Source organism: Myotis nattereri, assembly GCF_964212035.1.
Source record: "Myotis nattereri genome assembly, chromosome: 21".
NCBI lineage: Eukaryota > Metazoa > Chordata > Mammalia > Chiroptera > Vespertilionidae > Myotis > Myotis nattereri.
The window spans coordinates 6,874,624-6,946,712 of record NC_138097.1 but is presented as its reverse complement, the minus strand read 5'-3'; the positions used below and the strand labels follow the sequence as shown (position 1 = coordinate 6,946,712).

Genomic DNA, 72,089 nt, shown 5'->3' with positions numbered 1-72,089 from the left:
CCTGCCAGCCTGTTCTCACCCCCAACTGCCCTCCTCTGCAGGCCTGGTCCCCCAGCAGCCCTCTTCTGCCAGCCTGGTTGCCCCCAACGGCCCTCCCCTGCTGGCCTGGTTGCCCCCAACTGCCCTCCCCTGCAGGCCTGTTCTTGCCCCCTACTGCCCTCTTCTGCAGGCATGATCTTGCCCCTAACTGCCCCCCTCTTCTGGCCAATTTGGTTCTAACTGGTCAGTTTCTATGCCAGTCAGGGTCAAAAGCTCTGCCTCCTAGGCAGCCATTGGCTCCTCACACTTCAACCAGATTTGGATCTCACTGGTCAGTTTCTATGCCAGTCAGCATCTCTGTGCTTATCAATGGAGCCTGGTCAGAAAGGCGGGGCTGATCAGCAGCCCCAGTGGAGGCTTGGAGAGAAATGGAGGCGGGGCTGCTGGAGAGAAAGAGAGAGGCAAGTGCTGATCAACAGCTGCCACAGAAGCTACGGATCAGACCCTGCTTCTCTCTGTAGGCCTCTCTCCAGGCCTGATTCACACCCCCCTCAGCAGTGAGTGCTGGGTCACCATGCCTGCAGCCAAAGCAGTCAGTGCTGGCTCACCACAGCAACCCAGGGCTGACTGCAGGACTGACTTCCGGTTGGTCGAGCCTATGGTTGTGACAGACCCAGGGTTTTTAAATATTAAGATTAGATAACATAATAGAATATGCTCAGGGTATAGTGACCTCTGTAATCTATTTTACATACATTTTGTTGCCAGTTACGTAATAGCTGAGATGCCCCGAATTACAAACCACAACATAAGTATAGGTAGTAACCAAGATTCATGACATTTTCTGAAAACTGCAACATTTGAATGTTAGAAACCATGAAAAGCCCACATTGGGCTATATTTGGGATTCACAGATAGTTTCAACAAAAAAAGTTCATAACTCAATTTTTTCTTTTCTTTACTGTTTTCTAAGCATATGTTTTTGCTCTATTATCTCATTCAATCTTCCTACCACCCTTCTAAAGTAAGGTGGTAAGATTCATATTTTGTAGAGGAGGACCTTGAGCCAAAAATGTGACTTGTTTGAAAACAAAGAGCTGTTGGTTATACAACTAGGACGTGTGACATTTGCCATTGAGTTCAGCTGACTCTAATTAATTCACTGAACTATACTTTCCTCAAATCATGACTATGATACCTTATTTTTTTTAATTATATACTTCATAAGACAGTTATATAACTTACAAATTTAAAGTGTATGGGATAATTAATGTTTTAATATTAGTTCTGACATTATCTGAAATATTCTAAGAAGTTATCACATTTGGAAAATATTCTTATATTAATATTAAAGAGTAATATTATTTATCGCCTTTTTTTCCCACACAGCAAACAACCACTAACATCTAAATATAAAGAAGGAAGGGGATTACAAAAATCTGCAGATTTGAATCCTGGTAAGACTTCAAATAGTGAATTACTCTTGGTGGTCCTACCATAGATGAAGTAAGGGTAAGGAAATTTTGATAATGAAAGAGCAGGGGAAATCTACCAAACAATGTTTAAATTGCATGTATAGTTTTTCTTAATAGAATAGTAATCAGTGTTATTAACAAAGTTAATTAGAGGCAATTTAAAATCTGGGGCAATATCATTTAAAAGGATGTTCATTTATTTAGTCCTGACCCCTAAAATCCCATATGATATACTTATGTAAAAAAGAAAAAAGATTTAAAGTTAGGGTGGTGTATGTTTTTTCTATATTCACATTATACCATATTGGACTTGTTCTAAAAACAGATCTTTGGTTTAGTTTTAAATGGGAATGGATTACACTTAGTAAATGAATACTTGTTATTACATAGTGATTTGTCTTACTAAAACTAGGAACTCAACAATACTTTCCTGGTAGCACAAACAAATGGAAAACAGTAAGAGCTATAACACTTAGCCAGTGTGCAAGAAGCCCAATAAGATTGTTTTCTAAAGATATCCAGCCAGAATACTGAGGTCAGAGAGGCGATGCCTGTTGAGAAGCTTAGCACATTTTTCATATTATACCCACATGGTCCCAATATTATCAGCTTCATTCCTCAGAAGTCAAAGCAGAATGAGATATGTTCACTTCATTAGTTGGATAATTGTCAGGACACTGGGATTTCTTTAAAACAAGATGCTCTGTTGTCATTGGTAATGATAATGATAATAAATATTCAAAAAGTCCAACCTGGGACTCAACAAATTTTAATAAAGTATAAAAATGTTTCTCAAGACAAAAATGCCAGGTATGTTACCTAGTTCTTTATGTCGTCTGAATTGTATGAAGACACCTTGGAGTTAGGACACAATTATCAGAGGGCTTGTGTTAGTTGGTTTTGCAAGTTATAGGAAACACAAAGATGAAATAGCATTTTGACCTTGAATGCACTAATCATATGAGAGGTGTCCCTGGTTTATTTCTCTGTTTGTTTTTTTAAACCAATTATCAAAGAAAATGTCAAAATTCAGTTATTCATTTTTCAACTGAATGGTCTTCCATTTAACTTCAGGTGTCTTCCAGGTACTAAGTGTTATTCTGATGTTGCAGAATTGAAACATTTTAGAGATAGTCCTTGCCCTTTAAGAGCTTGTTAGTATCATTGTCATTTCTATTCTTTACATTACTTTATTTATTGCTTACCACATGCCAGATCGCATTAGGAACTTCTATTACCCTTGTTTATTCTTTTATTGGAGTTTAGTGTATGCCAGCTACTTTAGGTCCATTATGCATATTAGAATTTTAAAAATGTAGGGTAAGCTTTGGCCGGGTTTCTCAGTTGCTGAAAGCACTGTCCCTGATATGCCAAGGTTTTGGATTTGATGCCAGCTTAGGGAACATGCCAGATTCACACAATGAATTCATAAATAAGTGGAACAACAAATCAGTGTTTCTTTATCTACCTATAATCATTTTTTTAAATTTAAAAATAAATAATGTGGATTAGTTTTAAAATAAGCATGCAGACCACAAAGATGTTTTCCAGGTAAAGGGGCAGAATGGTGATGTTAGGCAGGAGTGATATATATTACGACTAGAGGCCCGGTGCACGGAATTCCTGCCCTGGAGGAGGGTGTCCCTCAGCCCGGCCTGCACCCTCTCCAATCCGGGACCCCTCGGGGGATGTCCAATCAGCAGTTCGACATAACTCTTGCAATCCGGGACTGCTGGCTCCTAACCACTTGCCTGACTGCCTGCCTGATCACCACCTAATTGCACCGCTGCCGGCCTGATTGACACCTAACTGCTCCCCTGCAGGCCTGGTCCCCCCCAACTGCCCTCCCCTGCTGGCCACCTTTTGACAATGGTGGTGGACAACTTGTGACAATGTGGGGGCGGCCATCTTGTGATGACATGGGGGCGGCCATCTTGTGATGACGTGGGGTGGCCATCTTGTGACACGAGGGCATGAGGGTCAATTTGCATATTACCTCCTTATTATATAGGATTACACATTTGGCAGCAGGAAGGGTAGGGCAAGGGCTCAGATGCACAAGTGAATGTTGCTGGAATTATGAGCAGTACAGTTTCAGCGGTGCAACATGTGTACCATGGGAATGGTTGGGAATGAGGTGAGTGCCTAGCTAAGGCAGGCTTGTGAAAGTCTTTACTACCACTGACAGATGTGGATCATATCCTCCAGGCTTGGGAAATTACCAGCTAGAATGCATTCAGCTTCAGATAATAGGTGGTCTAATTAACAGAGGCCAAAACAATAGGAACCAGGATTGTTTTGGTGACTCAGTGATGTCATCAGGATTCCAGTTTGTGTCCTTTGTGCAGCTGTGAGGGTGAGAGTGCTTATGTCTGCTTTCCTGGTCAGTTATTAGTTTTGGCTCCACAGCATCCTATTCTCACACGTCAATATGTGAAGGTCAAAAGGACTGCTTTTCCTTAGACATTTCTTTTTCACTTTTAAAACATTCTGATAAAGTAGAGTTGGCACACATTATATTACTTTCAGGTGCACAATCACAGTGGTTTGACATTAAAATACCTTATGATGTGTTCACCATGATATGTCTAGTACCATCTATCACCGTGCAAAGTTGTTATGCTATTGTCCCATTCCCTGTTCTGCACAGGACAATCCTGTGGCTTATGTCATTTATAACTGGAATCTGGCACTTATTCATACTTTTTTATTTCACACATCTCCTCAGCTTACCCTCTGGCAACCATCAGTTTGTTCTCTGTAGCTATGGGATCTGTTTCTGTTTTCTTCTTTTGGATTGCACCTGTAAGTGTGATGCTATGGTATTTGTCTTTCTGTCTTATTTCAGTTAGTATAAGACTCACTCAGTCCATCCATGTTGCCATAAATGGCAAAAATGCTTTGTTTATTTATATTTGAATAATTTTATTATATATATGTGCATATAAACATAAAAACACACACATATCTATACACACACATATATGTGAGTGTGAATATGTGCCAATACATTTCACATCTTTGTTATTTACTTTAGGACACCTATGTTGTTTCCATATCTTGGCTACTGTAAATAATGCTGTAGTGAACATAGGGGTGCCGATGTCTTTTCAAATCTGTGTTCATGTTCCTGTTGGGTAAATCCCCAGAAATAGATGGCAGTTCTATTTCTAATTTTTTGAGGAATGTCCATGCTGCTTTTCGCAGTGACTGTGCCAATTTACAATCATGTGAGCAGTGCTCCAAGCTTTCTCTTTTCTCCAATCCTCCCAACATTTGTTAGTTATTTATATTTTGATGACAGCCATTCGGAGAGGAGTGAGGAAGTACTTCCTTAGGAATTTCATTTGCATTTCCCAGATTAGTGATGGTGAGCTATGTGTTTCCTTAAATTTTTTTACAAAATATGTTTTTATTGAGTTTAGAGGGAGAGGAAAGAAAAGGGAGGGAGAGATAGAAACATCAGTGAGGGAGAACCATCACATCCATGGGCTTCCTCCTACACACCCACTCCTGGGGATCAAGCCTGCCACCCTGGCATCTGCCCTGCCCCGGGATGTCACCAGCAATCTCTTGGTGAATGAGGCTATGGGCTCCACCTACTGAACCACACTGACTGGGCTAATGTCTTTCTTTTAAATAGGAAGGAACCTAGAGGCTTGCAGTCAACTTCCCTAACTTTATATAGGCTTGGGTTAATCCCACACTCATTCCTAAACCAGCTAATGGTAAACTAGTGACTCTGATGAGCTTACTATAATCCCTTGTCTTTGGAGTGGGGGAGGTACCACCTTCTTTGTTTATCAGGAGAGTAAATGTCCCAATAGAGTTGTGATTCTCCAGCAAAAATGAAGACTAAGGAAGGGAGCCAGCAGTATATACTGCAGGATTTACTGGAGTTTTGAGAAGATGAACAAGATAAGATTTGATAGGTGCCCTGTGGCAGTGGTATGAATCAGGCATAAGCAAGCTTTCTCTGTAAAGGGCCTGATTTTAGTCCATGTGGTCTGTCATATCTACTCAAGTCTGCCATTGTAGTGTGAGCGCAGCCCTAGAGCATCTGTAAGTGAACAGGCACAGCTGTGTTCCAGTGAGACTTTATTTGGAAAACCAGATGGCAGCTTCTACTTGGCCTGTGGGCCCTAGTCTGCTGACCCTTTATGTAGAGGATAGATAAAAGCGTAAAGGGACTGAGAGACTAAAGGGACATTTTTGCCTCCTTGGACTAGCTTCAGTCCATTATGAAATTTTCATGCATCTGTGCAGAAATGAGTCAGGAAGCTCAATTTATTCCATTTAAAATGTTGGTGTTTTTCTAGGTCAATGTCTCCCTCATTTGTTTTGCTTAAAGAAATCTTATTAATTTAAAAAGGACCAATAATAGTTGTTGGTATTTTGCCCCCTGTGAGAGCCATCTGTTAAGAGCCTGTGTTTGATTAGGGCAGTTGACAGTAGCAAAGTAAAGCAGAGAAAGTAGAGAGGTCTAGTCCATATGATTGTGGTGATGATGGCAGGGGAAGAGTTAGCAGGGAGAGAGAAATCTAAGGTGATTCATAGGCTTGCAGGTAGTGCACTGGCATTTAGATTGCACATGAAGAATAAAACGTTGTCAGATGAGCAGGAAAGAGCAACAGTTCAACAGGAAAGACCACTAGTTTTCCAGACAGGTTGAGTTTAATGAATATCTATGGATATCCTTACATTTTTGATACAATTTTTTTTTTTTACTTTTTGACTTTTCCTGTCAACGGGGCAGTCAGACATCCCCCAAAGGGTCCCAGATAGGAGAAGGTGCAGGCCAGACTGAAGAACACCCCTCCATGCACAAATTTGATGCACTGGGCCTCTATTGATAATATAGCATGGTACTGGTTTCAGTCACTTCATCCTAATTGCTTGTAATACTCATTACTTCTGTGACACATGGTGAGCATTTCATAGGTATTTGTAAGTTAGTAGGGTGATATTCAGCAATTATAAGCTTTCCTTTTTATCCACATAATGCTTCAAGATAATTTTTAGGTAAAATCAGCTTAATGATTCCTGATTTAAAATTAGAATAAAAAGTGTCCTTTAATCATATGTATGATTCAGTTTGATTTATATTGCATTAAACCCCTGTTTAAAATCACAAAGGAAGACATTCAATCATATTTATCAGTTACTTTCTTGCATTAGTATACATTTAAAAGTACTTGCTTTATTTATGCCTCCCATATGCTTAACTCAATTGCCAGGAAAATACTTATATTCTGATAATTGGATCTTTAACCTAATTCCCAAGGTGACTGTGTCTTGAAAATAGCATTAATATGTTGATATATGTTAACTGCAGCTTCAGTAAATACATTATTTTGAAGAACAATTAATAAGCCTTATTTTTTAGATCAGTTTTAGATGCACATTAAAATTGAGCGGAAAGTACAGAGAGTGCCCCCCACTACCCCCCGCAAACACACACAGTCTTCCTCTTTTTGTCATCCTGCATCAGAGAGGGACATTTATTACAATGGAAGGACATGCAATGACTAGTCATTATCAACCAAAGTTCATAGTTTACATTAAGGATCAGTCTTGGTATTGTACATCCTCTGGTCTTTGTATGATGGTACATACACACCATTACAGTATCATATAGAGTCATTTCACTCCCCTAAAAATTCTCCGTGCCATACATGCTGAAAGAGAATGCTTCTTCCAGGCATTTGCCACCTATTGGGGATGGCTGAGAAAAATGACCTGATGCACGTCTGCAGAGCACTAGGTGTCTCTCCCACCTTCTCTCTGAGGTGGGGACAGGTACACCCTAGCACTGGAAGGAAGCAGTCTCCAGGGGTTCTACTTTATACAACTGGAATCACAAGGTCTTTCCTACTCATTTGCTATTGGAAATGGGGAAAGAAAGCGTCTGTTTCCTATGGTTTGCTTTGAAGCAAAATGTATTGCCTAGTCATCAAGCTTCCTTGTGGTAGAGTGTTTCATCCTAAACTGGCTAGTCTTCACTCAAGAGCTGGAGGTGCAGTGTGTTATGGTAAAATAACTCTCTTCTTACTGCTATTAATGGAAGGAATCCAGAAAACTCATGCTGCTTAAGTTTGACATTGTTAGTCTATGATTCTGCTTCCACTAATGATACAGTTTTCTGTCATTCTAATGGGGTTTGGTTAGGATTATGTTCATTGTACACAGCAATTCATAGGTAAGTATCAAATTTTGATACATCCCATTCTTTTTTTGCATTTGATATATTTAAAAAGAGAAAGTAAATGTTCTTAGTGCATTAATGGCCTACCAATAATATTCACTCTAGTATAGTCTTCAGGTGTGTTCCCAAAGTTATACTTTCTAACAATGCATTAATCTGGTACTTTTAGAGTCCTGTATTTTTATTGCTTTAAAATGTATTTTACTTTTTTAAAATAGTTTTTGAGACCTCTGAAGAAGACTCTTTAATCAGGTAAGATTTTATGGATTTTTCAAAATTATATGTTAACTAAGAAAATGCAGAGAGAAACTAACATTTCCAGAATCTCCTACTGTGGGGTAGATACTACCTATACTATGTAATTAACTATGTTACATGGTCATCACAATAACTCTGTAAAGTAACTGTGCTATTGTAGCCTACGTTTTTTTAATGAGGCAACTGTGATTCAGGGAGATGGATGAATTGACCCATGATTCCATAGTTAGCAAGGGGCTGACCCATGATATGACTGTCAACCATTTTGGCTCCCAAATTATTCTGTTGTCTCTCAACATAAACTGATCAGTTCCTGTGTAGCTCTGCCATGGACGTACAGATGCAAACCAGATCATCTCAGAAAGTCAAATCTGATTGTGTGTTACCTCTGATTTAGAGTTTTTCTTAGTAGCCCAGTTAGTCTAAGCAGTTATCTTACTCTCCTTGACAAATGTAGTGGTAAATAGGACCTTGTTCTTCCCACCAAAGCTTTTAGGGCCCATCTCAGTTAGCTATGGCCACGGAACAAAAGATTTTATCTAAACAAGGCCTAAACAGGCAAGTGATTTTAGGTAAAATGATATCTATTCTTCTTGGGAGGAATTATCTGTGAGTAAAAAATATCTATGTTATATTCATTACATTCAGCATCTAATTAGAGGATATTTCTAATAGATTTCTCTATGTACTTATTTCCCAGTCTGGCTTTCCCCTCAGGCTGGTATGTTTGCCTAGTTGTATGAAGGTTTTTTCTTTTTTCCTAGAGTCCTTTTTTCATCTTCCATTGCTTTCCTTGATTCTTTTACTCTCTTTACTTTTTCTGGTGTTTCTTTTGTTGTGTTATTTATTTGCTCTTCCGGCATCTCTAGTGTTCTCCATTTTTCAGATATATACAGAATGAAAGGCAGGTAGATATTCAGGTGTTTAAAGAAGCTTATCAATTAATTAATTAAGAAAAATCCTCTTGTACTTCAACCTGTGTTTACCATCCTGGCCAAGTTGTGGTTCCTTATTTAAATCTTCCCCTACTTCAGATTAGTGACCTCAGTAGAGTTTCTTATCTGTGAGAGGACTTTAAATGAGCAATACCCAAGTGGGATAGGAGGGGGCCTTTTTCCCCCTTCATTTTTGCCTTGGAGGTAATGTACACAGATGAACACTTCAGCATGTAAATGGTCAATTCTAGACAGACGAACAGGGCATTAACTTGGGGAGAAATCAAGTTAAATAACATAATAGAAGACGCTGACAGTGAAGTGACCTCTGTGTTACATGCAGAGCCTGCATGCTTGCAGGAAATAATGAGTCCAGAAATACAGTCAGGCTGCTTCTTCAGCAAGGTACTGATGTCTTTTCTCTAGTTTACTGTGGGTGGGTTGCAGAAGAATATGCTTTTGTTAGTGGTTTTAATTTGTGTTTAAGATACTAGTTTTCACTAATTGAGGTTTAGAATCATTTCACTGTTCCTTTTTTGTGACAGATAAGATTTCATAGTTTGGGTCAGGTAGTTTGGGGATGCCAGTCAGTCTAGGTCAGTGGTAGGCAAACTGTGGCTCGTGAGCCACATGTGGCTCTTTGGCCCCTTGAGTGTGGCTCTTCCACAAAATACCACGTGCGGGCGCACACGTACAGTGCAATTGAAACTTTGTGGCCCATGGGCAGAAGTCGGTATTTTGGGGAAGAGCCACACTCAAGGGGCCAAAGAGCCGCATGTGGCTCGCGAACCGCAGTTTGCCAACCACTGGGCTAGGGCATCAGCCAGAAACCCAAGGCTCAACTAGTTAGAGGGAGCAATGGGCCAGATTCCTTATCTTAAAACTTTTAAGATTTTTACCCATTGCATTCCAGCAGAACTCCTATTCATGGGATTATAAATAAAGTCTCATCTCTGATTTTTCTAACGAGTTATTTTGGTCTTGAAGTGTTCACTGTAGCAGAAAAATCTGTTGTGTCTGGGGGTATCTCCTATCCATTCCCCTTTTAATTCTTCAGGAATATAGCAGATTCTCTAAGTTCAAGGGAGACAATGTTCTTTCACAAGTCAGATGGAGAGGTGAAAAAGGGCATTCTAACTTTTCCGTTTTTTCCATTGATTTTATTGCTGCTGAGTTGCCATTGAAACCCATCATATAGTGATGATTGATCTTTGCTCCCTGGTTGGCCTTGCTGATTCAGATTCCTGAGTCTTCATGTTGATTCACCCTTGGACTTGAGCTCCTGCCTTTTTTTTTTTTTTTTTTTTTTTTTTTAGCTTATATACCTATGCTCTATATGCTTAGCCACTATTCCAATTACCAGCACCCTTTTCTGGCTGCTGGGCCTCCTAGCTCTACCCATCCACAGCGCCCCCACCCCCCCCCCCCAAACTGGAAACCTTATGTGGAGCTTACTTTTTTTGAAAAAAAAATATTGTTTTATTGCTTAAAGTATTACAAAGAGTATTACATATGTCTCCTTTTTTATTTATTTACTTATTTTTTGGAGCTTCCTTTTTACCCCAGATCTTTTCAGACTAGTTACCCTTTGAGCTTGTTGTTGTTTTTTTCCAGCTAGAAAGTGTTAGTTGGAAACATTTGAGCTGCCAGGGAAATTCAAATAATGTTGCAGGAAAGGGCCAGATGATCCTTTCTCCTTTGTTACAGGATCTGCACCCCAAGGTGACTTTTTATTCTGTAGAGCACCTTTACTTAGGTAGTGGAAGGTCCCACATCACTCTCGCAGAGCAGTAGGCACCAACTTGCCTGAAGTTCCATAATTGAGGTTGGCCCCTCAAGTGAGTGATCTCTTTGCCATAACAATGAAAGTTTCCCAAGTGACTTAAATTTACCTTAGATTTCAGAGTATTTTAAATTATTCCTCACATGGAAGCCAGTCAACAGAAAGCTCTGAATCAAAAGTAGGTTATTGGTCCTAAAAATTGCTAAGGGCCCATCCATGACCTATAAACATCCATGGGTGACCAGTAGGATTGCATCTTCCAAGCCAATTGGAAATGGACAGGGAGATTAAGCATCATTCTCATAAAGATTTGCTGGGTCACAGTTTGAGTAGGTAGAGAAGGGATAGTCTTAGTCCAGGCCAGGTCCTGACCTTTATCAGTTTTCTGTGGTTGGTATGATTTGCTGCATAAAGAAGCGACCATGGTGTTATCTGACTTCATGGGGAAATCTATTTGTACATAAATTTAGGTGCCACTTGCATAATAGTTGAGTGACTCTGAAATACAAACCACAATGTAAGTACAGATAATAACCAAAATTCATAACATTTTCAGAAAACTGTAATATTTGAATATGAGAAACTATGAAAAATCCACATTGGTATTTTTTTGGGAATCCAAAATAATTTCAAGAAATAAATGTCAGGACTAGATTTTTACTTTGGTTTACAATTTTCTGAGCATATCTTTTTGCTGTATCATTTCTTTTAATCCTCCTAGCAAACTTCTAAAATAAGGCACTAAGTTTCTTATGTTGTAGAGGAGAACTGAGCCAAAGATAAGTGACTTGTTTGATAACAAATAGCCATTGGTTATAGAACTAGGGTGTCTGAGTTCTAGAAACGTGTAATTATGTCCAGCTAACTCTAATTAATTCACTGAATTATACTACTTTCAAATCATGATGGTTACATTTTTTTATTTTGTACTTCATAAAACAGTTGTGGAACTTACAAATTTAAAGTGTATGGTATCATTAACATTGCAACATTAGCTCTGATATTATCTGAAATATCCTAAGAATTTACAATATTTTGAAAATATGTTTATATTAATATTAAGAGAGTAATGTTATTTATCACCACTTTTGTGCACAGCAAGCAACAGCTAACTTCTAAATATAAAGAAGAAAGGAGGCCTCAAAAATCTGAAAGTAGCGCTCCTGGTAAGACTTCTGATAGTGAATTCCTCTTGGTGCTCCTGGCACAGATGAAGTAAGAGTAAGAAAGTTTGATAATGAGAGAGCAGGGAAATAATACCAAACAATGTGTAAGTTGCATTTATAGTTTTTCTTAATCTCTTTCTTCATAGTATAGTATTCAGTATTAGTAACAAAATTAAAATCTGGGGCAATATCATTTGAAAAGAAATTCATTTAGTTAGTCCTGATCCCTAAAATCCCATAAAATATCTTTATGTAAAAAAAAAATTATGTTAGGATGGTGTGTATGTTTCCTCTGGGTTCACATTATACCAAAGTGGACTTGTTCTAAAATGGATCTTTTGTTTCGTTTTCATTGTGATGGGTTATATTTTCCAAGTACTTGTTATTACATAGAGATTTGTCTCACTAAAAAAAGGAACTAACACTAGGAACTCAACAATACTTTCCTGATAGCACAAACAAATGGCAAACAATAAGAACTACATCCCTTAGCCAGAATGCAAGAATCTGAATGAGATTGTGCTTTAAATATGTCTACCCATAGAACAGAAGTCAGAAAAACAATACCTGTTGAGAAGCATAGCGTATTTTTCACATTATACCAACAAGGTCTCACTATATCAACTTCAATCCTCAGAAGTCAAAACAGAAGGAGATATGTTGACTTCATTAATTTGATAATTATCAGGACACTGGGATTTCTTTAGAACAGTGGTTCTCAACCTTCCTAATGCCGTGACCCTTCAATACAGTTCCTCATGTTGTGGTGACCCCCAATTTCACTGTTACAAATTGAACATAATTAAAGCATAGTGATTAATCACAAAAACAATATGTAATTATATATGTGCTTTCCGAAGGTCTAAGGTGGCCCCTGGGAAAGGGTCATTCGACCCCCAAAGGGGTCGCGACCCACAGGTTGAGAACCACTGCTGTAGAACAAGATGCTCTATTGCCATTGGTGAAAAAATAATCATAATAAATATTCAAATAGTCCAACGTGGGACTCAACAAATTAAAATTAACGTACAAAAATGTTTCTCAATAACAAAAATGCCAGATATGTTACCTAGCTCATTGTGCAATCTGAATTGTGTGAAGACACCTTGGTCTTAGTAGACTTTATCAGAGGACTTGTGTAGTTGGTTTTGCAAGTGATAGGAAACACAAAGATGAAATGGTGTTTTGACCTTGAAGGTATGTGTAATATGGGAGAGCTTCCCCAGGTTAATTTCTCTTTTATTTTTTTAAAACAAAATTTTCACAGAAAATATCAACATTCAGTTATTCATTTTTCAGCTTCATGATCTGCCATTTAACTCTCAGGCGTCTTTTAGTTACTTGTTACTGTGATGTTGCAGAATTCAAATACCATCCCTGACTCCAAGAGCTTGTTATGATCTTTGCCATCTATATTACTTACTACTCTTTATTCAGTGCTTATTAGGTGCCATATCACACTAAGTGCTTACGAATATAGTTATTTATTCTTTCTTCTGCCTGAGTAATATATCAGTCTCTCTCTCTCTCTCTCTCTCTCTCTCTCTCTCTCTCTCTCTATATATATATATATATATATATATATATATATATATATATATATCACATATAGAAAACACATATACATAACACATCATCTTTATTCGTTTATCTATAGAAAGAATCCTAGGTTGCTTCCATATCTTGGCTATTGTGAATAGCTGCAATGAACATAGGAGTGCACAGATACTTTTTTTCAAAATTCATATATATATCTCTGTTGGGTAAATACCCAGATGAGTAATGGCAGTTCTGTTTCTAATTTCTTTAGGAATCTCCATGCTGTTTTCCACAATTACTGTACCAATTCATATTCACATGAACAGTGTGTGAGGCTTTGTCTCTACTCCATGTTCTCGAAAACACTTGCTTTTATATTTATAGCACAGCCATTCAGAGAGGAGTGAGGTGGTACTTCTCTATGGCTTTAATTTGCATTTCCCTGATTAGTGATGTTGAGCTATTTGTTTCTTTGAATTTTTTAAAACATGTTTTTAATTATTTTTAGAGAGAGAGCAAGGGAAAGCGAGAAATAGAAACATCAACGAGAGAGAACCATCACATGCATCGGCTGCCTCCTGCACGCCACTGCTGGGGTTGTGCCTGCAACTGGAGCATGTGCCCTGACCGGGAATTGAACCAGGAACAACTCTTAATCCACTTAGCAATACTGGTCTGGCCTGTGGGTTTCTTTTAAAGAGTGGAAAAACTGAGACACTTGGTGTTGACTTCCCCTAACTTTTGATGGGCTTGGGTTACATCTGATGCTCAGTCTTAAATCCTTTAGTGGTAAACTAGTTACTTTAATGAGCGTAGTATAATCATATCTCTCTTTAGAGCTGGGGAAAGAACACCTTCATTGTGTATCAGAAGAGTAAATGTCCAAATACAGTTGTGGTTCTCAGGCAATAAGGAAGACTAAGGTAGGGAGCCAGTAATACTTACGACAGGGATTCACTGGAGTTTTTGGCAGAAGACTAACAGGATTACATATGATTAGGGTCCTCTGGCTGTGGTGTGACGCAGGGATAAGGAAGATTTTTCTTTTAAAGGGCCTGATTTTAGTCCATGTGGTCTGTCATATCTACTCAAGTGTGCCATTGTAGTGTGAGAGCAGTCCTAGAGAATCTGTCAGTGAATATGCATGACTGTGTTCCAGTGAGACTATTTGCAAAACCAGATGGCAGCTTGTATTTGGCCCGTGGGCCCTATTTTGCTGCCGCCTCCTGTAGAGGATAGATGGAAGGAAAACACATAAAGAGATGGGAGACCAAAAAATGTTTTGCCTCTGGACTAGCATAAGTCTACTATGAAGTTTTCAAGCATCCATGCTGAAATGAGTCAGGAAGCGCAATTCATTCCTTTTATGTTTTTCTATGTTTATGTCTTTCTCATTTGTGTTTTTCTACGTTTATGTCTTTCTCATTTGTTTTGCTTTAAAAAATCTTATTAATTTAAGAAAGAACAATAATAGTTAGTAGTATTTTCCCTGCTGTGAAAGCCATTGTCTAAAAGCCCATATTTGCCTAGGGCAGTTGACAATAGCAAAATAAAGCAGAAACGGTAGATTTTGTGATGATTTCATGTAAACACTTACTGAGGAGAGAGAAATCTAAGGTGATTCATAGGTTTCCAGGTCGTGCACTGGCATTTTTTTCAGTTGTTGTTCTTAATCCTCACATGAAGGTATTTTTCCATTGATTTTTAGAGAGAATGGAAGGGAGAGGGAGAGACAGAGAGAAACATTGATGTGAGTGGGACATGTCAATTGGTTGCCTCCTGCATGCACTCCAACCAGGGACAGGGAACCTACAACCAAGGTACTTGCCCTTGAACGGAATCACACCTGGGATAGTTCTGTCTGTGGGCCAAGGTTCTATTCACTGAGAAAAACCATTTAGGGCCTGAATTGGCATTTGGAATGGACATGAAGACCAGGACTTTAACCAATCAGAAGGATAGAGCAACAGTTCATGAAGAAAGACCAGTATTTTCCCATACAGGTTGAGTTTAATGAATATCCATGGATATCCCTATATTTTGGATAACATATCTTTCACTTTTTACTTGTCCTGTCAACAACTGTCTTTAATAGGTGAGCCACAATATTAGTTAAATAAGAAATTTTAAAAAAAGATTAGTAATAAAGAAAAAGAACTATGCAATCATTTGATCACTCTTTTATTATATACTAGAGGCCCGGTGCACAAAAATTTGTGCACTCAGCGGTGGGGGAGAGGGTGTCCCTTAGCCCGGCCTGTGCCCTCTCGCAGTCTGGGGCCCCTCAGGAGATAACGACCTGCTGGCTTAGGCCTGCTTCCGGGTGGCAGAGGGCAGGCCCAATCCCTAGGTGCAACCCCTGGTCGGGCTCAGAGCAGGGCCTATCAGGGAGTTGGGGCACCGCCCCCTGTCATGCACAGAGCAGGGCAGATTGGGAAGTTGAGAGGCAACCCTCAGTCACACTCAGGGTAGGGCCGATTGGGGGGTTGGGGCACCGCCCCCTGTCACACTCAAGGCAGGGTCGATGGGGAGGTTGCGGCGCCACCCCCTCTCACCCACAGAGCAGGGCCAATCAGGGGGTTGGGGCGCTGCCCCCTGTCACGCACAGAGCAGGGACAATCAGGGGGTTGGGGAACCGCACTCTATCACCCACAGAGCAGGGCCGACCAGGGGGTTGGGGTGCTGCCACTCTCACACTCAGGGCAGGGCTGATGGGGAGGTTATGTCTCTACCCCGTCACACACACAGCAGGGCCCGTGTGGGGGGCGAGTGGGTGCCGCAACCTGTCACACACACAGCAGGGCCAATCAGGGGGTTGGGTCACTGCACCCTGTCACAAACAGAGCAGGGCGGATAGGGAGTTTGTGGCCCCGACCCCTGTCACACATAGAGCCTCAGGGTGATCAGGGGGTTTGGGCGCTGCCCCCTGTCACACTGATCCCAGTGCTGGGAGGCCTCTCGGCTCTGCTGATCCCAGTGCTGGGAGGCCTCGTGGCTACACTGATCCCAGTGATGGGAGTCATATTACCCTTTTACTCTAGGGTAGAGGCCTGGTGCATGGGTGGGGGCAGGCTTGTTTGCCCTGAAGGGTGTCCTGGATCAGGGTGGGGCTCCCCACTGGGGTGCCTGGCCAGCCTGGGTGAGGGGATGATGGCTGTTTGCTGCTGGTCACACACCCTTCAGGGCTGTTTTCAGGCTGGTGGGTGACTGAAGCTCCCAACTGCTCCTTTTTTTCTTTTTTTTTTTATTCTGGGCCAGCTTTACCTCTGGCTCCAGCTCTGAGGCCTCTGCTGCTGAAAGCAGGTATCTGGTTTGTTTGGGTTCTATAATCGAAACACTGTATCAACTCCATCTCTGAGATCCAGGCTGGCTGAAAGCAGGTTTCTGGGTTTTGTTTAGCTTCTATATTTGTAACAATGTTTCAAACTGCAAGCTCAGAGGCCGGCAAGGCAGGCGGGGAATGTTGGTTTCCTCGATCACTGAAGCAAGCAAGCCTCATGTTAGCTTCAAGCTGCCTGGCTGCTGGCTGCCATCTTGGCTGGAAGTTAATTTGCATATCGCCCTGATTAGCCAATGGGAAGGGTAGCAGAAGTATGGCTAATTACCATGTTTCTCTTTTATTAGCTAGGACTAGAGGCCTGCCTGCCCCGATGGGGGCCAATTGGGGGTGGGGTCAGCCAGGAGATCAAATGTTGGAAGCTATAGCTTTCCTCCAGCTGGATCTAATTATAAAGGATGGCCAAAGTAAAACCTACAACAGAACTGTTTTGCATTTCACGTGCCATGAGATGAAGTTGTTTATGGGTTGTTTGCAAACATATATCAAGATGGATGATGGTCCTTTAATGTTTTTTGCGTTCTTTCTGGGACTCTACTCTTAGTTTCACGATATGATCTTCATTCTTGTTTGTTAAAAATTTCTCTCTTTTTGAATGTGCCTGTGTTTCACTGTTGCTCCTGGCAGCCTGCAGATCCTCTTTGCTAACCCATTTAAAGAGAGATTGAAAGCTCACCTAATCTGAAAGTCACTGCAATTTCACAAAATCCCCACGCAGCCTCTTTACATTTCTCAGCAAAGGGCCGCCATCCATTAATGCTTATGTCACCTTTTTGGCTAACTTGGAAGGTCTCCTGGGGCTGCAGGCCATGGATGGAGAATTCCACACCTTGGCTGCAATATTAGCAGAGCCCTCTGGAGACTCTGGTTGGGGTCAGAGGGTCTGATAATTATTTTCTTGTGCTTGCACTAACTGTACATGCACCAGGGAGCCCAGCAGTGATTTAGGAGTGTCTGGGGTCATTCGGGGTGGGAGTCGGCCAGGGGGAGGGGCTGAAAGCGGTTGGCGGTCCGCTGAGCCCCCGATCAGGGTGTTGGGGGCCGACTGGGGGCTGAGCCGGCCAGGAGGAGGTGCCGATCGCGGCCAGTTGAGGCTGGTTGGCTGTTGCAGTGCACGTCATAGCCACCAGTCTTTCTGGTCATTCTGGCATAACAGTCGCTGGGCTTTTATATAAATAGATGATAATTATTTTTTTGCAGTTATCCAAGTTAGTTGATTATGAAAAGCAATTAAACCTTGTTCGGTTGGAGAAATTTGTCAATGAGATGTCTTCCTTTTCTTTATAGGAACTTTGCTATAGAACATACTGTCAAGCATTGGGATTCCGTGTTTCTTATTCTGACTAAATAGGAACGTTGCTAGTTTCACATAATTTTCTGACAACATTGATTCATTTATCCCTTTCATGTCTTTATCCCAATTGTTATAGCTCTACAGAAAACTCGAAAACAGGCAAGGATGGAAGCAAACTCAAGGACAGGTATTCAGTGAAATCAACTTCTGTATTGTAATCATGTATAACACATCAATTCAAATAACATTTTCACATAATGCAATTTTGTTAGATGTTTCTAAACACACCCCGAGGTTTGTTTATTCACTGGAAAATTTTACAGGACTCAGCATATAGGTGTGCTTACACGTGAGTTTTATTACAGTGAAAGGTTTATAGCAAAATCAGCAAAAGAGAAAAGGTGCATGTGACAAAGTTTGGCAGACATCTGGTACAAGCTTCCAAGAGTCCTCACCCTGTGGAGTTACCAGGATGTGCTTAGTTATTCCAATGTCAAATTCTGAGAACACACATGAAACATGTCATTTACCGGTCTTATTAGATTCAGTGCCAAGGTTTTTATGGCACGCTAGTCACATAGACATCTTCCCCATAGCATGTACCCAAATTCTAGATTCCCAGAAGGAAATCAAGTGTTCAGTAAGAACCCCATCAGTTGTACAAAGTATTAAGGCACAGGGAGCCACACTTACCATTTAGAGAAAGGTGGAAAGCCTCCCCAGATTCAGGTTTTCAGACACCAACTGAAGGGTAGCCATTTTAGCAGGACTTTCTAAGGATAGCAGTCTTAGGCCTGCTGCATGGACATTTTCTGCAGAGCAGGTATAGCCCTGACTGAATTTTTGGCTTTGGCCTAAAATTATGTTTTTAAAGCAAGTAATATGGTAATATAACATGGTATTGGTTTCAGTCGCATCATGTATAATTCCTTGCAATGCTGGCCACTTTTGTGACTGTTGGTGAGTATTTCTCAGGTATTTGTACGTAAATTACGAGGGCAATCTTAGGCAACGATCAGCTTTTCTTTTAATCCAATTAATGTTTCAAGATAATTTTTACATAAAATCAGTGTAATGATTTCTGATTTAAATTAGAATAAAAAGTGTACTTTAATTATATGGATGTTTCATTTTTTATATATATTTCACTAAATTCCTGTTTATAATTTCAAAGCAAGTTATTCAGTCATATTTATTAGTTATTGTCTTACCCTAGTATCCATTAAACACTATTTGCTTTATTTATTTCTTTCCATATGTTTCACTCCATTGTGAGGATAATTCCCATTTTCTGATACTTGGATCTTTATCGTAATTGTTCAGGTGACTGTGTCTTGAAAACAGCATCTATATGTTGATGTATGTTAATAGAAGATTCAAGGGATTAATTATTTTGAAGAAAAATTACTAAGACTTATTTTTTAGAGCAGTTTTAGATGCACAGTCAGATTGAGCGGAGAGTACAGTGTGTGCCCATAAACCACACAGCCCCAAACACACAGCCTCACTCATTTTTTACATCCTGCCCCAGAGAGGAACATTTATAACAATGGATGGATGTGCACTAAAAAATGTATGATGGCACATACCCACCATTACAGTATCATATAGAATCATTTCACTATCCTAGAACTCCTCTGTGCTTTGCTTATTCATCCCTCCCTTCTCCCTAATCCCTAGAAAACACTGATCTTTCTTAGTCTCCATAGGTTTGCCTTTTCCTGAATATTGTATAGTTGGGTTCATATAGTGGGTATCTTTTTGAATGTTTAACAAATGAAAATTCTAAGGTAAATGGATATAGTTATCCAAGATGTTGTTTCCTTCGTTATTTGTTGTTGTTGTTCATCAACATAGGATCTGATGACATGTCCCATACATGCTGAAAGAGAAGGATGTCTATAGGCATTTGCCACCTAAGGGAGAGGGTTGAGAAAAATGACCTGTGCACTACTGCAGAGCACTAACTGTCTGGACCATTCTGCGGTATGAGGTGGGAAGATTTACTCTAGCAATGCAAGGAGACAGTCTCAATGGGTTCTACTACAAACAACTGGAATCACAAAGTATTTCCTAGTTATCCTGCAATATGAAATGGGGCCAGAGAGAGTCTGTTTCCTATCTGTAGCTGTGCTTCAAAGTGTAGTATCTAGCGATTAAACTTCCTTGTCATAGAGTGTTTCATCCTCAATTAGCAAGTCTTCACTGAAGAGCTAGACAATTTATATTGTGTTACGGCAAAAAAAGGATACTCTCTTCTAACTGCTGCTAAGGGGAGGAGTCCAGAAAACCAATGCTATTTAAGTTTGGCATTGTTAGTCTATGATTCTGCTTCCACTAATGACATAATTTCATGTCAGTCCCATGGGGTTTGGTTAGGATTATGTTCATTGTACATAGCAGTGCACAGGAAGGTATCAAACTGTGATGCCTCCCATTTTTCTCTGTGTGTTTGGTATATTTAAAAAGAGAAAGTAATTGTCCTCATGTGTTAATGGCCGACCGATAACATGACTAATGTTCACTCTAGTGTAGTCTTCAGGTGTGGCCCAAAGTTGTACTTTCTAATGTATTAGTCCAGTACTTACAAGCTCCTGTATTGTTATTGCTTTAAAATGTATTTTATTTTATTTTTTAAAAACAGTGGTTGATACCTCAGAAGAAGATTCTTTAAGCAGGTAGGATTTTTAAAAATTATATATTAATTAAGGGAATTCAGAGAAAAGAAAATAACATTTCTAGAGTGTTCTACTATGGTCTAGAGCAGGGGTGGGCAAACTTTTTGACTCGAGGGCCACAATGGGTTCTTAAACTGGACTGGCAGGCCGGAACAAAAGCATGGATGGAGTGTTTGTGTGAACTAATATAAATTCAAAGTAAACATCATTACATAATAGGGTCCGGTCTTTTTTTTTTTTTAGTTTTATTCATTTCAAATGGGCCGGATCCGGCCCGCGGGCCGTAGTTTGCCCACGGCTGGTCTAGAGCCTATACTATGTAATTAACCTGTGTTATATAGTCATCACAATAGATTGGCCAAGTAGCTGTGCTAATGTAACCTACTTTTTATTTATGGGGCAACTGCGATTCAGGGAAGTGGATGAATTGATCCATGATTCCATAGTTAGCAAGGGCTGAGGCATGATTTGACTGTCAACCATTTTTGCTCCCAAATTATTCTGTTGTCTCTCAACATACACTGGTAAGTTCCAGTGTAGCTCTGCCTTGGAGATACAGATGCAAACCAGATCATCTCAGAAAGTCAAATCTGATAGTATGTTAACTCTGATTTAGAGTTTCTAAGAAGCCCAGTGAGTCTAAGCATTTATTGTATTCTCCTTGACAAGTGTAGTGGTAAATAGGACCTTGTTTTTTCCACCAAAGCTTTAGGGCCCATCTCAGTTAGCTATGACCACAAGACTAAAGGTTTTACCAAAGCAAGGCCAAATCTGGCAAGTTTTTTTTAGGTAAAATAATATCTATTATTCTTGGAATGAGATATTCTAAGTAAAGAATATCTATGTGTAGATCATGTTATCCTCATTAAATTAAGCATATGTTTGGAGGATGTTTCTAATTGATGCCTCTATTGCTGCCTTCCCAGTCTGGTCTTTTCTGGAGGCTGGCACCTTACACTCCTTGTATGAGGTTTTTCCTTTGTCTCTATAGTTGTTTTTTTCCTTCTTGCATGAGTTTTTGATTTATTTTATTCTCTGCTTTTATTTCTGTTTCTTTCTTTGTGTTATTTTTTTCCCAATTCTGCCAGCTATGGTGTTATCCATTTTTTTTATAGACAGAATCAAAGACACATAGAATTTCATAATCTCAAGGAAGCCTAGCCATTAATTAAAAAAAAACCTTCCCTAGCACTTCAATTTGTGTTTGACATCCTGGCCAAGTGGTTGTTCACATGGAGTGTTGGAAGCACATGAAAGTGACTCATTGAGATAATAATAAGTGGTGGAACAGAGAGGTAAATTCAGGTGCTCAATGCAATGCTCGTCCCTTTTTTTCATTCTGTACTTGAGTTTTCCTAATAGAAATAAAGGGAGTGTGTTGTGAACACAGTCAATAGAGGATAAGAATGGAATTAGCAGGGAATCCCAAGTTTCAAGTGGAACAACACTAGGTTCGGTTTGAAATAAGAGTTTTGGAAAAGATATGAAAATATATGACAAGTTAAAGATGAGTTTTTAGAAGACGGACATTGAATGTGGGTTGTTCTCCAGAAAGGCAGATTAAAGTATGGGGCTCAAGGATGTACTGAAGTAGTTGCTGCTCTTTTGCTTGGTTGTTTAATTGGAGAAACTAGCAGCATTCAAGGTTTCTTTAGAAAAATATGAAAAGAATTTGGGCCACTGGAAAGATTCTTTTGATCGCATAAAGGACTGTGGTCCCTCTGCCTGACTCACGGAGTGTGGCTTACATCCCCTTGAGTCCTAGGGAATGGAAATTGCTGAACTACATAGATCTATGGCCCAAGGCAGGTGTCTTCTCCCCTTTACCTGGTTTCCCAATTAGCTGATGTGCTTCCCATGTACATGGAGGACTGGGCAGGGGCAGGACTAGATGTCAAAACTATATCAGAAACAAAGTTGGGTAACACTGAAAACTTTTTGTAAATAGAGCCCCACCGTTAATTATATCAGGAATCATTATTTGATATGCAGATGGCATATCTTACACTTAAACTTTTTGTTGCTTGTTTTAAAGAAGTGAACTCACTCATTTTTGTTTTGTTTTTTACTGTAAAGACTTTGCAGCAAACCTGGCATTGATGATTCAAGGTCTACATCACGCAATGAAGACTTGAAGGTGAAGTGCTCCCTTGTGAAATTAATTTTCCTGCTGTCAATTTAATTTTGTTTGGCACTTACTCTTATGACTTTGTAGCAGCCTACCTATCATTGATTTATGTTTCTAATGCAAAATTAGTCTTTTTATTGTTAAATGGTCAACCAAGATATGCCTTTTTAAAAATTGATTTTAGAGAGAGAGGAAGAAAGAGAATCACTGACATGGGAGAGAAACACTGATTGGTTTTCTTTCCCATGAGCCCCAACTGACAACCTGTGTATGTGCCCTGACAGAGAATTGTCCCATGACCTTTTGGTGAATGGGGTGTCAATCCAACCAACTCAGCCACATAGGCCAGACCAGAAAATAAGTTTATTTTATTGTGTGATTCCTTGTATATGTCATTCCCATAATAAGTGACTACATAAAGATAGAAATCAGAGACTGCGGTAGGAGGAATGGAGATTCTCTATTTCATGAGAATGAGGTTTCCTTCTGGAGTGCTGAAAAGTTTTGGAACTAGATAGAGGTCATCATTGCACAGTATTACAAATGTACCAAATGCTACTGAATTTTTCACTTTAAAATGGTTTAGTTTTTGTTTGGTGAACTATACTCACTACAAAAAAAAAACTGTCATAATAATAATTAATCAATCAATTGAACTAAGATCATGTTATACCTTCATTTTTTTTTAACTTGTTTTATTGCTTAAAGTATTACAAAGGGTATTGCATATGTCTCCTTTTTTCCCCCGCCCTTGAAAGTCCCCTGGCCTCTCGTACCCACCAGTGTCTCATGTCCATTGGTTATGCTTATATGCATGCATATAAGTCCTTCGGTTGATCTCTTACCCCCACCCCCTTTCTGTACCCCTACCCTCCCTGGCCTTCCCGCTACAGTTTGACAATCTGTTTGAGGCAGCTCTGCCTCTGTATCTATTATTGTTCAAAAGTTTATAATGGTCTCTATTATCCATGAATGAGTGAGATCATGTGGTATTTTTCCTTCATTGACTGGCTTATTTCACTTAGCATAATGCTCTCCAGTTCCATCCATGCCATTGCAAATGGTAAGAGTTCCTTCTTTTTTACAGCAGCATAGTATTCCATCATGTAGATGTACCACGGTTTTCTAATCCATTCATCTACTGATGGGCACATAGTCTGTTTCCAGAACTTAGATATGGTAAGCTGTGCTGCTATGAACATATGGGTGCATATATCCTTTCTGATTGGTGTTTCTGGTTTCTTGGGATATGTTTCTAGAAGTGGGATCACAGGGTCAAATGGGAGTTCCATTTTTAGTTTTTGTTTTGTTTTGTTTTGTTTTGTTTATTCTCCATTCAAGCTGCCATGAATTCATTCTTTTTTTAAAATTTTATTTTATTGCATACAGTCTTACAAAGGGTATTACATATGTGTCCCTTTTTTTCCCCCCGCCATTGACAATCCCCTGGCCTCCCCTACCCCCCAGTGTCTTATGTCCATTGGTTATGCTTATATGCATGCATACAAGTCCTTTGGTTGATCTCTTACACCCCTCCATCCTGCCCCCCACCCCTCCCTGGCCTTCCCGCTACAGTTTGATAATCTGTTTGAGGCTGCTCTGCCTCTGTATCTATTATTGTTCAAAAGTTTATAATGGTCTCTATTATCCATGAATGAGTGAGATCATGTGGTATTTTTCCTTCATTGACTGGCTTATTTCACTTAGCATAATGCTCTCCAGTTCCATCCATGCCATTGCAAATGGTAAGAGTTCCTTCTTTTTTACAGCAGCATAGTATTCCATCATGTAGATGTACCACGGTTTTCTAATCCATTCATCTACTGACGGGCACTTAGTCTGTTTCCAGATCTTAGATATGGTAAGCTGTGCTGCTATGAACATATGGGTGCATATATCCTTTCTGATTGGTGTTTCTGGTTTATTGGGATATGTTTCTAGAAGTGGAGTCACAGGGCTAATGGGAGTTCCATTTTCAGTTTTTTGAAGAAACTACATACTGTCTTCCATAGTGGCTGCACCAGTCTGCATTCCCACCAGCAGTGCACAAGTGTTCCTTTTTCTCCACTTCCTCTCCAGCACTTGTCGTTTGTTGATTTGTTGATGATAGCCAGTCTGACAGGTGTGAGATGGTAACTCATTGTTGTTTTGATTTGCATCTCTCGGATGATTAGTGACTTGGAGCATGTTTTCATATGTTTCTTGGCTTTCTGAATGTCCTCTTTTGAAAGGTGTCTATTTAGATCCTTTGCCCATTTTTTTGATTGGATTGTTTATCTTCCTTTTTTTTTAAGTTGTATGAGTTCCCTATAAATTTTGGAGATTAGGCCCTTATCAGATATGACATCAGCAAATATGTTTTCCCACACAGTGGGCTTTCTTGTTGTTTTGTTGATGGTTTCTTTTGCTGTGCAGAAGCTTTTTATTTTGATGTCGTCCCATTTGTTCATTTTCTCTTTAGTTTTAAGTGCCGTAGGAGCTGTATCAGTGAAGCAATTGCTTCGGCATATGTCTGAGATTTTGTTGTCTTTGGATTCTTCTAGAATTTTTATGGTTTCCCGTCATACATTTAAGTCCTTTATCCATTTTGAGTTTATTTTTGTGTATGGTGTAAGTTGGTGGTCTAGTTTCATTTTCTTGCATGTATATGTCCAATTTCCCAACACCATTTATTGAAGAGATTATCTTGGCTCCATTGTATGTTCTTGCCTCCTTTGTCAAATATTAATTGAGCATATTTGTTCGGTCCGATTTTGGGCTCTCTATTTTATTCCATTGATCTATATGTCTGTTCTTGTGCCAGTACCAGGCAGTTTTGAGAACAGTGGCTTTGTAATACAGCAAATGTACCACATACAGCAAATCTGTATTGAGATCCCACCTACTTTGTTCTTTCTCAGGATCGCTGCAACTATTCGGGTCTTTTTTTATTCCAGATGAATTTTTGCAGAGTTAGTTCTAGATCTGTGAAATATGCCATTGGTATTATAATGGGAAGAGCGTTGAATTTATAGATTGCTTTGAGTAGGATGGACATTTTAATTATGTTGATTCTACCAATCCGTGAACACGGTATGTTCTTCCATCTGTTTATGTCTTCCTCTATCTCTTTTTTCAACGTCCTGTAGTTTTCTGAGAAGAGGTCTTTTACCTCTTTAGTTAAGTTTATTCCTTCCTAGGTAGCTTAATTTTTTTGATGAGATGGCAAATGGGATTGTTTTTTTAGTCTCTCTGTAAGTTCACTATTGGTGTATAGAAATGCCTTAGATTTCTTGGAGTTAATTTTGTATCCTGCTACATTGCAAAATTCATATATTAAGTCTAGTAGTTTTTTGATGGAGTTTTTAGGGTTTTGTATGTATAATATCATGTCGTCTCCAAATAAGGACAATTTTACTTCTTCTTTTCCAATTTGGATGCCTTTTATTTCTTCTTCTTTTCTAATTGCAATGGCTAATACTTCCAGTACTATGTCGAACAGGAGTGGTGAGAGTAGGCATCCCTGTCTTGTTCCTGTTCTTAGGGGAAATTATATTAGTTTTTGTCCATTGAGTATGATGTTGGCTATGGGTTTGTTATATATGGCTTTTATTATGTTGAGGTATGATCCTTCTATTCCCACCTTGCTGAGAGTTTCTATCAAAAATGGGTGTTGAATTTTGTCAAATGCTTTTTCTGCATCAATTGATATGACTATGTGTTTTTTTCTTTCAATTTGTTTATGTGATGTATCACGTTTATTGATTTGCGGATATTGTACCATCCTTGCATCCCTGGGATAAATCCTACTTGATCATGGTGTATGATCTTTCTGATGTACTGCCTGATCCTATTTGCTATGATTTTGTTGAGGATTTTGGCATCTCTGTTCATGAGGGTTATTGGCCTGAAATTCTCTTTCATTGTGTTGTCTTTACCTGGTTTTGGTATTAGGGTGATGCTGGCTTCATAGAATGAGTTTGGAAGTGTTCCTTCCTGTTGAATTTTTTGTAGTATTCTGAGGAGAATAGGTTTTCGTTCTTCCTTGAATGTTTGGAAAACTCCCCTATGAAGCCGTCTGGTCCTCGGCTTTTGTTTGATGGAAGCTTTTTGATGACTGCTTCAATTTCTTCCATAGTTAGTGGCCTATTGAGATTTTTAGATTCTTCCTGATTGAGTTTTGGAGTGTTGTATTTTTCTAGGAATTTGTCCATTTCCTCCAGGTTGTCTAGTTTGTTGGAGTAGAGTTGTCCATAGTATTTTTTAACAATCATTTGTATTTCTGTGGGGTCTGTTGTTAATTCACCTCTATCATTTCTGATTTTGTTTATTTGGGTCCTCTCTCTTTGCTTCTTGGTGAGCCTGGCTAGGGGTTCATCAATCTTGTTTATCCTTTCCAAGAACCAGCTCTTGGTTTCATTGATTTTCTGTATTGTTTTTTTTTTTTTTTTGTCTCTGTGTTGTTTATTTCTGCTCTAATCTTTATTATCTCCTTCCTTCTGCTCACTCTGGGGTTTTCTTGTTGCTCTCTTTCTAATTCTTTGAGATGTAGAGTTAGATGATTTACTACCATTTTTTCTTGTTTGTTGAGGTAGGCCTATAGAGCTATAAACTTCCCTCTCAGGACTGCTTTCATTGTGTCCCATAGGTTTTGGATTGTTGTGTTTTAATTGTCATTTGTTTCCAGGATGTTTTTAATTTCTTCTTTGATCTCATTGGTAACCCAATCAATATTTAATAGCATGCTATTCAACTTCCAAGTGTTTGCGTATTTTGAGTTGTTTTTATTGTAGTTTATTTCTAATATTATGCCCTCGTGGTCTGAGTAGATGCTTGTTATGATTTCAACCTTCTTGAATTTGGGGAGACTTTGTTACCCAATATTTGGTCTATTTTTGAATATGTCTCATGAACACTTGATTAGAATGTATATTCCATGATTTTGGGGTTAAGTGTTCTGAATATGTCAATTAAGTCCAACTGATCTAGTGAGTCATTGAGGATTGCTGTTTCTTTGCTGATTTATTTTTAGAGGATTTATTTAGTGATGTCAGTGGTATATTAAAGTCCCGTACTATGATTGTATTGTTGTTGATCTCTCCTTTGATATCTAACAGGAGTTTTTTTTATATATTTGTGTGCTCCTGCATTGGGTGCATATATGTTTATCAGAGTTATATCTTCTTGTTTTATTGATCCCTTTAGTATTATGAAGTGGCTTTCCTTATCTCTTGTTATGGCCTTCACTTTGAGGTTTATTTTGTCCGATACAAGTATTGCTGCCCCAGCTTTTTTTTCATTTCCATTTGCCTGAAAGATATTTTACCATCCCTTCACTTTCAGTCTGTGTGAGTCCCTTCTTCTGAGGTGGGTCTCTTGTAGACAGCAAATGTATGGGTCATGTTTTTTTATCCATTTGGCCACTCGATGTTTTTTGGTTGGAGCATTTAGTCCATTTACATTTAAAGTTATTATGGAAAGGTACTTGTTTGTAAACATTTTGTTTTCGTGTGTGTGTTGCTGTGTTCTTTCTGAGCTTTTTATTTCTTCTTTTTACACCAGTCCCTTTAGCATTTCTTGCATTGCCGGCTTGGTGGTTATAAACTCCCTTATCCTTTTTTTTGTCTGTGAAGCTTCTTATTTCCCTTTCAATTTTGAATGATAGCCTTGCTGGATAGAGTATTCTTGGATTCAGTCCTTTGCTTTGCATCACTTTGTAAATTTCTGTCCATTCTTTTCTGGCCTGATGTGTTTCTGTTGAGAAATCATTTGACAATCTAATGGGAGATCCCTTGATTGTAACGTTCTGTCTCTCTCTTGCAGCCTTTAAGATTTTCTCTTTGTCCTGAACATTTGCCATGGTAATTATGATGTGTCTTGGAGTGGGTCTTTTCAGGTTCACCTTGTTTGGGACTCTCTGTGCTTGTGTGATTTTTTTCTTCTCCACCTGTGGGAAGTTTTCTGATATTATTTCTTCAAATAGGTTTTCTAATCCATGATCCTCTTTCTGTTGTTCTGACACCCCTATTATCCGTATGTTGTTTCATTTCATGTTGTCCCATAGCTCCCTTAGGCTCTCCTCCTGTCCTTTACTTTTTTTCTCCAATTGCTGTTCAGTTTGGGTGTGTTTTGTTTCCCTGTCTTCTAATTCGCTAATTCGGTCCTCTGCTTCTCCTAGTCTACTGTTGAAACTTTCAATGGTGTATTTATTGCAGCTATATCACTCTTCATTTCTTCTTAGTTCTTACATAATTTATTGACTTTTTCATCTGTTTCTTCTTGCTTCTTGCATAAGTTGTTGATTTTTTCCTCCATCCGGTTTATGCACTCAAGGACCCTTAACCTGAATTCTTTTTCTGTCATGTTGCATGCCTCTGTATCACTTAGCTGCTTTTCTAGAGAGTCCTCCTTTTCGTTCCTTTGGGGGTGACTTTGTCTACCCATGTTTGATCGTACTGCCATATCTAGATGTTGAGTCGTTCAGTGGCTGCTCCTTGGGTGGCAGTGGCTCCTCGGGCTCCGGTTGCTCCTCAGGCGGTTGTGGTAGCAGCTGCTCCTCAGTTGGTAGCAGCTCCTCTGGTGGGTGCTGTTCACAGTTATGGTGGCTCCTCTGGCTGGTGGGGGGAGGCTTCACACACAGCTGCTGTTCCTCAGACAGAGCCATGTTACACCTTTAAAAGCAATCCAATAGGCTCATTTAAAACCGGTCTTCTGGTGAAAGGTTACATTGTTAATTGGAGACTTTTCTTGTTTCTTGAGATAGGCCTACATTGCTGTGAATTTCACTCTTAGGACTGCTTTTGCTGTTCCATAGATTTTGGGTTGTCATGTTCTCATTTCAGTTGTCTCAAGGTATCTTTTGATTTCTTTCTTGATCTCATTGTTAACCCATTCACTGTTTAGTAACAGGTTATTTAGCCTCCGTGTGTTTTTAGGTTATCAGGTGTGTGTGTGTGTGTGTGTGTGTGTGTGTGTGTGTGTGTAATTGATTTGTAGTGTGATAACACTACAACTGTGGTTGGAGAAGATGTATGAAATTATTTGAATCTTTTTAAATTCACTAAGGCTTTTTTAACGGTCTTACATGTGGTCTATCCTAGAAAATGTTCCATGTGTACCTGAAGAAAATGTATTCCCTGCAGTGTTACAGTGTAATGCTCTGAAAAAAATCAATGAAATTCATCTGGTAAAATGTGTCCTTTAAGGGTACTGTTATCTTTTTTATTTGTTTTGGAAGATCTATCGATTGATGTCAATGGGGTATTAAACTCCCAACTATGATGATGTCAATATTTGTTGTATATAATTCGGTGCTCTTATGTTTGCAAAGTTTCTTTCTTGTTTTTGGATGGATCCCATTATTATTATACCAGAGACCCGGTGCACAAATTTGTGCACGGGTGGCATCTGGCCAGCCTGCCCCTATTGGGGTGATTGGGCCAGCTGGCCAGAGAGAGGGGCCACAGGTGGTTGGTGGGCCAGCCCCTACCCCTGGTCGAACTCCCAGTTTAACTCCCAGTCGAACTCCTGGTCCAAGGGACAATTTTCATATTAGCCTTTTTTTATATAGTATAATGGCCTTCTTTGTCTCATGTTATAGTCTTACTTATAGATTTCATTTGATCTGATATAATTATTGCTATCCTGGTTTGTGGTATTTTGGGGGGATTACATTTGAAAAAAATTTTAATTTATTTTTTTTTGCTTACTGATTTAAGAGAGAGAGACCAAAAGAGAGATGCAAAGAAAGAGTGTGTGTGTGTGTGTGTGTGTGTGTGTGTGTGTGTGTAAAGAAGAGAGAGAGAGAGAGAGAGAGAGAGAGAGAGAGAGAGAGACACAAAACATTGGAACTTAGAATTCTAATATTCTAATATGATCACTTCAGGATATTTTTATTTCATGTTAGTCGCAGTTTGCATTCAATATTAGTTTGTATTAGTTTCACATGTACAGCATAATGGTTAGATAATCATATACTTTATAAATTGGTCTCCCCAATATTTCAAGTACTTTCCTGCACTGTACATCATCATTGTGATTTTATTGAGATATTTTACTAACAAACATATATACTTCAACATATACTTTTATCACCCTCTCAGATGTGTTCATTGAGCCAAAGCTCTTCATTGTGTTGTTTAATAAAGTATGATACTGCCATAAAAAATGAAACCTTACCATTGTGACAGCATGGATGGACGTAGAGGGCATTATGCTAAGTGAAATATGTTAGACAGAGAAAGATAAGTCCCATCTGATTTCATTTATATGTGGAATGTAAAGAGCAAAATAGGTGAACTAAGAAATTTAAGAGAGACCCTTAGATGACAGAGATCTGACTGATGGATGCCAGAGGGAAGGGGGTCGGTAGATTGGGTCAAAAGTAAAGGGATCAACAGGTACAAGTTGGTAGTTATAGAATAGTCATGGGGATGTCAAGTACACATAGAGAATGTAGTCAATCATATTGTAATAAGTATGAATGGTGTGAGGTGGATATTGAAATATCAGGGGATCACTTTGTAAAGTATCTGATTGTCTAACCACTATGCGGCCCCACTGAAACCCATACAAATAATATTGTGAACTATAATGGAAAGATTAAAAAACATAACAAGCGATAGAATATCTGCCAAATATAAAAGCATGGCGATCATCATTTTGACATGTGTGATATAATCATATAGATCACATAAATTATTTGCAATAAGATCAGTATTTGTCTCTAAAGGAGAAAACTGAGTTTTGAGGTGCATTGACTTTTGAAATGGAAAAAGAGCTGTAACCGATTTGGCCCAGTGGATAGAGCGTCGGCCTGCGGACTGAAGGTTCGATTCCAGGTTTGATTCTGGTCAAGGGCATGCACCGTGGTTGCGGGCACATCCCCAGTAGGAGGCATGCAGGAGGCAGATGATTGTTGTTTCTCTCTCATCAATAATTCTAGCTCTCTAGCCCTATCCCTTCCTCTCTGTAAAAAATCAATAAAATACATTTTTTTAAAAAAATGGATAAAGATTGAGACATGGTGCTCCTAAGAAAAAGTGGATGAGCCCACTCATTACACTAAGGCATTAAATTACTTTTTAAAAGTCATGCTTAATTTACCTCATTAATTTGATGAAATGTTCTGTTTATTTATCTGATTCAGCATTATAGGATTCTATCATTTCTTTTGGTGCCATAAAATGCTAGTAATTACATCCTTATGAAGTTTGGACAGGCCATTTAACTTTGGTTTTATTTCTGTTGTCAGTATATGGGGCTAAAGTAAGTAGATAACTACTTCTATGTCCTCTAGCTATAAGATGTTATAGTGATTGTATTACCCATTTTCCAGAATTGTACATTCACCAAAAATCCATTGGTTTCAATCTGCTCCAGTGCTGTGGTAAACTTTGGTTCATATGTTTTATGAATGCCACCACTTTTTTGATGGCATCAAAGATCTTAAAGAAAAAAGAATTGTGAAAGGCAACGGGGGAGGGAATAGCTTCCGGCAGACACAGGAGAGCTTCCTATTTGTTTCTAAGGCACAATGTCATGTCCACTAAATCTGGCTGTAATGCAAGACCCAGGTGGGGAGGACAGAAGAGGACATATTTTGCATTTTTTTTTTACTTTTACTTCTCTGTGTCTGCTAGATAAATGGGGTGGGGTGGGTAAGGGGAATGATAGGTAGCAAAGAGTGGATGTGATGTGAATAAGAGCTCAAAATTAAGACAGCCCTGTAAAATCTTGGAAAATTCTGCTTCTTTACTGAAACAGAAACGAAACAGAATTTACAGCTTCAATGACCTATAATGATAAAAACACAAAATATTTTATTGATTAAAGTCGTGGCAATTAAACTAAGAGCCAAATGATAAAATTAATGAAAACATAAATAGTCTTTTTAATGATTAAGGTAATAACTATGTCCTTAATATCAAACCTTCATCAAAGGTTGAAGAAGAAGAAAAGAAGCAAAAAAGTAGTAAAAGGAAAGTGACAGGAAACAAGTATAATGCTGCTGCTGATGACAGTGATGCATGGAGTCAGCAAAGCAAAGGTGAACAAACTGAGAAGCAGCAGCTTCCTATTATGGAGAATGAAGATTCTGACAGGTAAGCCGACAGCAGTATTTAATGGTAGGTAATTATTCTTTTCCTGTAAAACAAATTCCAATTTGAGCAAATATTCATGATTAACACATTTTATATGTTTACTAGAGAGACTGATCCTTCCCTGGTAATCAGAAAAATATAAATCAACAAACAATGAGATACCAATTTTTGAATTTAAAATGATAAATATTTTATTTAAAAAATAACAACCAGAATTGGCACATGGGAGGAAAAGGCACTCCCCTGCACTACTGGTACATGAAATTGGCACATCTTTTTCAAAGGGTAATGGAGCTAGTTTCGAAACTTCAAGTATGTCATTCCTTTTTCCCAATAGCTTCATTTCCAGAACTAGAACCTACAGGAAAACATGACTTGGATATACGCACACGTACACATTCTAAGGACATCAATTATATATTATTATGTATATAAAATATAGTTACAGTAGGTCTTCATATGTATTTTATATATACAATATGACTGGATATGTTAATATGTGTGTATACATGCATTAAGGATATTTATACAAATGTTACATATATACATATGTATAAGGATATTTATTACAACATTGCTTACATAAAAGTTGTAGGTAGTGTAAATTTCTATCTATAAAGTAATACATTATTATACACACAAAATAATGTAGTATGCAGCCATTGGAAAAATGGGGGTATTTCTGGTCTACAGAATACTGATTGTTGCCCTTGTTGTTAAAGCATTGGGTTTAATGTCATGTCTTGAGTAAATTTTTTGAGAATACTCTTTTTTTTTTTAGTTCTTTTTTTTTTTATTGCTTACAGTATTACAAAAGGTATTACATATGTGTCCTTTATTTCCCCCCCGCCCTTGGCAGTCCCCTGGCCTCCCTACCCCCCAGTGTCTTATGTCCATTGGTTATGCTTATATGCATGCATACAAGTCCTTCGGTTGATCTCTTACCCCCCATTCCTCCTGCCCCCCAACCCTCCCCGGCCTTCCCACTGCAGTTTGACAGTCTGTTTGAGGCAGCTCTGCCTCTGTATCTATTATTATGCATAATTTTATAATGGTCTTCATTATCCATGAATGAGTGAGATCCTGTGGTATTTTTCCTTCATTGACTGGCTTATTTCACTTAGCATAATGCTCTCCAGTTCCACCCATGCCGCTGCAAATGGTAAGAGTTCATACTCCCAATATCTGTTCAGTTATAAAAGGAAGTTATATGCTACACTGACACTCTGCTTTGTTTCCACCTATATTGCTAGTTACTAGATTTTTGTGTTTTGTTCCTAATTCCTGAGTGCTCAAATATTGGGCACTCAAATTAATCTGAAAGCTGGGGGATTTCACAAGGCAACTTGTTCCATTTCTTATCTACAAACTTCAGCATATTGTGTAAAACCTATTAAAACACATCAAGGGATTAATCTGCTAGGTGAGGGGCTGACAGACCTTTTCTCTAAAGTGCCAGATGGTCAGTATTGTAGGCTTCACGAAACATGGGGTCTCTGAAATCTGTCATAGACACTAGGTAAAGGAGTGGGTGTGGCTGTGTTCCAATCAATCTTTATTTACAAAAACAGGCTCTGGGCTGGATTTGGTGTGCAGGCATTCATTTGCTGACCTTTGCATTATAAAACCAAGGTGCTCCTAATTTAGTGAACTCACCTGGTTTCCCCCTTGCCTAGATTGTCCTTATCATTCTATTTTGTTTCTCTTCACCTCCCATTTTTTACACATTCAAATGTCCAGGGATTCAGTCTTTGATCTTTTTTCTCATGACGTTTACTACCTTGTATATACTAATGATCTTCAAATGTATATCCCCAGCCCAGATCTCTCTCATCAATGCCAGACCTATAAATCAAACTGCCTACTTGGTATCTCTTTTTTTAATAGCTATTGGGTGTTCCCGACTGAAGATGTTCAAAATTAATCTACTGATAGTCTCTGTCACGCCTGCCCTTCACGTGGTCTCTCCTGTTTGAGTGAACAACAGCTCTTCAATTGCTCTGCCAAAAACTTGGTGTCATCCTCAACTCCTGTCTTTTTCTCTGTCTTAAACCTCACATCTCATCTGTGAGAAAATCTTGTCAGAATTCCTTCAAAATATAGTAAAACCTTTCGACAAAGGGCCAGTTTGGGAAAGGGGGTGTCCTTAAAGTGGAAAGACCATGATCTTATCTAATATAATAATTGAGGAATATGCAAATTAGCTGGGACACCATAACATCACGACCGATCTATAAGCGCCAGAGAGCTACAAGAGGGCAGGGCAGCAAGCGAAGAGCTATAGGAGGGCAGGGCAGCGAGCTAGGAGCAGCAGAGAGCTCCCAGCAGCGGTGGGTTTGCAGCCAGCTAAGGCAAGTGGCAGCGAGCTACTCATGCACAGATTTATGCACAGGCATACTAGTATATAATAAAGTAGGTTTTCTGAATGCGTATTCTAAAAAATCGACACATTAGTTTTCCTGTTTTTATATATGTAGACCCATGCAAGTAAAATTAAGTATTTATGAAAAGCTTAATCTCCCAGAGAAGTTTTCTATAGGTGTTACAGCTTATATACTCACCATAGATTTGAGACTGTAGTAAGTATGCAATCTCAATAGAAATAACCATTTTTCAGAAAATACACTTTAATTATATTTAACTAAACAAATAAACAATGTTCTAAAAACAAAACAAAATTTAAATGTTATAAGAACAGAAAAAAAAGTTTTCCTTTTAATCATTTTTGGATGATGATATATCCAGACACTCCTGCTGTGATGTGACATGTAATGTTCGATGTTGAGGAGCTTGGTTTAGGTAATCCTGCTTTGACAAAACTATCCTGTTTAGCTTGAACTTTTGAAGTCTGCTGCTTTTTATAATTAACTCCCCAATATTTTGAAATGGGTTTAATGAAGCTAAATTTCATTATCTGGTGAATTGTCAATAAATGTTATTAGACTGTGGAGATGGGATCCAAGCGCTGATAACTTTGTGTTTGGGCGTGTTGATTCTTCTTCCTTCTCATCTTCACTCCCATCCTCATCCTCCCAGGTCATCGCCTCATCTGCTACTTCACTTTCAGTCATAGCGTGATACCCAGGGTCACCTTCATCTTCTAACCACTGTAAAACACCTTCCTCAGCTACTTCTTCTCCACCAATATTCGGTGTTGTCCCGCAGTAATCAGTAACCTCCAGCCCTTCTCAATGCAAGTCTCCCTTCCTTGTCAAGAACATTCTTCCAACCATTTTCCAGTGTTTGCCCTTGCACTTCTTTACATGCTGCAGCAAAGTTTAAAAATTGTTGATTTTAAACAATAATTCTTTAAAACGGTAAGTTTTGTAAGGTACGCTCTCCTCTTGTATGTACATCATTACCCACTTTGCGCAATAAAACCATGATTTCTTCTAAAATGTTTCTTGGGTATATTCATTTGGTCACCAGAATTATCCCCAGGTCCATGGGCTGGATACATGATGCTATATTTTTTGGCAAAAACATACATCTAAATTTTCCATCTTCTGAACAGAACATATGTTTGGATGGATGAGCAAGGGCATTGTCTGACTGCCATACACAGTTTGCATCTTCTGGTGGTATTCCAAGCTCTTCACCATGAAACTTCCTAACTTCTGGTACAAACTCTTTCAAAAACCGGTCCACGTTGAGCCATGCCTTTTTAGAGGTGTCATACAAAACAGGCAGATGAGTCATCATATTTTTTAAAACTCTAGGTTTATGAGATTTGCCAACAATTACAGGTGTCAGTGTATACAATTCATCGGCGCTGGCACATAGCAGTGCCAGGATCCTGTCCTTGCTGACTTTTCTTCCAAGAGTTGTTTTTTCATATTTGGAGGCTTGTGTGTTTTCAGGCACAGAAGCCAGAATAAAACACTTTGGTCAGCATTGTAAATCTGAGATGACAATAGCATTTTGTTATTGATACGTCCTATTATTTTTTGCCTTAATGGTTCAATCTCTTCTGTTGTAGCACTTAACACTTCACCATAAGTTCATTTGTCCATAACTCAGTGCTTTTTGTGAAAGGGCCAAAGCCATCCATCACTTGCTTTGAACGGTGTGTTCATATGATTTGAGAACTTAAATGCTGCAGATTTCAATTCATTTCCCTGCACTGGGCCCACAAGAACGCTGTTGTGTGCACACTTCAACAATGCTTCCTCAACTGAGGTGCCACGTGCCCAGTGCATTTGCTTTCTGGTGCCAATTTCATCAATTTCATGTTTTCTGCTACTGATGTTTGCATCTATATCAAATATTAATGCAAATTTTAAAATTGTCTTTGTTTTGTTGTTACTGTTGTTGATATCCCTCACTGAAGCATATTTTTTTAATGAATTTTTTAGAAAAAGTGGAAGCAAGAGAGGGGGAGACAGAAACATCCATGTCAGAGAAACACATCAAGTGGACCAGAGCTGGGGATCAAACCTGCAACCCAGGTATGTGCCCTTGATCAGGAATCAAATCCCTGATCCTTTCGGTGTGTGGGCCGAAGCTCTCACCACTTCGCCACAATGGCCAGGGCCATCTTTGTTTCTTTTTGATGCTCAATACAGTTTGCTTTTTTAATTCCATGTTACTAACATGTATGAACACACACTACCGACTCTTCTAACTTGTGATTCAGTGTTAAAGTAACTATTTTCCCTTTGTTTATATTTTAAGGTTAGGTGGAATGATGTGTTTAACACATATGTTTAAATTTATAGTGAATAGGTCTAGTAATGTGTGCATTCACGAGTCACCTAGAATAAGCAAATGCACACGGCTGTGGCGCAACTCAGTGCACATGGGAATGTCAGCTGGAATATGTGAAAACTTCTTCAGAACGTCACTCCACTTGCCAACAGAACCAATTACCTATGCACAATGTGGTGTGATCATGTCTTGATCATTTGCCGAACATTGTTTAGGAGCGGCGATTCTTGGATTTAAATATGTAGACTATAGTTGGCGATAAGTAATGTGTATTTATGTTGGTGAAATTACTGCAGTGGTTTTACAACAAATGGCTTTTTGATAAAATTTGTTAAAAATAACTGTGAATTAATCACAAAAAAATAACCTGCTGAGTATAAGCAAATTTTGGTTAAAGGCATTTTAAAATTAATGGGGTGTTACTTTCCACATATGACATACAGATCAGAAGTTTTATCCATTAAGCCCAAAGTCTGTTAATTCAAGGTCCACAAACTCAAGAGTTGATTGTATGTCCACAATCCAATCATGTTTTCCAGGCCCAGGTCACCATCATCTGCTATCTAGATTAGCTTAATAGTTAATTGAGTTTGTTCTGTCTTTTTTCCTTCTCTCCTCCCTGTCTCCCTTCCTCACTTCTTTCCTTCCCCCTTCCTGACACCTTCCTTCTTCATCCCCTCCCCCCACTCCTTTGTCCTTTCCTTTCCCCCTAATTTTCTTTTTCCCACCAATTCCAGTCTTTTGTTTAATTCTCGACACAGTGGGCCTATTAGAATATAAGTCAGATTGTGTTGTTCCTCTGATCAACGCCTTTGAGTTGCCTGATTCACTCAGAGTGCATGAGTCCCACAGATGCCCAGGCGTTCTGATTTAGAATCAAACTCGCATTGAGGTTTATGGAACAATGCTCCAACCAACTGAGCCTCCTGGCCAGGGCTAACCAAATGTGTTCTGTTTAAAAGCTGCCTTTCATCAGGTATGTTCAAAATGAAAACTATTTCATAGTCAATAATTACGGACTTATTTTTGAAGTTTGGTTCAAGAAGAATTGTTTAATAATTGCTCTCAGGAAGATCCGCCCCCTTTCTAATATGTTTTTATTAATTTTGGAAAGAGAAAAAGGGAGAGGTAGTGAGGAATAGAAACATCAATGATGAGAGAGAATCATCAATCAACTGCCTCATTCATGCATGCCCCCTACTGAAGATTGAGCCAGCAACCTGGGCATGTGCCCTGACTTGGAATTGATCTGGTGCCTCTTAGTTCATGGGCAGATGCCGAATCACTGACACACACTGGCCAGGCAACCCCCCTGTTTTGTTTTGTTTTTTTAGATGTTTAGTGTTAACCAGGAGAGTTATTTGTATAACTTTTTCCCAATTAGTTGATGTGCTTCCCAAGTACATTGAGAGTTGGGCAGGGGCAGGACAAGCTGTCAGATCAGTAATGGAGTTGGATAGTTGGTAGCACGCATATGTTATGAGTGGATCACTGAGACTCCATTTAAGTTGTTTTCCAGAGCCGGGAAATAGAGAGCTCCTATTCTTGGTCATTTGAGCCCGTCCTTGTTTCAGAAGTCTGTGCCCTCATAGGCTGAAGATTTAAATGTTGGAGACTGGCATGGAGCCTGCAGATCTGGGAGTGGGATGGCTAACAAGATATAACTTTGCTCTTTGACATTTGGACATTTAACTCTCCACCATTTCGGGGAACTTCCTGTATGGTTTTTGGATTAAAGAAAGGAATGGGTTCTCTTTAATAAGTGGTTTCCATGCTAAAGAAGCAAGACTGCCATTTTTTATGACATTCAGTAGTCTTTGAACCAGGGACAGACAAGGACGAAGGAACAGTGTATCTTCGTACCTTGATTTAGGTCATCAGATGTGTTCCAGTTCAGGAAACAAAAGTTATGTCAGCCATTAAGGTAAAAACAAATTAGTCTCAGGCAGAGTGTGTCTTCAGTTAAATAGTTCATAGGTTGGGAGAGGTGGCGGCAGAAATAAATCCTTTTTTTAAACAGAGCGCCAGCATTAATTATATCTAGAATTTTTATTTGATATACAGGTAACAAATCTTTGACTTAAATTGTTTGTTGCTTGTTTTAAAGAAATGAGCTCACTCATTTTTGTTGTATATTTTACTGTAAAGACTTTGCAGCAAACTTGGCATTGATGATTCAAGGTCTACATCACGCAATGAAGACTTGAAGGTAAAGTGCTCCCTTGTGAAATTAATTTTCCTGCTGTCAATTTAATTTTGTGTGGCACTTACTCTTGTAATTTTGTAGCAGCATACCTATCATTGATTTATGTTTGTAATGCAAAATTAGTCTTTTTATTGTTAAATTCTCAACCAAAAGATGCCTTTTTAAAAATTGATTTTAGAGAGAGAGGAAGGGTTAGAGGAAGAGAGAGAAAAAAAAAGGGAATCATTGACATGAGAGAGAAACATGGATTGGTTTCTTTCCCCATGAACACCACTTGGATGAAACTGACAACCTGTGTATGTGCCCTGACTAAGAATTGCACCCATGACCTTTTGGCGCATGGGGTGATGCTCCAACTAACTCAGCCACATCGGCCAGGCCAGAATATAGGTTTATTTTATTGCCTGATTCTTTTTATATGTAATTTCCACAATAAGTGACTACTTAGAGATAGAAATCAGAGACTTCGGTAGGGGGACTGGGGAGTCTCTATTTCATGGGAATGAGGTTTCCTTCTGGAGTGCTGAAAAGTTTTGGAACTAGATAGAGGTCATCATTGCACAGTATTGCAAATGTACCACATGCTACTGAATTTTTCACTTTAAAATGGTTTATTTTATGTTTGGTGAACTATACTCACTACAAAAAGAAAACTCTCATCATAATAATTAATCAATCAATCGAATTAAGATCATGTTACACCTTTAAAAGCAATCCAATAGGCTCATTTAAAACCGGTCTTCTGGTGAAAGGTTTCATTGTTAATTTGAGACTTTCTTGTTTCTTGAGATAGGAATACATTGCTGTGAATTTCACTCATAGGACTGCTTCCGCTGTTCCATAGATTTTTGGTTGTCATGTTCTCATTTCATTTATCGCAAAGTATATTTTGATATTTTGATTTCTTGATCTCATTGTTAATCCATTCACTGTTTAGTAACAGGTTATTTAGCCTCCATGTGTTTGTATGTTTTCAGGTGTGTTTTGTGTGCGTGTGTGTGTGTGTGTGTGTTTGTGTGTAATTGATTTGTAGTTTGATAACACTACAAATGTAGTTGGAGAAGTTGTGTGAAATGATTTGAATCTTTTTAAATTTACTAAGGCTTTTTTATGGTCTTACATGTGGTCTATCCTAAAAAATGTTCCATGTGAACTTGAAGAAAATGTATTCCCTGCAGTGTTACAGTGTAATGCTCTGAAAAAAATCAATGAAATTCATCTGGTAAAATGTGTCCTTTAAGGGTGCTGTTATCTTTTTTATTTGTTTTGGAAGATCTATCCATCATAGTTGGGGCTATTAAACTCCCAACTATGATGATATCAATATTTGCTGTATATAATTAGGTGCTCTTATGTTTGCAAAGGTTCTTTCTTGTTTTTGGATGGATCCCATTATCATTATACCAGAGACACGGTGCACAAATTAGTGCATGGTTGACGTCTAGCCGGCCTGCCCCAATTGGGGCGATCGGGTCAGCTGGCCAGTGAGAGAGGCCACAGGTGGTTGGTGCGCCAGCCCTGCCCCCTTGTCAAACTCCCAGGTGATCTATTAGTCCAACTCCTGGTCCAAGGGACAATTTGCACATTAGCCTTTTATTATATAGGATAATGGCCTTCTTCGTCTCTTGTTATAGCCTTAGTTTTAAATTTCATTTTATCTGATGTAATTATTGCTATTCTGGCTGTTTTTGTTTGTTTGTTTACATTTGAAAAAATTTTAATTTATTTTTTTACTTACTGATTACTCTTAGAGAGAGAGACCAAAGGAAAGATGCAAAGAAAGTGTGTGTGTGTGTGTGTGTGTGTGTGTGTGTGTTTGTGAGAGAGAGATAGAGAGAGAGAGAGAGAGAGAGAGAGAGAGAGAAACATTGATTTGTTGTTCTTCTTAATTATGCATTCATTGGTTGCTTCTTGTATAAGCCTTGATGAGAGATATACTTGCAAACTTTGTGTATCAGGACAATGCTCTAACTAATGAGTTACCATGTCAGGGCCTTTTTAGTTTGCATTTTCAAGAGATATAATTTTCCATCCCTTTGCTTTCAGTCTGTGTGTATCTTTCACTAAGGTTAGTTTATTGTAGACAGCACATGTAGGGGTCTTATTTTCTTATCCATTCATCTATTCTATGCCTTTTGATAGGAGCATTTAAACCATTTACAATTAAAGTGATTATTAATAGGCACATACTTTTTGCCATTTTATTCTTTATAAATTATGTTCTCCACCTTCTTCTTTTCTTCTTCTTTCTGTAGAAGTCCCTTTAACATTCCCTTTAATACTTTTTTTTTGTTTGTTTGTTTGTTTTGTTTTGTTTTTGTTTTTTTATGATGAACTCCTTTAGCTTACGAGGGAAGCTCTTTATTTTTTCTTCAATTTTTAATAATAGCCTTGCTGGGTAGAGTAGTATTGGTTGTAGGTCCTTCTTTTTCATAATTTTGAATATTTTATGCCAATCTCTACCAGCCTGAAATGTTTCTCCTGAGAAAGCATCTGACAGACTTATGGGGACTCCTTTGTAGTTAACTATCTACTTTTTCTCTTTTAGCCTTTCAGATCCTCTCTTTGTCTTTTAAGCATTGCCATTTTAATTATGAAGTGTCTTGGAATGGGCCTCTTTGAATTCATCTTGCATGGGATTCTCTTTGTGTCCTGCACATGTCCTTGTATTTCACCAGGTCAGGGAAGTTTCAAGTCATTATTTCTTCAAATAGATTCTCAATTTTTTGCACTTTCTCTCCTCCTTCTTTACAATGTGGATGTTACTATGGTTTGTGTTGTCCCTGATGTCATTGAAAATAGCTCATTTTTAAAGAAAAACAAAACTGTTTTTGCTGCTCTAATTGGGTGCTTCCTGCTACCTTGTCTTCTAAATCAAAGATCCTATTCTTTGCTTCATGTAATCTGCTGTTGATTCCTTCTAGTGTATTCTTCATTTCAGATAGTGTACTCTTCATTTCTGAGTGGTTATTTTATGTGGATTCTTTGTCCTTTTTTATGAGTGCTATCTCTGTGTTGAAGTTATTATTACATTCCTTGAGCATCTTTGTAACCATGTTATTGAACTCTGTATCTTATGCATATTTTCCCGCCTTTTCATTTAGTTAATTTTTCTTGGAACTACTTCATTTCCTTCATTTGGGGCATGTTTGACTCCCCATTTTGTCTGCCTCTCGCTATTTGTTTCTGTATATTAGTTAGATCTGCTTTGCAACCTAGTGTTGATATTGTGGCCTTATGTGCTAGGTGTCTTTGAATCTCGTTGACACAAGCTTTCTGATCACCTCAGTTAGGAGCTCCTGAAATGTCACTTGTGTGTGTTCTGTGAAACCTCCTTTTTTAAAGCCTTGATTGCTGTTGGCCTGTTTGTGGACGGGGTTGATATTCAGGCTGGCTGAATACACACAGTATACAATTGCTGTGCAAAGGCTGACCCTGTGTTGAGCAAGTCAAGCCAGGTCAGTTTGCTCAGACATTCATTTGGGTGTTCTGCTTGTGGATCTAATTGGGTCATGCTCTGAAGTTCCCCCACCTAACCCTCGGGTGTGTTGGTTCTGGGGCCTCTTGGAAGGGACTGTGCTGCAAGTCAATGTCAGTCTCTGCCTGTGATTTCCCTTGGGCTACCTGTGTGGAGCTGTAAAGAGATCCAGTATTTGTGACTGCCTCTGCTGGGCCTGGGTGCAGCTGGGAGGGGCCAGCTGCACAGCAATGCCTCCTTCCACCAGTATCCAGCCGATGGGGCAGCTGAGCAAAAAGCCCAAGTCACTTGGAGATCCACCTCTGCCTACAAGCTTTCTGTTGGGGTCATTCACTGAAAGAGTGCCCATTGGTATGTGAGTTGCATGAGGTAAGTGACTGATCAGGTAGGTGGAAGTGGTGTTTACCATGTTGAAACAGATTCATACTCCTTTTCAGTTTTGGGTGTCAGGGCACTGAGCACAAGTCCCAGGGTACACAGATGCCACTTATCAGCCACCAGGTACCTGTGGACTGTTGTGGTTGGGTGGGGCCTCAGGAAGACATTAAGGGAAGGCTATCAAAATTCATCGAGGCCCAAACACCAAGATTTGGCTGTATGAAGGGAGGACTCAGCACTGGAATGGTGGCTTTAGTTAGATTAGTTAGATCAGCAAGGGAATAAAGAGCCCCCCCCCAACCCAAACTCACACTACTCAGTCTCTGACACCACCTGAATCCACCAAGACCTGCTAAAGAGATCTCCATGAAACACCATGGGCCCAGTCCTTTGCAGTGTGTAGCTCCACAGGGCGGGGGACAAGGATTCAGGGCGATGGTCTAGAACATTCCCCAGGCTGAGGCCATAGGAAGGGAGGGCTTGGGATCTTTGAGCATTGTGGGAGAGGGACTCAGCACAGGGAGGGCGCCCAGAGGCCATCCCCTCAGCACTCTCTCCCAGCGCCACACAAAGCAGTCTCCTCACATGACTCCCAGGCCACTCTGAGCCACCCTTTCTTCATAGTCCCAGGGAAGGTGGTGGGAAGGATACTTGTGTGCTAGCCAGTTGCGAGTGCTCCTGGGTTTCTAGCAGACTCCCAACTCTTCCTGTAGGGCAGAATCCCTGCTGATTTTCACAGCCAGATGTCCTGTGGGCTCCTCTTCCAGGCTCTGGTTCTCAGGGATGGGAGCGTGGGGTTGAGACAACATGCTCCTCAGGGAGATCATTTCACTGAGGCATGCCTCCGCAATCTCAACTACCACAAGTGAATGAAGGGCCAGCCCTTTTTGAATCTCTGTCCTTCCTATCAGTCTAGCTGAGGCTTCTTCTGTAGATCCTTGGTTATAAGACTTATATTCAGCCAGTTTTCATTTGGTTATTCAGGTTGGTAGTTATATAATTGAGTTGTAATTCCAATCTGGTCCATGGAGGAAGTGAGTGTAACTTTCACCTCCTTTGACTCCATCTTGGATCACCCTAAAACATTCTGAAATGCACTGCATGGGCTCACTATTCAGTATATGGGGAGGTGAATTGTTTTTTAAGTGAGGACGGCATTGTAATGTTAAAATTCAGTTACTAATTTATTTCTAATAGATTTAGCATCTAATGAATTCTTTGATTCCAGTAGCATTACAATTAAGTTTAATGTTTTCATTTTAATTAAGATCAAGGCAAGCTTCTCTCTCTCTCTCTCTCTCTCTCTCTCTCTCTCTCTCTCTCTCTCTCTCTCTCTCTTCTCCTCAGTTACAGTTCATTCATTTTGGAATAGGTAGTCATAGATTAAGAATTCTAAAAGTAAAATTTTAAGTATATTCTAATTATCCTTTGTCCATACTTGATTACTTAAGGATAAAGTTATTTCAGAAACACATACCTTGACAGCAAGGACATCTAAAAATCAAAGAAAGCATATTCACCGTCCACCGTTGCATCTGGAAAACATGTCTCAAGAATCACAAATAAACAGGGCATGTGACGAAGAGGATACATCTTCATATTCAGGACACTCTTTTGTGCAAAAGAATGAGGAAAATGTGCATCAAGCAAGGCACATTAGAGACAGGAAGAATTTACAGCTTTCCAGAGATGAGTCTAAGCAGAAGTCACGTGGACTTTCTGTAAAATTCAAAACCACTGACTGTCCTAAGGAAGAGCCACTACGTGATAACGCTAAAGAAGGAGCAAGCTTAAGACAAATGCCTTCTAATTTGACAAGTAAAATGCTTGATTCTGAGGGGAAAGGTGCATTTGGAAAGACTGTCTCTGCAGCATTACAAACATTTCCTAAACGAGGAGAAACCACTCTCAAAATTGTTTCTCCATCTCATGGACACCCCGGGTCCCCAGAAGACTCTCCGTGGGACTCTTCTTCTGAGCTTTCTTTAAGAGAAAAGGAATTACACTCTGAAAATGATCACAAACCTAATGCTGAACAAGTTTTAAACAAAAATGAGCAGAGTTTTTATAATGATACAGAAAATAAAAATGTAAGGACCCTCGTAGTTAAATCTGGAGTGAAAGAACACCAAGAGCTTGCGATGCAGATGACAAAAAATATGAACCCAAATACCACAGATTGGAAATTAGGCATCGGACCTACACCTCAGTCTCGTGATCCGAAAAGCCATCCTGAATTGCAGCTTCCCTGCTGCAATGAAACAAAACTCATCATTGAAATAAACCATGATATGCCTGCTGTTACAAATACTTATAAGGAAACAAAGCCAAATCAAGACTTGTTCCAGAATCCATTATGTGCAGATAATTTCAATGCTAATTGTTGTAAAGGCATGGACTCTAGATTACAAGATATGAGCTCCACTGCACTGCACAATGACAGAACACCTGAAGTATATGTAATTGAAGAACTAAAGCAAGATATACAAAGTCTTAAGAATGATGTACACATGTTAAAAGGAAAGAGCCTGCTTTGGGGAAAAGAGGAAGTTCAACTTCAAAAAGAGGTAGAATTTTGCTTGCTGTTACTTTTTGTTTTCTCTCTTTATCAATTCTCTGATCCATTCTGATTTTCCACTCCTGAAAAATATATTGTATGTAAAATGAGGTTGTCTAAATATGTAATTATATATATATATATATATATATATATATATATATATATATATATATATATTCTGTCAGCTATATAGCAGGAGTATAGGAATACATTTTCCTCTTCTTTAATTGACTTCAGTCATTCTGTCTTTCTTCTGAGTTGGCAACTAATTTAGCTGTGTACCATGTAACCTATGTAGTATGAACCAGTAAAAAGTATAAAGGAGAATGTTTAAAAATTGTAATAAGTACTATGCTGTTGTTTTTTAAGTCCATTGGCTTCAATTTACATTACATCTTATAGCTCAGGGAGTGTGGATCATTGGTGGAGCACTGACCCCTGAATCAAGGTGTCCCTGATTGGCTTCAGGGTCAGGGCACAGTGTTGTGGCTGGATCTATAGTAGGGGATGTGCAGGAGGAATCCAATCGATATTTTTCTTTCATCGATGTTTCTCTCTATCCCTCACCCATGCTGTTTTTCTAAAATCAATTTAAAAAAACATAAATTGCCCTACCCAGTTTGGCTCAGTGGATAGAGAGTGGGCCTGTGGACTGAAGGGTCCCAGGTTCGATTCCGGTCAAGGGCATGTACCTTTGCTGCTGGCACATCCCCCGTGGGGGGTGTGCAGGAGGCAGCTGATCGATGATTCTAGCTCTCAATCCCTCTCTGTTCCTCTCTGTAAAATATTAATACAATGTATTTTTAAAAAACAAACCATAAATTGCATCCCAGAAATAATAAAATGGAAGAAAGCTATACTGGGAGAAGGGATATAAACAAATATCCCCAGCTAAACTCATCTATTTTGTGCTATAGTGTGTACAATCTTCTATGGTTTACTCAAAACCTTGGAACTTAGAATTCTAACATGATCATTCGGGATATTTTCATTTCATGTTAGTTACAGTTTGCATTCAATATTAGTTTGTATTAGTTTCACATGTACAGCATAATGGTTAGATAATCATATACTTTACCAATTGGTCCCCCCAATATTTCAAGTACCCACCTGCACTGTACATCATCATTGTAATTTTATTGAGATATTTTACTAACAAACATATAAACTTCCACATATACTTTTATCACCACTCTCAGATGTGTTTGTTGAGTCAAAGCTTTACATTGTGTTGCTTAATAAAGTATGGTACTGCCATAAAAATGAAACCTTACCATTTGTGACAGCATGGATGGACCTAGAAGGCCTTATTCTAAGTGAAGTATGTGTCAGACAGAGAAAGATAAGTCCCATCTGATTTCATTTATGTGTGAAATGTAAAGAGCAAAATAGATGAACTAAGAAATTTGAGAGAGACTCATAGATAACACATCTTACAGATGGATGTGAGAAGAAAGGGAGTCAGTAGACTGGGCAAAAAGTAAAGGGATTGAGAAGTACAAAATGGTAGTAACAGAATAGTCACAGAGATGTCCAGTTCAGCATAGAGAATGTAGTCAATCCTACTGTAATAAGTATGAGTGGTGTCAGGTGAGCACTTGAAATATCAGGAGGATCACTTTGTAGAGTATCTGATTGTCTAACCACCATGTGGCACAATTGAAACTAATACAAATAATGTTGGATGTGAACTGTAATGGAAAGATTAAAAATATAGAAACAGAACACCTTCCAAAAATAAAATCATGGCAATTATCATTTTGAAATGTATGTATCATATAGGTCACATAAAGTGTTTGCAATAAACTCAATATTTGTCTCTAAAAAAGAAAACTGAGTTTTGAGGTGGAAAAAAAGTTGAGACATTATGCTCCCTTATTAGAAAAAGTGTATGAGGCCTCTCATTACACTAAGATAGCAGTTCCCAACCTGTGGGTCACGACCCCTTTGGTGGTCGAATGACCCTTTCACAGGGGTCACGTAAGACCATCCTGCATATCAGATATTTACATTATGATTCATAAGAGCAGCAACATTACAGTTATGAAGTAGCAACGAAAATAATTTTATGGTTGGGTCACAACATGAGGAACTGTATTTAAAGGGCCAGAAGGTTGAGAATCACTGCACTAAGGCATTAAATTTCTTTTCCAAAGTCATACTTAATTTCCCTGGTCAATTTGATGAAATTTTCTGTTTATTTATCTAATTCAATATTATAGGATTCCTAGAGGCCCAGTGCACAAATTCGTGCACCAGATCAGACCAAAACCGGCTCTCCAACATACCCCAAGGTGTCCCAGATTGTAAGAGGACACAGGCCAGGCCAAGGGACCCTGCTGGTGCATGATAGTGGCTGGAGAGAAATATGGGAGATTGGTCAGGTGGGGAGGGACCACGGGAGGGCTCCAGGGGCATGTCCAGCCCATCTTTCTCAGTCCCAATCAGTTGGATCCCAGCAGCAAGCTAACCTACCAGTCAGAGCATCTGCCCCTTGGTGGTCAGTGCACATCATAGAGACTAGTCAACTGGTCGACTGTTGGTCCCCTGGTGGTCAATGCACATCATAGCGAGCGATTGAGCAGCCTCAGCATATCATTAGCATATTACACCTTGATTGGTTGAATGGCTGACTGGATGACTAGACACAAAGCATATTAGGCTTTTATTATATAGGACTAGAGGCCCGGTGCATGAAATTCAGAAATGGGGTAGGGTGGAGTGAGGTCTCTCAGCCTGGCCTGCAGCCTCTGGCAATCGAGGACCCCTCGGGGGATGTACAACTTCTGGTTGAGACCCGATCCCACAGCAGGATCAAGCCTAACGCAGCAGTCAGACATCCCTCCCACAATCCGGGACTGCTGCCTCCTAACCTCTCACCTACCTGACTGCCTGATCACCCCTAACAGCTCACCTGCCTGCCTGATCACCCCTAACCACTCAGCTGCCTGCCTTATTGCCCCCAACTGCTCACCTCCCTGCCTGATTGCTCATAACCCCTCTGCCTACGTGCCTCATAGCCCCTAACCACCCCTGCCTCGGCCCCCACCATAGTGGCTTCATCCAGAAGGACGTCCAGGATGACGTCTGGAAGGTCGTTTGGCTGTCCGGTCTAATTAGTATCTTATGCTTTTATTATTATAGATACTCTTTCTTTTGCTGCCATAAAATGCTAGATAATGCATCTTTAGGAACTTTGGACAGATCATTAAACCTTGGTTTTATTCCCATTATCTGTGAATATGGGCTAAAGAAAGTAGAGAACTACTTCTATGTCCTCTAGCTATAAGATTTTATAGTGACTGTGACATTAGGGGAGCATTACATTAGCCAACAATCCATTGGTTTCACTCTGCTACAGTGTTGTGGTAAACTTTTGTTACTATTTATTATGAATACCACCACTTTTTTGATGCCATTAAAGATCTTAAAGAAAAAAATTATAAAAGGCAATGGGGGAAGGAGTAGCTTCCAGCAGAAAGAGGATAGCTTCCTACTTGCTACTGACGCACATTGCCACATCCTCTGAATCTGGCTGTAATGCAAGACCCAGGTGGGAAAGAGGACACATTTTGCATTTTTTACTTTTACTTATCTGTCTCTGCTAGATAAATGGGGTGCAGTGGATAAGGGGAATGATAGGTAGCAAAGAGTGGATGTGATGTGAATAAGAGCTCAAAATTAAGACAGCCCTGTAAAATCTTGGAAAATTCTGCTTCTTTACTGAAACAGAAATGAAGCAGAATTTCAGCTTCAATGACCTATAACGATACAAACACAAAATATTTTTATTGATTAAAGTCGTGGCAATTAAACTAAGAGCCAAATGATAAAATTAATGAAAACATAAACAGTCTTTTTAATGACAAAGCTAATAGCAATATCCTTAATATCAAACCTTCATCAAAGGTTGAAGAAGAAGAAAAGAAGCAAAAAAGTAGTAAAAGGAAAGTGACAGGAAACAAGTATAATGCTGCTGATGATGACAGTGATGCACGGAGTCAGCAAAGCAAAGGTGAACAAACTGAGAAGCAGCAGCTTCCTATTATGGAGAATGAAGCTTCTGACAGGTAAGCCTACAGCAGTATTTAATGGTAGATAATTATTCTTTTCTTGTAAAACAGATTCCAATTTGAGCAAATATTCATGATTAACACATTTTATATGTTTACTGGGGAGACTGATCCTTCCCTGGTAATCAGAAAAATGTAAATCAACAAACAATGAGATACCAATTTTTGAATGTAAAATGATATTTTATTTAAAAAATAACAATCAGAATTGGCACATGGGAGGAAAAGGCACTCCCCTGCACTACTGTTACATGAAATTGGCACATCTTTTTCAAATGGTAATTTAGTTTCAAAATGTCAAGTATGTCATTCCTTTGTCTCAATAGCTTCACTTCCAGAACTAGAACCTACAGGAAAATATGACTTGTATATACACACATGTACACATTCTAAGGACATCAATTATATATTATCAGCTATAAAATAAATTCATCATGGAGATGTAATATACAGTTTGGTGACTATAGTGAATAATATGGTATTGCATATTAGAAAGTGGCTAAGAGAATATATCTTAAAAGTTCCTTTCAAAGAAAAAATAATTCTGTATATATGTATAGAAACAGGAGTTAGACTAACTGTGGTGATCATGTTGCAATATCTTTTATACTAAAAGGGTAATATGTAAATGAACTGAACAGCAGAATGACCAGTGGCTATGATGTGCAGTGACCACCAGGGGGCAGATGCTCAACACAACAGCTGCCCCCTGGTGGTCATTGCGCACTCACAGGGAGAGCACCACTAAGCCAGAAGCTGGGCTCAGGGCTGGCGAGCGCAGCAGCAGTGGCAGGAGCCTCTCCCACCTCTGCTGCAATAGGTCATTATATGCACTTTATATATATGTGTGTATATATATATATATATATATATATATATATATATATATATATTATGGCAGATGTTAAGGATATATAATATACATTTATGCAATAAGGATACTAACATAAATGTTACATATATACATATATATATATATATATATATATAAGTATATTTATTACAACATTGTTTACAAAAATGTTGTAGGTAGTGTAAATACCTATTTATAAGGTAATACATTATTATACCCATAAAATAATGTAGTATGCAGCCACTGGAAAAATAGGGGTAATTCTAGCCTAAAGTATACTGATTGTTTCACAATTGACTTATATTTAAAGCATTGGGTTTAATGTCATGTCTTAAGCAAATTTTGTGCGAATACTCTCAATATCTTTTCAGTTATAAAAGGAAGTTATATGCTACTGTCACTCTAACTTTGTTTGCACCTAAATTGCTAGTTACTAGATTTTTGTGTTTTGTTCCTAATTCCTGAGTGCTCAAATATTGGGCACTCAAATTAATCTGAAAGCTGAGGGATTTCACAAGGCAACTTGTTCCATTTCTTATCTACAAACTTCAGCATATTGTGTAAAACCTATTAAAACACATCAAGGGATTAATCTGCCTGGTGAGGGGCTGACAGACCTTTTCTCTAAAGTGCCAGATAGTTAGTATTTTAGGCTTCATGCACCATGGGGGTCTCTGAAATCTGTCATAGGCACTAGGTAAAGGAGTGGGTGTGGCTGTGTTCCAATCAATCTTTATTTACAAAACCAGGTTCTGGGCTGGAATCGGTGTGCAGGCATTCGTTTGCTGACCTTTGCATTATAACCAAGGGGCTCCTAACTTAGTGAGTCTTCTTTTTGAAGGTACCCTGCATGCATGCCTTTATCTTTCCTTTCTTAGGAGAACAGATTTCAGTATGCACCACACCCAATTTTTCAACATATTACACAATTGACAAAAATTCAGTTTATAAAGTAAGAATAGTACCTGCATGTTTTCCCCTTTATTTTTGTTACAATTTAATATGACTAATTACAGTGTACTTTGTACATTTGAGTAGTGTAACATATTCTAGAGTTGGATGATTTTCATCTAGCAAGAAATCCTTCTGTCATCTTTGTAAGCATGAGAAACATCACAATCAGGTTATATAATATTATGTATCTAGAGAAATTTCATGGGTTCTTTTACTTGTATAGTATTGTAAATTTGGCATGTTTTTAACCATGGAATGTCACGGTTATATGAAAAAAAAAACTTTTAAGTATTACAAAATACTTTCTAGTCACTATGAAAGGATTGAAAGCTACAGTTAACATGAAGAAGATGAGATCATTCAAAGTCCTTCAAAGAACTATCTGTACTCACTGATTCTAATTTCCCTTCCATGCACTCTTGAGCCCACTCTAGTAATTTTCAGTGCCCCCTCTTCTATAAAATTGTTTTTCTCGAGGTTAGTACTTGTTTTCCCTCTAATAAATCCAGACATAATGTTTTAGACCTGGTTTTACATAACCTCTCAGCAATGTTTGACCCAATGGAAAACTCTTCTTTCATTTGGCTTTCAGGACTTTGAGTTTTCAGGGGGTGAAAACACACTCACCTGGTTTCCCCCTTGCCTGCCTAGCCTGTCTCTTAGTCGTTTGGCTTCTCCTCATCTCCCACCTTTACACATTCAAATGTCCTGGGATTCAGTCTTTGGTCTTTTTTCTACCAAAATTGACTTTTACTACCTTGTATACACTAATGATCTTCAAAATATATCCCCAGCCCAGATCTCACTCCTTAATGCCAGACCTATATATCAAACTGTCGGCTTAATATCTCTTTTTAAAATATATATTTCTATGGATTTCAGAGAGGAAAGGAGAGGGAGAGAGAGAGAGATAGAAACATCAGTGATGAGAGAGAATCATGGATAGGCTGCCTCCTGCACACCCCCTACTGGGGATTGAGTAATGTGTCAGCAGATCTTGTGAGATTACTTTCAAAATACAGTGGAACCTGAATATAAGGGACTAATTCAGGCAAGGGGTATACATTAAAGATGAAAGTCAGTTATATATAATAAAGTAGGTTTTCTGAATGTGTATGTGAAAAAAATTTACACATTAGTTTACCTGCTTTTACATATGTAGACAAATTTGTATGTATGAAAAGTTTAATTTCACAGAGAAGTTTTCCAAACGCATTATTGTTAATATATTCACCGTAGTTTTGAGACTGTAATAAGTATGCAATCTAAGTGGAAATAACCATTTTGCAGAAAATACATTTTAATTATATTTAACTCAACCAATGAACAGTGTTCTAAAAACAAACAAAATTTAAATTTTATAAGAACAGAAAAAAAGTTTTCCTTTTAATCGTCTTTGGATGATGATATATCCCGACACTCCAATTGAGGTGTCACTTTAATGTGTGATTTTGAGGGGCTTGCTTTAGGTAATCCTGCTTTGACAAAACTATCCTGTGCTGCTGTTTTTTTAAAATAATTAACTCCCTAATGTTTTAAAAATGGGTTTAATGAAGCTGAATTTCATTATCTGGTGAATTGTCAATAAATGTTATTAGACTGTGGAGATGGGATCCAAGCGCTGATAACTTTGTGTTTGGGGCATGTTGATTCTTCTTCCTCCTCGTCTTCACTTCCATCCTCATCCTCCCAGGTCATCGCCTCATCTGCTTCTTCACTTTCAGTCACAGCGTGATACCCAGGGTCACCTTCATCTTCTAACCACTGTAAAACACCTTCCTCAGCTACTTCTTCTCCACCAATATTCGGTGTTGTCCCGCAGTAATCAGTAACCTCCAGCCCTTCTAAATGCAAGTTTCCCTTCCTCGTCAAGCAAATTCTTCCAACCATTTTCCACGGTTTGCACTTTCACTTCTTTTCATGCTGCAGCAAAATTCAAAAATTGCTGATTTAAAATGGTAACTCTTTAAAACAGTAAGTTTTGTAAGGTACGCTGTCCTCTTGTATGTTCATTGTTACCTTCCTTCTGCAATACAACCACTACTTCCTCTAAAAACTTTCTGCAGCTATTCATTTGATTGCCATAATTATATTTTAAGGTCATGGTTGGAATGATGTATTTAAGATATATACATAATTTTAACTTTATACTGAGTAGGTCTAGTAATTCCAATCACCAAGAATGAGCAAATGCTCATGGTTGGGGCACAGCTCAGTGCACTTGGGAATGAAGGCAGCACATGTTAAAACTTCTGCAGAAAGTCACTCCACTCACCAACAAACCCACCTACCGACACGCCATGTGGTGTGATCACATCCTGATCATTTGCCGAACACTGTTTAAGAGCAGTGTCTCATGGATTTAAATACTCAGACTATGTTTGTCGATAAGTGGTGAAATTACTACAGTGGTTTTACAACATATGGCCTATTTTATAAAATTTGTTAAAAATAACTGTGAATTAATTACACAAATAACCTGTTAATATAATTATAAGCAAATCTTGGTTGTATTTTTAATTTAATGGTTTCATTCGTTTATTTTCACACATGACATACAGACTAGAGTTTTATCTGTTAATTCCGAAGTCTGTTAATTTTAGGTCCACAAAAATCGAGAGTTTACTGTACCAGTATATCCAGAATCCAATCACATCTTCCAGGCCAGGTCACTACCATCTACTATTTAGATCAGCTTAATAGTCAGCTAATTGATTTTCTTCTTACTTTTTTATTTCTCCCTCCTTCCCTCCCTCCCTCCCTCCCTCCCTCCCTCCCTCCCTCCCTCCCTCCCTTCCTTCCTTCCTTCCTTCCTTCCTTCCTTCCTTCCTTCTTCCTTTTTCCCTCCCTCCCTCCTTGCCTCTCTCCTTCCCTTTAATTCTTATTTACTTTCTTACCATCAATTCTAGTCTTGTGTTCAATTCTAAACACAGTGGGCCTATTAAAAGATAAGTCAGATTGTATTGTTCCTCTGGTCAATACCTTCTAATTGTCTGTTTCACTCAAAGTACATGCCTCGCACAGGCCTTCCCAACTGGGGATTGAACCCCAAACCTGGGTAGGCGCTGTTCCATCTGCTATGTTCAAAATGAAAACTATTTCATAGTCAATAATTAGAGACTTATTTTTGAAGTTTGGGTCAAGAGGAATTGTTGAATAATTGCTCTCAGGAAGATCCTTTTTAATATGTTTTAATTAATTTTAGAAAGAGAGGGCAGGAAAGGGAGAGATAGAAACATCAATGATGAGAGAGAATCATCAATCAGCTGCCTCATGCATGCCCATTCCTAAGGATCATGCAGCAACCCTGCATGTGCCCTGACTGGGAATTGGTCTGGTGACCTCTTGGTTGATGCTCATCCATTGATGTTTAGTGTCAAAATGTTTAGTTTTACCTAGGAGAGTAATTTGTATAACTGTATGTAGGTTATAATTTTATTTTAATCCTCACCCAAGGGTATATTCTTAATGATTTGAGAGACAGAGACAAACATCAGTGTGAGGGAGAAAGGTCCAATGGTTGCCTCCTGGTATGCTTCCCGTCCAGAGACTGAGCCCAAAACCCAGGTAGGTGCCTTGATGTGGAATCAAACTGGCAACCTTTTGGTGTATAAGATGATGCTCCAATCAACTGAGCCACCCAGCCAGGCTTTTTTGAACATTTGTGGAGTTATATAATCATGATATTCTTATGCATGCATTTATTCCATAAAAAAGTAAGTATACTTTTCTTTTGGTAAATTTAGCTTTTTATATTAAGATTAGATACAAAAGTTACCAAGTAATTTCATTTTCAAAGAAAACCATAACTAATTGGATTCTTGCCATTTTCTAACTATGTATATGATGACATGCAGGTATTTTATTTTTTTCTATTTTCTACTTTTTCCAGTTTTGTTGAGCTATAATGGACATTAACATTGTATATTTTGAAGGGATACAGTGTGTTTATTGGATACACTTTTATGTTGTTAAATGATTACCACGGGATTCTTTGTTCACATTTCCATTACATCACATAGTTACCCATTCTTTCTTCGTGGTGAGAACATTTAGGTCTACTCCCTTAGCAACCTTCAAGTATATAATACAGTGTTGTTAACTATAAGCACCATGCTGCACATCAGGCAGGGTGTAATCGTATATGAACATATATGACATTTATTTAAATAATGCTGGCAATATGAGAGAGCAGGAGGTCATCCAAGAAAATCTATTCTGTACCCCCACACCACACGCCAGCTGTTTATATGGGGTAGAAAGACAAAGATTACATGGGGAAGTAGGCAAAAGAAATAAGAATGGGTATGGTGCAAATGCAATAAAAATGGATATTACAGGCATGGGGCAGTATGCAGAAGGAATAAAAATGGGTATAATGGTTAAAGATTGCACCAATGAATTCTGGGACTCCAGTGTTTCATCAACAAGGTGGTTAATCTTTCCATGATAACAGGTAGTTAAGGAGGATGGACCACATTTCCTGGTTAATTTCCAAGTCCAAGGGGGGTGGGGGGAACTCCCTGCCAGATGAGAATATGTTTTCTTTAATTGGCACAAAAAAAACCCCGGTTAACAGAGCACGACAAATATTTGTTATAACTATAGCTGGTCTCTGCAATCTATTTCTGCCTCTAGCAGTAGGATTTCCTTCTTTCTCTTTCCCTGGAAAAATTCCACTGTGTGTGTGTGTGTGTGTACATATATATGTGTTTACACACATTTACTATATAAACACACATATACATGTACATTCACATACTAAATACACATACATACATACATACATACACACCACATCCTCTTAACTGTTCATTAATTGGTGGACACATAGGTTATACATCTTGGCTATTGTGAATAAGGCTGCAGTGAACATGGGAGTGCAGCTATCTCTTTGAGGCGGTGATGAAAAATGTATGACTACTCTCTAAATGTTTGTTAAATCCATTGGTCTAATGTTTGGTTCAAGGTTAACATTTCCATCTCTTCACACTGAGCCTTTAAGTGTCTTTAAGGATGAATTGAGCCCTGGCCTGTGTGGCTCATTTGGTTGCAGCACCATCCCTTACACCAAAAGTTTATTGGTTTGATTCCCAGTCAAGGCATATACCTAGGTTGTGGGTTTGATCTCTGGTTTGGCTATGTATGGGAGGCAACCAATCAATGTTCTCTCTCACATTGATGTTTGTCTGTCAGTCTGTCTGTCTGTCTGTCTCTCTTTCCATTCCCCTCTTGCTAAGACCACTGGGCATAATCTCAGGTGAAGATTTAAAAAATTAAGAAAATGAATGAATTTAGTCTCTTGTAGACAGCATATAGTTAGGTCTTATTCTAATCCGTGAAGATATTCTCTACTTTTTGTCTTTTTATTGAATTTATTGAGGTGTCTCTAGTTAACAAAGTTACACAGGTTTCAGGTGCACATTCTACAACACATCATCTGTACACTGCATTCTGTGTTCACCACCCCAAGTTATCCTATGCCATTTGATTGGAGAATTCAATCTATCTACAAAGTAATTATTGGCATGTAATGACTCACTAATGCTATCTAGTTGTTTTGTGGCTGTTTTGTAGTTTCATTGTTCCAGTCTTCCTCTCCTGCCGCCTTCTTTTGTGAATTGAAAATTTTCCATAGTGTGCTTTGATTCCTGCTCTTTATCTTTTGTGAATCTGCTGAAGATTTTTGCTTTGTGGTTACCATGAGATTTATATAAGACATCTTACAACAGTTTATCTTATGTGGATCACATCATTGGTTATATTTAACTGCAGATGTATCTTAAGAAAAGAAAAAGAGAAGAGACAAAAAGGTGATCTGATATGTGAAAAATATAGGGTGCAGTTAAGAAAGAAAGAAGAGCACTCTATTAAAGAAGTTGAAATGAACTCACCACTTGAAACCACGATTAGAGCAAAAGACATCACACTGGCGATTATAAGAGACAATGAGGTAAATTTATCTTTGGGGAAAATCTCTTATTTCTAACAGTACTTCGTCAATAGTTATAGCCTGTCATTTAATGTATATTATTAATTAAAAAAAAAACAAAAAATATTCTCATTCAAAATGTGAACTGTGACCTTTATGATTTCAACTATTATTAACTTATTACTGTCCTTGGCATCTAATAGATGCTCTGTGAATGTTTTCTAAATGAAGAAATAGAAAATAAATTGAGCCTACCCATTAACATAAATGTTCATTCTGACTCTTAGTAAATGTTAACATACAAGCTAAGTTGCCTTGAGACGGTGATGGAACTAGTCAAATGTTCATAAAGAGATTTTCTTTCAGTATACTGTATTTTTGCTCTATGACAAATGTAGCTATCACTTAAAATTTCAGTTTTTCATGGAAAGGAAAGATCCTTGTGCTTTAAAAGGCTACATCCTTTTCACAGTTTACGTAAGGTACTGCTCTTAAGCTTTGGAATTTTTTTTAATGAAATGAGACCGAAAACTAAATGAAATGTGACCCTATCAGTTGTCGGCAAACTCATTAGTCAACAGAGACAGATATCAGCAGTACAACAATTGAAATTGCTTTTGAGAGCCAAATTTTTTAAACTTAAACTATACAGGTAGGTACATTGTCATTAACTTAATTAGGGTACTCCTAGGCTTAGGAAGAGCCACACTGAAGGGGCCAAAGAGCCGCATGTGGCTCACGAGTCGCAGTTTGCCGAGTCGCAGTTTGCCGAGCACGGCCTAGGTTGTAGAAGAGCAAAATGTATCTTCATCCCTTACTCAGAGGCGACCTTCTGGAGAACAGAACGCCAGCATATTACAAGATGGCCTATGGACTGAAGGGTCCTAGGTTCAATTCTGGTCAAGGGCATGTACCTTGGTTTCTGGCATGTCCCCAGTAGGGGGTGTGCGGGAGGCAGCTGATGGATGTTTCTCTCTCATCGATGTTTCTAACTTTCTATCCTTCTCACTTCCTCTCTGAAAAAAAAAATCGAGAAAATATATTTTTGAAAAAGAAATAACCTATAAAAAATGAACTCTGAGGTAGTTTATTTAGGCCTTTTCAAATGTATGTATGTGTGAGTTTGTATATATTTTAAAAAACAATACTGTACACATGGAAACAAGAGGATTTAAAAAGCATATGAGAGAGAGAGAGAGAGAGAGGTGTGGCTTTTGGTGCCCATTCGATAAAATGATATTGCTAATTCAAATCCATTTGTCTCAACCAGTGGCATACACAATGGCCTCATCCAAAGAGAAGGCTTTTAATATTTACCATAGGAATCAATGTGTTGTCCATGATCTCAAAGGTATTGCGACTAACAACAAATGTTCCAGATTTTGGTGCTGATTTCATTTCCTTGATATATTCATATAGAGGTTAGTTTTCACTTCCAGTGATGGTAAGGAGGAAAGTACAGCAGGTTCAGAGATCATATTTTAGATGTCATTCTTCTACTTTAGAGAAAATTAACAATTTGTTCTAAGTAGCATCCCATGTTAATAGAAGGGACTTCTGAAGAGAATGCAGGCCATCTACACTAATAAAAGAGAAACATGGTAATTGGCGTACGACCGCTACCATTTTCATTGGCTAATCAGCGAGATATGCAAATTAACTGTCAACCAAGATGGCGGCCGGCAGCCAGGCAGCTTGAAACTAACATGAGGCATGGTTGCCTCAGTGACGGAGGAAACCAACGTTCCCCACCTGCAGCTGAAGGCCTCTGAGCCTGCAGTTTCAAACATTGTAACAAATACCGCTGGGCTTCAGCCAGCGGGATCACAACATTGTAAGCAAAGGCCAGAAACCTACTTTCAGGAGCGGAGGCCTAAGAGCTGGAGCCAATCCTCAAGCTAAAGCTGGCCCAGAATAAAAAAAAAAAAAAAAAAAAAAAAAAGAAAAAAGAAGCGGTTGGGAACTTCAGTCACTCCCAGACTGAAAACAGCCCTCAGCCCCTCAGCCAGACTGGCCAGGCACCCCAGTGGGGACCCCCACCCCGAAGGGTGTGTGACCAGCTGCAAACAGCCATCATCCCCTCACCCAGACTGGCCAGGCACCCCAGTGGGGACCCCCACCCTGAAGGGTATGTTACCAGCTGCAAACGGCCATCATCCCCTCACCCAGGCTAGCCAGGCACCCCAGTGGGGACCCCCACCCTGATCCAGGACACCCTTCAGGAAAAACCAGCCGGCTCCCACCCGTGCACCAGGCCTCTATGCTATATAGTAAAAGGGTAATATGCCTCCCGGCACTAGGATCAGCGTGACAGGGGGCAGCACCCAAACCCCCTGATCGGCCCTGCTCTTTGTGTGACAGGGTGCGGCACCCCAACCCCCCCCCCACGGGCCCTGCTCTGTGTGTGACGGGGTAGAGCCATGACCTCCCCATCGTCCGTGCCCTGAGTGTGACAGGGGCGGCGCCACAACCCCCTGATTGGCCCTACTCTGTGGGTGATAGAGGGCGGCACCCCCAACCCCTGATCCGCCCTGCTCTGTGTGTGATAGGGGACGGTGCCCCAATTCCCCTATCGGCCCTACTCTGTGAGTGACAGGGGGGAGCTCCCCAACCCCCTGATGGGCCGTGCTCTGTGCATGACAGGGTACGGAGCCCCAACCCCCCTGATGGGCCCTGCTGTGTGCATGACAGGGGGCAGCGCCCCAAACCCTGATTGGCCCTGCTCTGAGCATGACAGGGTGGCGCCGCAACCTCCCCATCGACCCTGCCTTGAGTGTGACAGGGGGCGGTGCCCCAACCCCCCAATCGGCCCTACCCTGAGCGTGACTGAGTGTGGCATCACAACCTCCCAGTCCGCCCTGCTCTGTGCATGACAGGGGGTGGTGCCCCAACTCCCCAATCGGCCCTGCTCTGAGCCCGACCAGGGGCTGCACCTAGGGATTGGGCCTGCCCTCTGCCACCTGGGAGCATGCCTAAGCCAGCAGGGCGTTATCTCCCGAGGGGTCCCTGACTGCGAGAATGCACAGGCCGGGCTGAGGGACACCCCCACCCCCCCCCCGAGTGCACAAATTTTTGTGCACTGGGCCTCTAGTCTAATCTAATAAAAGAGAAACATGGTAATTGGCGTACAACCGCTACCCTTCCCATTGGCTAATCAGGGCGATATACAAATTAACTGTCATCCAAGATGGCGGCCGGCAGCCAGGCAGCTTGAAACTAACATGAGGCTTGCTTGCTTCAGTGACGGAGGAAACCAATATTCCCCGCCTGCCTTGCAGGCCTCTGAGCCTGCAGTTTGAAACATTTTAACAAATATAGAAGCTAAAAAAAAAACAACCCAGAAACCAGCTTTCATCGAGCTGGGATCTCAGAGCTGGAGTCAGAGCTGGAGTTATACATTGTTTCGATTACCTACTTTCAGCAGCGGAGGCCTAAGAGCTGGAGCCTTAGAGCTAAAGCTGGCCCAGAATTAAAAAAGAAAAAAAGGAGCGGTTGGGAGCTTCCGTGACCCGCCAGCCTGAAAACAGCCCTCAGCCCCTCACCCAGGCTGGCCAGGCACCCCAGTGGGGACCCCCACCCTGAATGGTGTGTGACCAGCTGCAAACAGCCATCACCCCCTCACCCAGGCTGGCCAGGCACCCCAGTGGGGACCCCCACCCTGATCCAGGACAACCTTCAGGGCAAACCAGCCAGCCCCAACCATGCACCAGGCCTCTATCCTATACAGTAAAAGGGTAATATGCCTCCCAGCACTGGGATCAGTGGAGCCGAGAGGCCTCCTGGCACCAGTATCAGCGTGACGGGGCAGCGTCCAAACCCCCTGATCACCCTGCGGCTCTGTGTGTGACAGGGGGTGGGGCCACAACCTCCCTATCCACCCTGCTCTGTTCGTGACAGGGGAAGGCACCCCAACCTCCTGATCAGCCCTGCTCTGTGCCTGATACGGGGGAGCTCCCCAACCTCTGATCGCCCTGCGGCTCTGTGTGTGACAGGGTGCGGTGCCCCAACCCCCTGATCTGCCCTGCTCTGTGTGTGACAGGGTGTGGCGCCCCACCCCCCACCCCCCATGGGCCCTGCTCTGTGTGTGACAGGGTAGAGCCATAACCTCCCCATCGGCCCTGCCCTGAGTGTGACAGTGGTGGTGTCCCAACCCCCTGATCAGCCCTGCTCTGTGGGTGATAGAGGGCGGCGCCCCAACTCCCCTATCAGCCCTACTCTCTGAGTGACAGGGGGGAGCTCCTCAACCCCCTGGTGGGCCCTGCTCTGTGCGTGACAGGGTGGAGCTCCCAACCCCGATGGGTCCTGCTCTGTGTGTGACAGGGGGGAGCTCCCCAACCCCCTGATCGACCCTGCTCTGTGCATGACAGGAGGGAGTTCCCCACCCCCCCTGATGGGCCCTCGTCTGTGCGTGACAGGGGGGAGCTCTCCAACCCCCTGATTGACCCTGCTCTGTGCATGACAGGGGGTGGCACCGCAACCTCCCCATCGACCCTGCCTTGAGTGTGACAGGGGGCGGTGCCCCAACCCCCCAATCGGCCCTACCCTGAGCGTGACTGGGGGTGGCATCGCAACCTCCCGATCCGCCCTGCTCTGTGCACGACAGGGGGCGGCGCCGCAACACCCCAATCGGCCCTGCTCTGAGCCCGACCAGGGGCTGCACCTAGGGATTGGGCCTGCCCTCTGCCACCAGGGAGCAGGCCTAAGCCAGCAGGGCGTTATCTCCCGAGGGGTCCCAGACTGTGAGAGGGCACAAGCCAGGCTGAGGGGACCCCCCTTCCCCCCCAAGTGCACAAATTTTTGTGCACCAGGCCTCTAGTAATATATATTTAGTGATAATTTATTGGTAAGTAATTTATTCCTAGTAAAGTAGATCAGTGGAACCACCCTCCCCATATCACAGTTAATACTAATTTAAACATCATGAACAAGAAATAAAGGCTATTGAAGCAACAAATAATCTCACAGTTTTCTAAAAAGAGCTCTGTAAATTTTATATTATTCACTACCTGTTTTTCGAAAAATAGGCTTCTTTTGTGTTTCCGTATCTACACTAGAGGAGAACTATGGATTGGTGCAAGATCACAAATTGTAGAGTCTGAAAACCTGGGGAAAATCCTGAACTTGCTTATGTTTTTAACCCCTCCATTCCAGATTGTGATAACTGAATGAGTTCATTGATGGATGTAGAAGTGCTCAGGAAAATGCTTGATTATCAGTTATTAGTAGAGATAGTTTTTATAAATGACTATGAAAGTAGTAGAAAAGTAGAATATCTATGGGATAATATTGGGGAAAAATAATTTTGGGAAATTTAGTTTATCCTATTATAGGCATGGTTAATACTCTTACTGTGGGGTATGTTCAGACTGTAATCTCAATTTGTAAGTGTATTTAGAATTATTAATCTTTTACTTAAATGCATTCTGGGCTTGTGATTTAGAAAAACCCTTTCTAATTCTGAGACTCTTAAAATTCTGTTGTGTGTTTTTCCACTTGAAAATCCATCATATAATATTATATTTTTGAACTTTGGGGAATTTATGCTTGTATAAAGTTAGAGGTTTGGATCCAAATCTATTTTTTTCCAGTGAGATATCCACCTATTGCAACCTTTTATCATAACATAGGTTATTCTTTAATTTCAGAGGCGATCATGACGTGTCATTTCAATGTTTTAGCTCACAGTCTCCTTTGTGTCCCTTAGGTTTCTGGGAGTTCTGAAAAAGAAAAATGTCGATTGGATGAAAAGCGCATGTTGTGGGATGAAATTGCCAAGCTAAGACTGGAAATGGACTCAGTAAAAAATCAGACCCTGGAAATGGGAAAAGGATATTTTGAGGACGTTGCAATTGGCAAAGAAAAGAAGGACCATCCTCAAAGGACAATAACAGAAACAGTATCTCAACACAATGCGCAGCTTGAAGTTCTGAGAGATGAGGTTAGGATGCTAAACCATAAACTGGAGATGGAACAACAAAACCGAGGAAGACTGGAAGCACAAGTTGAGTCATACCGGTCTAGACTAGCTACAGCTGTACAGGATCATGAGCATTGTCAGGCATCCAAAAGAGAGCTACAACTTGCTTTCCAGAGAGCAAGAGGTGAATATTTTTGTTTATGGGACAAAATGAATTTGGATATGTCTAACCTAAAACATAACAATGAGATTCTTTCTCAACGACTTTCTGAAGTGGAAAGTAAAAACAGTAGCTTAGAAATTGAGCTTCACCACATGAGAGATGCTCTCAAAGAAAGGACATTGGTTTCAGAAGGTGTAGAAAGAGACCTCAGTCAAAAACAGTGTCAAAAGGAGGAAACTGAACACGTGTATCAAAAGGAGCCAGGTGGAGTGGATAAAGACATTGGACAGCAGGAATCCTTCATGGAGAGGCTATCTCAGCTACAGAGTGAAATGATGTTGCTTCAGCAGCAACTGGATCAGGATCACAACCAAGCTGACAGAGAAGAAAAGACGGTAATTAACACCCAAGATCAGATTCAGATTCGGGATATCATAAAAATATTTGATCGTAAAAATCAAAAGTATGTTCTTCGGCTGCATGGAATAATGATGGACTTAATCACCAAATGGAATGGTTTTAAAGAAACAATATATCAGTATGAAAATACTAATGCAGAAAGAAATGTAAGTATCCAGACACATAAGTATTTTTCAAATTTCCTAAGAGAAAATTCAGAGTAATATTTGATGATGGCTAAATGCTGAATCCAGTTGAATATTAAAAACGTAGAGACTATAGCCCTAGCTGGTTTGGCTCAGTGGATAGAGCATTGACCGAGGACTGAATTGTCCCAGGTTCAATTCTGCTCAAGGGCACATGCCCAGTTGCAGGCCCAGTCCCTAGTAGGAGTGCAGGGGACAGTCAATCAATAATTCTTTCTCATCTTTGATGTTTCTATCTCCCTCTCCCTCTGCCTTCTTCTCTGAATTATATATATATATATATATGGTATAGTTTATAAATGTGTTTGCTCTGTCAGCTTCAAAGCAGACATTGTATCCAGTAGATGAACATTAGACCTGATAGATGCTTTGTTTTGAGTAAAGACATTTGCTGCCCATGAAATTTTAAGAGGTTACATTATAGACTATTAATAGATATAGATTTATATTAATAATTTGGTCTTACATTGATACCATAATAATTTTAATCTTTCTGTCACCAAATTTAAAACCATTAGGAAGTAGGTAAATGGAAATGCTCTACCTAAAATGAGTACTTTGAAATTAAGATGCAATTAAGTGGATTAATTTGACAGCTAAGTTCAGATTTCCAGATGAACTGAAATGTAGATGCTGTATCATATAGTACCTTTCCTTCAGTAGCATCTTATGTATTTGAGTTGGTATAATGTTATTTTTATTCATGCCAATTTGAATTAAATTTGGAAATATTTCAGTCTCAAGTAATATATTCATATGACCTCTCAACCCTTTTCAAGGCATCTACTTTTCGTTACATCATAATTTGGGACAAATATGATGAGTAAAATTTTGCAAATCTATACTTGATTTAATCTTCCCCCTACTATTTATAATATTCTTTGAATACTTTTACAAATAATGTGCTTATGTTTCTCATTTTGAGGCCTAATTACTATCATTTGGGGATAAGTTTGTCCAACACAGAGAGAATTGTAGCTCTCTGTGATTCATTACCTTGGCATTGGATCTCCATTTCAGATTAGTGAGGGCTGGCAGGGTTTATGTGTAGCAGGAAGGGAGGTGAAGGCCTGATTACCTAGGGCCTTGAAGGCCATTGGAATGACTTTCCTTCTAAGTTAGGAACCTATTGGGAGGATTTGAGCAGGAGATTGAATGTGTGAGGAACTCAAAGTTAATTGAAGACTCTGGTTAAAAAATAAATAAATAAAAGAAAATTTTCCATAATATCGAATTTACTACCACTTGATCCACCTAATGCCCATTTCTCTTTGAGATGTTAGTAGACTGTAAAGCTTTGAGATTTATGGGGGAGGGGGATTGAGAGTGGGACTGAATCAGCTGTCTGATGAGGCAGGAGGGTTAAATTTTCTGTGACTTTACCCTGATTAAGCAAACAGGAGCATGTCCATATGAGGAAAAGAAGGTGAATTGATGTAGCTGGTGATATTTTTCCAGTCATAGATGATTGTCATAACATTATGATAATAATATATGACTCTAACAAGATATACCCAGGGTAGGGCAAAAGTAGGTTTATAGTTGTTTGTATGGAGAACAATACAATAATTAGTCAATTAGTAACATAATTTAAAATAATCTGATTTATAAAATCAGTAACAGAAATATCTTCCTAGGCAACTGTGAGACAACTTCAACAAGAACTGGCTGATACCAAGAGAAAACTATCTACAACAGAGACTTTTCTGGAGATTGAATCACGTCATCATATGCATTTAGAAGATAAGAAACCAGATTTCAAGAACAAGCTAGATCAAAGCAGAAGTCAAGTATGTATGAAATTTAACCTGTCATCAGTTAATCTATAGCAGGTTAAATAATATAAAGTGTTTTAGGGTACTACTTTTCATGGCAGCTTTCTCGTGTATTTCATTGTGGTTAATATATGTAAAGCCAATGTCCCTAATGACCAGACTGACCAAATGACCAGACTGACCAAACGACCCGTCGCCATGAGTTGGCATTGACCACTTCCTGGTCTCTCCCCACAGCCCATGAGAGGGGTCAGGCGGGACTGGGGACTGGTGAGCAGGCTGAACTGCTGACCTCTTGGCCTTCCTGTCCCCCTCCCCAACCCGAGGCTCCGATGGACCAGCGATGGTGAACAGGGGTCGGGGTGGGTGGCGGGAGGACCAGGCTGACTGTCAGGCCTTTGGGATCACCAGCTTATCCCAGGCTGCTTGGAGGCTCAGGCCTGGGGGAAAGAAGGAGCCAGCAAATTCATCTCCATGCGCGTGCCTTCCTTACCTCTTGTTATGTCCTTCATTCTGAGGTCTATTTTGTCAGACACAGGTATTGCTACCCCAGCTTTATTTTTCCTTTCCATTTGCCTGGCAGATATTTTCCATTCCTTCACTTTCAGTCTGTGGGACTCCCTTGTTCTGAGGTGGGTCTCTTGTATACAGCGTGTATATGGGTCATGGATTGTCTCACCAGCTGTTTAACTCGCCAATTCCGAGTGGATGTTATTCGACTTAGTTGTCCCTTCTATCTGCTCCGTGAGAAGGCGCAGGACACGTCCACCTATTTGGCCGCCATTTGAAAACCAGCATTCTGTTCTCAATGTCAGTATCTGTGCCAGTTACTTATTGCTGCTTAATAAACCACCTCCAAACCTCGTGTCTTAACGCAGCACTTACCGTGTGCACAAATCTGCAGTGAGGCCAGCTCATTTCATTTCCACTTGCCACCAGCTGGGAAGACTTGAAGCTGGGAAGTGGAATCATCTACAGCAGTGCTTCTCAACCTTCCTAATGCCGGGACCCTTTAATACAGTTCCTCATGTTGTGGTGACCCCCAATCATAAAAGTATTTTCATTGCTATTTCATGACTGTAATTTTGCTACTGTTTTGAATCATAATATAAATATCTGATATGCAGGATGTATTTTCATTGTTACAAATTGAACATAAAGCATAGTGATTAATCACAAAAGCAATATGTAATTATATATGTGCTTTCTAATGGTCTGAGGCAACCCTTGTGAAAGGGTCGTTCGACCCCCAAAGGGGTCACGACCCGCAGGTTGGCGATCCACAGGTTGAGAACTGCTTATCTAAAGGCTTGTTTGATCACGGGTTGGTCAGGTGCAGTGGGCTTCTGGCTGGGACGCTCCCTGGGGCAGTCTCAGCTGGACACCGGTATGAGGCCTGACCATGTGGCCGGGGCTGCTTCGTTTTTCACACCGTGGTGGCTGGGTTCCCAGAGTGAGCTTCCCTGGGGAGAGAGTCAGAGGGCACCAGACACAGCAGTCACCATTATCACTGACCTGCCAGCAAGTTTGTTGTTGATGGTGATGATGTTGTTTTGTTTACTATGTTCCCTTATTTTGTGGGAAGTAAAAAAGAATTTCAAGACAGCATTATTGAGTTAAGCCTCCCACGCCCACTTTTTTGGTTCTGAAAAAAATGTAGAGTTTATGGCGCTAAACTTTAACAGTAAGAGTTTTAATTTCTCCGCAATCCAGGGAATCATTTCTTCTTGGAATGCAATTCTAATTAGCACCAAATGTTTTTGGTTCAGTAAAAGACCTATGGCATTAGAATCCATATTTGTAAGAGTCATGAATTAGTCTCATTTTGAAAGTCTTATCTTGGGAAGCATTTGACGACAGTTCTGAAAACCACAATATGATATCTCTAAAACTTTTTTAAAGATTGTGAAGAGGTAAGATGGGGGAAGAGGTAAGAGACTTTCTACTAAGGGCCTACGGGTAGTCATTTTGTGGAGGAAAGACATGAAACAGTCATAGAAATGGAGCATAAAGTCAAGTGCAGATGTTGTGGGGCAAAGGCGGCACCAGTAAATGTATTTTTGTGACTCCTGGTCATTTTAACTTTGGTTTTGATTCTGAGTAATTGAAAGTTCCACATTCCAAGACTCTACCACCAAACAGATAACATGCTATTGCCATTGAATTCATTTCAAAATGTCATACTGGTGAACACACCTTCATAATCAAACTAGATCCTGTTCTTCATGCAGAATGATGATCTTATTGGAAAACTGCAACCGTCATCTTCAAAGTGTATACGTCTGGATGAAGAAAAGACAGCTCAAGAGGAGTTATCAAGGGAAGCACTTCTAAAGGAATGTAAAGAACTAGAGGCTGAGACAGAGCAGTGGAAACAAGTGGTAAAAATGCTGAGAAGATATCAGGACAAGCATATGGCAGAAGACTTTGAAGTAGAAAAGCATACACTGAAGCTTGATGAATTGGTAAAAGATATAACAGACAACATGACACAACTCAACTTATTTTTACAGGTTAATTTATTGATTTAATGTGCTATAAATCACTTCACTGCAAATTATGTTTCTGATAAATACAGGGGTTTTGCCTTTCCTTTACTTCCTTTAATGGCAATTTATTTTACAGATTTCTGGAAAGAAGGTGGCATTTGTTTTCCCTTTTTAGTATTTCAGTTTCCATCATTATTATCACTGAATTGATCTTTCTGAATGATTCTTAGCGGAGGATCATTTTATTTTTAAGACCAGTTGATGTTAAACAAGACTATTTGAAAGAAAAGGGGGCCCTGACCGGTTTGGCTCAGTGGATAGAGCATAGCCCTGTGGGCTGTACGGTCCTGGGTTCGATTCCGGCCAAGGGCATGTACCTTGGTTGCTGGCACATCCCCAGTCGGGGGTATGCAAGAGACAGCTGATCAATGTTTCTTTCTCATTAATGATTCTAACTCTCTATCCCCTTCCCTTCCTCTCTGCAAAAAAATAGGTAAAACATATTTTTCTAAAAAAAGAAAGAAAGAAAGGGGAATGTGATTTAAAAATTGTTCCATACTCTTGAGTTAAGTTATATCCTTCTACTTTTAAAATTTTACATGAGTACTCATAGAAGAATGATTAACCTTATAACTCAGATTTAATTCAGTGGACATTGATGATAAATATTTTAAATGTCAGCTTTTTTTCACACTTAAAACTGACCTCTGAGTCGTTGACTCAAAACTAAAGAAGACAATTGTAACTGTTCATGTTATACATACTTTAAAAATGTATCCTTTTTGTTTGCTTTAGACACAAAGAGCATCTCAAGAAATCTCAGAGCCGTTAACATGTACTCATAATGCTTCAAATAGAAGTCATCTGGAACTCAGAACTCCGCTTTTGCAAACTTCTCAAGATGATAGCAGAAAGAGAATCAGAAAAACACATATGACTCTACCAAGAAGTATTGGAACGCAGCAAATGATTGGAAAGGAAACAAACTTTGTAAGTCAAATGCAGAATCAGAGAAAATAAACTTAACTCAGTAATTAGCCTCTAAACTTAAAACATAATTACTATTGTGCCAGGTTCATGAAATTAGTGGGGCGTGAAAGCTAACTAAATAGTATAACTTTGGCAAATGAACTTACCATTCAGATGTTCTTCCAGGACAGTTGCATCTCTCCTCCTTTTTTGGTTTTATGTGCCTTTAATTTTTTCCCCTTAGTATTTTCATACAGTTAACCTGATCTACCAGTCGTTAAGCTGAATGTCTTGAAGCTCTAAAATTTAGCAATCCTATATAATAAAAGGCTAATATACAAATGGACCAAAAGGTGGAACGACTGGTCGCTATGATGCGTACTGACCAGCAGGGGGCACAAGCTCAATGCAGAAGCTGACCCCTGGTGGTCATTACGCACCCACAGGGGGAGCACTGCTCAGCCAGAAGCTGGGCTCATAGCTGGCGAGTGCAGCGGCAGTGGCAGGAGCCTCTCCCACCTCCACAGCAGTGCTAAGGATGTCCAACTGACTGCTTAGGCCAGTGATGGCGAACCTTTTGAGCTCAGCGTGTCAGCATTTTGAAAAACCCTAACTCTGGTGTCATGTCACATATAGAAATTTTTTTATGTTTGGAACCATAGTAAAACAAAGATTTATATTTTTGATATGTATTTTATATATTTAAATGCCATTGAACAAAGAAAAATCAACCAAAAACCTGAGTTCATGTGTCACCTCTGACACGCATGTCATAGGTTCGCCATCACTGGCTTAGGCCATCTGTCGGACATCCCCCGAGGGCTTCCAGACTACAAGAGGGCACAGGCCCAGCTGAGGGACCCCCACTCCGAGTGCATGTATTCCGTGCACCAGGCCTCTAGTACTATTATAAAATCGCTTGCCAGCATTCCCCTAAATAGAAACATTTAAGATAACAACTTAAACACAATGGCTTAAGTTACTCCAACACAATCAGGTGCTTGGTAAATTTACTTTCTTGATTGTGACCTTTGCTATTATCACTAGAGGGCGTCTTTAGACAAACTGTCCTTTATAGTTTTCTACTCTATATAAAGACATACATGTTAAATAGGGAAAGATTAACGTAGGGGTGAGGGGCAGTAAATTGACAAAGTGGCTAAAAATAATGTGATCTGCAGGAGGAGGGTGTGGGGAAGACAGAAAGGGCAGATCCCACCTCCAACGCCTTGGTAACAATGTTATAAGCAATGGCCTCTGGAGCTGTTTTCGGTCATTTGATCACCAGCCAGGCTATCTTGTTCTCCTTAGAGGTTGTTGCTCTAAATTATGCCTCAGTGTCAAATGATTAACATCTCCAAGGTAATGAGTGTATTGTACAAGGGTGGTGAAGGCAAATGCTTGGCAATGACTTTGAGGGATTTTTAAAAAAATCTCTAAAGTGGCTACTAAGTATGTCCAAGGGCATCTTCAAGGATCCTGTAAGTACCGCCCTTCCAGAGGCAGCAAGTATTACCCGATAAGCCATCTGCATCGCTGACAGCCTCCTGACTTTGGATTCCTTAGCTGGGACCCCCTCTCCCCATTCCCTAGAAACATAAGTACTTTTCAGAACAGTTTAGAACCTATACTTGAAATCGAGTAGCTCTGCTCTGACACATTTTCATTGTTAAAATGCAATTTAATGAGAAATTCCAATTATTATTGTGGCTATTTAAAAAATGCAAGTCATTGAGGGAAAAATAAAATACTAAGCATCTGCTGTTTACCATCCTCACAGGGCCCAGAAGCAGCCAGCAGAGGGCAGCACCGAAGTGCTCCTTCTGGCAGGAACAGCAGAGCAGATGACTGAGCGCTGCTAACACGAGGCCGGTCCTGGAGACAGCTGGTGGTGGGAATCCTGAGGACAGCTTTGCAGGCAATAGGAAACTTGGTGTTCCTCCTCTGAGAATCTTTCTTTATGCATCAAATAAACTTGTAATACTAAACTGTTCATATTTGTCTTTAAGTGAAAATTTTTGCCATCTTCTTACATAGAGAACATTCTTAATTGCTACTTTCCTTAAGCATTTTTATTTCAGTTTTTGTAAAATGTCTTACTGAGCAGTTGTTCATTTTCTAAATAGTGAAATGAAGGAAATATTTGAATTTTTATTTTATATATTTGCATT

The 72,089-nt window shown here is 39.7% G+C and overlaps 1 protein-coding gene across 1 annotated transcript; it reads left to right on the top strand.

Annotated features, from left to right (window-relative positions):
• Positions 1 to 44,582: 44,582 nt before the first annotated feature.
• Positions 44,583 to 50,262, top strand: LOC308535803 (putative coiled-coil domain-containing protein 144B; the record flags this gene model as incomplete). The annotated part of the gene is made up of 2 exons (XM_081114794.1): positions 44,583 to 46,195; positions 50,098 to 50,262. Exons 1-2 carry the CDS (start codon positions 45,173 to 45,175, stop codon positions 50,260 to 50,262), a joined length of 1,188 nt encoding a protein of 395 aa, XP_080970920.1. The 5' UTR covers positions 44,583 to 45,172.
• Positions 50,263 to 72,089: the final 21,827 nt, after the last annotated feature.